Source organism: Carya illinoinensis, chromosome 5, assembly GCF_018687715.1.
Source record: "Carya illinoinensis cultivar Pawnee chromosome 5, C.illinoinensisPawnee_v1, whole genome shotgun sequence".
In the NCBI taxonomy this organism is placed as follows: domain Eukaryota; kingdom Viridiplantae; phylum Streptophyta; class Magnoliopsida; order Fagales; family Juglandaceae; genus Carya; species Carya illinoinensis.
The window spans coordinates 40,279,241-40,351,329 of NC_056756.1; the positions used below are offsets into that span (position 1 = coordinate 40,279,241).

Genomic DNA, 72,089 nt, shown 5'->3' on the forward strand with positions numbered 1-72,089 from the left:
ATTTCGTGGTATCAATATTAGATTACATAATAAATTTCATCGATTTGTAAAATGCATAAAACTTGAATTTTAAATCTATGTTATAAGACACACTATCTGCCCAAAATTTAAAAGAGAAATAATATTTGTAATCGTGATTGTGTAAGCGGTGTGCAATCATTTTGAAAAAAATGAATTAATATGAGATCTACATAAAAAAAAAAAAACTAACTTTTTAATCGTAGACTTTACTTTTTTTCAAAACGATTACGTGACGTTTACAATTCTACGACTATATATAACATTACTCAATTTAAAAAAATCCACGTGGTTTTCGAGATCTTCCTCCATATGCACATGTATGCTTGCCAGGGTCGACATTCAATTTCGCCTGTCCCCACCCCAGCTAGACAATGTTGTTATTCCTATTTCTTACGCTGAAAACAGTATGCATTAATCACTCAAGATACTATTATCTACGAAAGATTATATATATAATATATATCTTCTTTTAGAAGTAAAACGATTACAAAATATATGCTTTGTGATTATTACATTTAAGTAGAGTATTGTTAATGGAATAGCCAAACATCAAAAAAACATCTTCAAATGCCTAATAGGCCGTATAAAAACCGTCACATTGGATTATCCAAAACTTTTCTATTGTAACTATAATCCAAAACTTTGCTATTGTAACTTAGTTACAGTAAATCCAAAACCAAAAATAAATTTGATAGATACTGTACATATATCAAATATTTATTTTATTATATTTTTATAACACACTCTCTCTTTTCTCTATCTACATCTACAAATATTTATATAATTTAATTAGAATATGATTACTAATTAACATATGATAGGTAGAATAGTAAAATATAATAAAATAAAATAAATTAATAATTAAAAAAATTAAATATTTTTTAAATTATTAATTACTCATTATTATATAATAAATAAATAGATAATACAATGTAGAGATTTGATGTGAATAGTTAAAGTCAAATTTATCTTATATTATATTATTGTTATATAATTAAAAAATAATTCTTTCAATGTGAAGACTTATGTAGATAAAATAGCTAAAATCTAAATTCATCTTACATTCATCAAAAGTATCATTTACGTATGCATAATCCATTAACAAATTGACAATGCTATTAGAGGAGCTTTGTTTAACCAACCATTTCAACTTTACCTTATCGGAGATCTGTTACCTCATAATTGGATTTCAAGTATTCTTTTATGAAGGAAAAACTTTGCATTAAAGGTGACGTATATATAACATCTTCCAAATTGAAGGATATTAGGAACTCTTTCAAAAAAGAAAAAAAATACTAAACATTTTCAGAAAATATTCATGAAGACCAAAATATCTTAGATAGAAAAAGAAAATTGACCATTTCCATTCGCAAACTACCATATATTTTTTGTTTCAATTTGTACCTTAAACTACAACAAGCTTCACTTTATACCCCAGGATCCCTCCCAAAAAAAAAAAAAAATGTATACCCCAAGATGAACGAAAAACCATGTGGCACGATCTTAATGGTCATATCTGAGTAGGTATAAAATAAGATCCCTTTATAATCTATGATACAAATTGAAATTCTTTATAATTCAGATGTAAAAACGAAAAACGAGTGATAATCCACAGGTGAAAAATAAAAACCCACCCTTTAGGACCTGTCTTTCCATACATAGATGAATGAAAATTGTGACCGTTTTGGCTTGTGTATGGGCGTGGTTGTTCGTGAATATACATGTGCATGTGGTGCGGTCGCGCGCGCGCCCTATGTGTGTGGCGCGTGTCTGCGTGTGTATTACCAAATACTGTTCCATCGATAATCCACCCAAGAACTATCAAGCATCATTAGTCTGACGAATGATATTGCTTATTACAACAGTCTCGCCTCAAAAGCTTCGACTAACCAAAAAAAAAAGAAAACAAATAAATCAAAGTATCGCTTAGCTTAGCGTATTAATAAGCATCAGATAAACATGCATTGGCCCGACATAAGTGGAAATGGCTTCTCCACTAGGAAGGTATCTGCTTTTTGTTCTTCACGGGCATAAAGCAAGCAACCATAAGAAAGATACCAAGACTAGTACCAATCACACCAGTACGTCATTGATTCAACTTCACTAACATTAATGCCCCCATTTAGAGGGAATGTAATAAATTTTAGATTGAATAACTTTAGTAGCACGAATTCTAATATCACTTTAGAGGTCTGTTTCACACTCAAGAGTGTTTGGTTCTGGGTGGATACCCCTCTTACGTCAATCCTTCACTATCTACTCCTTCCCCAGGGGAACAAAAAAAAAAAAAAAAGGAAGGAATAGTGTTTTTTTAAAAAACAAATTACATCACAGTAAATCTTACAAGGAAATAGCTTTTGCCGGGTTATAACATACCCGGTTGATTTCAGTTCGACTTATGCGCTAAAAAAAAGGTTTGACTTGTGCAATCTGTTTGGGAGTCAGTGAGATCATGATGCCAGGATCCCAAGTGCTACTAGGAAACTTTCTCAGCATTTGGTAGGAATCATATTCTTGACATGTTAAGCCTTGGCATAATTACATAACAGTATAACATGACAAATGTAAGATAAAATTTCCTTTGCATAAAGCAGATCAAAATTATGCCGAGTAAGCTTCTTCAATGGCTCCAATGGTTAGAGTCCAAACGCCACTCTCTGCACACAATCCGGGCGTCTTCTGCTGGGCATCCGAAGGAGTCCTGTTATCTGCAGCTCTGTAACTGCCCTGCAAAATCTTGCTCTTGGGAAACAGGGTTAAGGATCTTCAAATGGATTACCCAACCAAGGGGAGGGGGGAAAAACAATCCTTGATAGATGCAGGCCGTGTGCAACCCTTACAAATGAAACCCAATTAGCGGTTTTGAGTGAGCTAGAAATATTTTGTGCGGGACTCTCTTTTGAATCTGGAACAGCAATCCTGAAGTCATGCAGGCTGCAAACAACCGACTTGTATAACATGGTAGAGGTTTTCCAAAATATAGTGGTAGGGTTAAAATCGATAACACAACTTGGTTAAAACTTGAACAACTACTCAGTTCTTCTTCATAGATCCAATAAAGTACAAAGAACAAAAGAAAAAGAAATTACATAGCCCACATTGACATAGCCTTGTTCATGTAACACTAAACTTTCTGTAGGATTGAATATTATAATTACACAATTTCTGGGCTCTATTGATTTTGAAGATAAACATTGATGTGCTGGAAAAATATCTGAGTTGAACAGGGGAGAGCCCTTTTTGAAGTGCAACGAGAGCACATGTAGAACAGAAAATTGCAAATATTAGTTTAAATTCTTAATATGCTCACGTGACTTAAAGTTATACGGTGTATTGATTACCATAATATGCTACCAATGCCGCTTCTCCTAACATCTATGCCCTACAGGACTGAAAACTATACGACTAAGTCGATTATAATGCACTAGGAACAAAAAACCAATAGGATACTGAATTGATGCTTCACCCTTGTTTTCAGAATCATGCGTATCCTTCCTTTTCTTTGGATATGGGGATTGTTTTGACTTGTGTTTCCCTTTTGAACTTGGATGAAGAACAACAGTTTTGAATGATTGGAACCAATCATGAAGATTGATGAGATCACCATGCTCCTGAGCTAGGGTATACCTAAACAACAGAGAAGCGTAAATTAAATCCATCAAGTAGTGCAAATTTTCAGCTTCAAAAGAAGTAACAAACGATATGGAAGTGTAAGTTCAGAGCCTGTGTTTTGGTCAAAATGAGACCCTTTATTTCCAGATGAGGATTTTAAAGGGGAAAGACACAAGGACCACAACGTATAAATGAGGGTAACGGTAAACTAGTTATCCTAGGACTTAAGCCTCCACCTTGTTCCGGGCTTGAGAAATAAAGCATAGTACTTTTTTTTATAATTTGTGGGGGAGTGGAGGTTCCTTAGAAGTTCATGATTATTAAAAAGAAGAAAGAAAGAATAAAATATTTTAAGCTAGACACCCTCAAAATCTCATCCAAGTTCCCACAGCATAATGAGAAATGAAAGATCTTAAGAGAGCAATGATTCGGCATGATTTGCGTGTGCGGGCATGAGAGAGAGAGAGAGAAGGGGGACATGCTGCAATGAATTAGTCGGAAACAAAAAAAAAAAACATTAGTGATTATGGGGATTCTGTACCAGCTAGAATCAAGACCAATTGGTAATTATGACGTTCATTGCAGATAAAATATCCTCCTTTACAACTGATATTATTGATTGACAAATTAACTCGTTAAGAATCACAAAACTAGCATGCATAGGTGATGCTCTTGTATATGTCCTGTATACTTGGGCTCTTGCCTATTCTTATGATCAATAAAATTTTGTTTACCAATAAATAAAAAGTTGAGAATCTGTTACGCTGGTGAAAACAACTTATAATTACTAATGTTTTTGAATATTGAACATGTACATACACATAATAAATACATAGGTATGTATACCAGAATGTCAAGTAATAGCAAACACTATCATGATGGTACAACAGTAAATGAAAATCAATATCCCTTTTCATGTTTCAAAAACAATATACTCACATAATTGAGGTATCATGCATAGATGGCAATAGGACATTGCCACTCTTGCTGCAGCAACCACACCGCAGAATTTTGTGGAACTCCAGAAGGTCAACTTGAATCCTTCTTCTTGGATCTCCAATTAAAGCCTAAGATAAGCGAGAAGTTTCAAAACACAAAGAGACTATAATAATATAAACTTAGCACTCCAGAATTTTAGAAGAAAAGGCATGCTCTTCACAAAGTATAAGTATCAAGACATGTCTAGGATATTTTAATAAATGAAATTGCCTATTGCTTTTTATTTTATAAGTAAGAAATAATTTTATTTTATTTTTTAATAGATTTTAAGTAAGAAATAATTTTATTAGAAGTGAATGAAATAGGTGAAGTCCACGTATACAGGAAGTATACAAAAGAAAACACCTAAATACATTCTTCTTTTTTTTTTAATTGGCACAGGGCATCCAAGAACAAAGTCCCGACTAATCTCAGACGGGCCCTCGGCAAGAAGTTTCCTGCAAGTGCACCCCGGGGAATTCAATTGGAAGTTACCCCCAGTCCAATGACCCCTAGAAATTGTTTGCACCCAAGAGGAATCGAACCTTAGATCTAGAGGCAGCATACCCCCAAGACCAAGGCCTTTACCACTTGAGCCAACCCCTAGGGGTTACACCTAAATGCGTTCTAAGAAACAGAAAACAACAACAGAAAATCATGAGCAGAAGCTCTGTTAATCACTAAAGCAGAAAACCAAAGCAATAAAGAGTGCACAAAAAAGTTCCAGAGTTCCTCCAATTGCTGGAGCATAGAATCCAGTTCTTCAGAATATGGATAACAATAGTCTTGCTTTGTGGATTTAGTCTAATTCAGTGTAGAATCTATAGCAAGAATTGTGATGGAATATTTTCGCTTGTCCAAAGTGGAACAGGTCGTATGAGTTAATTTCTCAAAGTCATCCTAAAATTGCTTACCAATTGAAGTTTCTCAACATTCTTAAAGCAGAAGATTTCATGCAAAGGTATGCACTCAATGGGTCTCAAATAATCCCTGTTTCAAAGAAAAATAGAAGTCAGAACTCTTTTCAGTAGCTGTGTGCTATAGTAAATTCATTGATGAAAAAGATAGATGCACGGTGCCTCCATTATTCTTCTGGTTCATTATGATATAGAAGGAAAATTCACATTTTATATCTCCATACTTTAAATAACATCCGTCCAAATCAGCATGTTAATTACACCAGTTTGAGGATATAATAATGGAAAACAAAGCCCCTAGACATTTTGTGGTCATTCAACTTCCATTTACAGGGAAAAAAGAAACCATAAAACAGCAAAAGGAACCAGAAAAACTGTCAATCCTAGGCCGACCCACTCTCATTTGCAACAAATCCATTGACCTAAAACTACAGCCATGAGATTGAGCACAGGAATACATCCTGCTACATCCTGCTGTGCCTGCATGTTGGTAAAGGTTCTGTTAATACATCCTGCTGTGCCTGCATGTTTGCACCCAATCCCCACTCCGGCGCTCCTCGCCGGAGCTGATTCCTTCTCTCTTCCTCTCCTCTTCTTCCACAGTCTTTCCCTTCTTTATTTATTCTTTTCTTTTTCCTGATTACTTTATGATGGAAGAACTTAGATGCTTTTTAGTAGAATCAAAAACTTTCATCTTTGCAAAAGAGGGGGCCAATAATTTCCGTATCACCGAGAAAAGCAGAAGGATGTCTCTTTTCATTCTTTTAAATGGCTCGACGGCCACTTGGGTGGTGAATATGGTGGGAGAAGCCATCAAAACCAGATGGCGTGAAGACTTCTTCAAAAAACAGAGGGTGGGTAACAGGATGTTTACTATACAGCTGCTCAGAAATTCTAGAGGATATTACCTTCTATTGGAGGAATATAATAATGGAAGGAGAAGAGGCTCAGTGATCATCCCAGAAGGTTTAAAGGGCAACGGCTGGGAAGGCTTTGCCTACAATTTAAAAAAAGTTGTTGAACACACGGTGGTGCAACCAGTTTCACGAAGGGATGGAAAGTCAGTCCAGGCCCCGAAATCCTATGCCATGGTGGTTGGTTCTAAGGCAGCTTACAAATCCGCCATGGAAGTGAAGGAGGAAGCAGCTGGTCCTTACCCAGGGGACACGGGGACGTCTCATGTCAATTGCAAAAAAGTAGGGGAAGTAGAGGGTGTACTTTGGGCTGTCAGAGCACAGCTTTCTAGCGTGCTAGAAGAAGTTTCTTTACTGGTGCAAAAAGTTGATTTGGGACTGAGTATGGTGATGGGACTGGGCAAGGAGACTTCGGCACCCACTCCTTCAGCGTCAAACTCTCTGCATGTCTCTGAAACATCCTTTCCCAAAGTGGGAAGATATGGGTCTCTAAATGGGAGCAAGAATCTGGTTGTTTTGGGAGGGCCAAAGGGTGGGCCGGGCTCGGGCCCATATCTTTCCAACAAAAAAACAATACCCACCTCTAATAAGTTCCGGGCTTTATCCCAGCAGGCCTCAAGCTCACGAGCTTCCAGCCCACATGACCCTACCCCCCGTTCAGGCCAACGGGCCTCAAACTCACGGGCTGCGAGCCCATCTGCAAGCCCACAACCTCGGTCACGGGCATCTCCAGCTCGCGAAATCAGACAAGCCGATATTTCGGCCCCTGCTAACCCCGGTCCATTCCCAGGCAACCCGGTGGTTGCTCCGGCCACCTCGCCGACATAGATGTCGTTGACTGTGGCTCCCCTGTCCTCGATTGTGGCAGGCGAACCTTCAGGAAGTTTCCCGGCGTTGGAAACTGCTACAGTAAGCAAGGTTGCTGATTCTCGGTTCAAGCAGCAGAGTCGGGAAGCCGTTTCTAAGGAAAATAATGCCTCGGTTGCGCTTCTGTCTTCACAGAACTTGTCGACAGGTACGGGTGATCCTCCTTGTTTGGCGCAAGCGAGATTGGAGGCCGTTTCTAAGAAACAGCTAGGGGTTCAAGAAGATCTGCATGAAGAGGAAGAGGCTAGCAGTTCTTCAGGGGAGTCGAGTTCTACACCAAACGGGGGAATTGTGAAGTCCACTTTTGTTTCAACAGATGGGGATGCTGTTGAAGTTGTTGTTGCTGTCACCGAGGGTGTAATGGGGCCTGAACAGTTATCTACACGGGTTCCTTGTTCTAAGTTTTCTAATTCTGAACTGCAATTGGTGTTAGGTGGGGATGTTTCTATATTAGGAGCATCTGGTGAATTACCAGACTCTGATGAAGACCTTGATCCTGTTCCTTTATGCTCTTTTAGTCCTGGCATTGATTGGTCTAGTAATCCTTCTGATTGGGTAGTAAGAAAGGCAGAAGATCTTAGTAGTTTTCTTGGTATTTCTTGTGAGGGTTATGAAGAGCAATTCAGAGCTCTTCTTACTGCTATTGAGGCTGGGCATCCTGCTTTGGTTAGATCTGCTATTAAAAAGGAAAGGGAGCTCAAGAGGTTGGAATGCACGGTTAATTATAATTCCAAGGGTGGGAGTACCTTTAGAGATAAAGGTAAGGAGAGGGCTGTTAATGTTTTTTATGAAACCTAAAATCATTTTTTGGAATGTTCGGGGGTTGAACGACTTTAGAAAGCGTCTTCGTGTGAAAAATATGTTAAGACAGTGGAAGGCTGATATTTACTGTTTCCAAGAAACTAAACTGAAAGTGGTTAGCCATTCGGTGATTCATAATTTATGGAATTGTAACTATGTGGGCTGGGTTGAGTTAGTCTCTAATGGAGCTTCCGGTGGTATCATTGTTATGTGGGATCGAAGGGTAGTGGAAGTTGTTAATCATTATGTGGGAAAATTCTTGGTGGCTTGTCATTTTAAGAATGTAGTTGATGGTGTTGAATGGGCTTTTGCTGGTGTTTATGGGCCAAATTTAGACTCTTGTAGGAGTTTATTGTGGGATGAAATTGCGAGCATTTGTAGTTGGTGGGATCTTCCATGGTGCTTTGGAGGGGATTTCAACATTACTCGTTTTCCTTGTGAGAGAGTTGGGGACTCGATAATTTCTAAAGCTATGTTTGATTTTTCTGAATTTATTTCTGAGATGCAATTGATTGATTTGCCCATGGTGGGTGGAGATTTCACTTGGTCAAATGGAAGAGCTTGGTCCCGTATTGATAGATTTCTTGTTTCAGCATCATGGGAAGCCCTTTTTCCAGAGTTAAGTCAGAAAAGGTTACAGCGTGTTGTTTCTGACCATTATCCTATTTTGTTGGACTGTGGGGGCATCGTTAGTGGTCTAAGACCCTTTAAATTTGAAAATATGTGGTTGAAGGAGGAAGGTTTCGTTGATAGAGTCAGAAGGTGGTGGGCCTCCTATCACTTTATTGGTACACCCAGCTTTATCTTGGCAGGAAAATTAAAGGAACTCAAAAGAGATTTGAAGAAATGGAATGTTGAGACATTTGGCAATGTCAAAAACAATAGATTACACCTGCTGGAACAGTTGAATAATTTGGAGAAAAAGGAGTTGAGGGGTACAATTTTCTAGTGATGAAAAGGAATTGAAGGCAAGGGTGTCGGCGGATATTAATAAATTTATGCTTATGGAAGAAATTTCTTGGAGGCAAAAATCCAGGATTTTATGGCTTAAGGAAGGAGACAAATGTACGAAATTCTTTCATAGAATGGCTAATTCTCATCGCAGAAATAATGCCATAGAAGTCCTCCATGTTGACGATAATGTGATTTGTGATAAGGAGGAGATAGAAGAGCACATTGTGAATTTTTATGAGAAACTTTTTCAGGAAGATTTCTCTTGGAGGCCCAAGTTAGAGGGGCTGGTTTTTGACTCCATTGATAATTAAACTGCAATTTGGTTGGAGAGGCCTTTTGAGGAAGACGAAGTTCTAGATGTGGTTAGGGGCATGTCTAAGGATAAAGCTCCGGGTCCCGATGGTTTTTCCATGGCATTTTTCCAAGCTTGTTGGGATATTGTGAAGGATGAAGTTATGAAAGTTTTTGAAGAATTTTACTCCTTCAGCAAATTTGAAAAGAGTTTTAATACTACTTTTTTAGCTCTTATCCCTAAGAAGGCGGGTGCTGTTGAAATAAGGGATTTTCGACCAATTAGCTTGGTTAACGGGGTTTATAAGATCCTCTCTAAGGTGTTAGCCAACCGCCTCAATATGGTTATGGATAAAATTATTACAAAGCCTCAAAATGCGTTTGTGAAGGGAAGACAAATTCTTGATTCGGTACTTACTGCTCATGAGTGTTTGGAAAGCAGAATAAGGACGGGTCAAACTGGAGTCTTAGTTAAATTAGACATGGAAAAGGCTTTTGACCATGTCAATTGGGATTTTCTTCTTTATTTGCTTAAGAGATTTGGTTTTGGGGAGAAATGGTGCTCTTGGATAAGACATTGTATTTCGACGACCAAGTTTTCTAATTTGGTGAATGGCTGTCCAGCTGGTTTTTTTAGTAGTTCTCGTGGCTTAAGGCAAGGAGATCCCTTGTCTCCTTTTCTCTTTGTCCCAAGGAGATCCCTTGTCTCCTTTTCTCTGTCCTAGTCATGGACGCATTGAGTCGTATGATTAAATTGGCAATTGATGGAGGTTTCATGTCGGGCTTTAAGGTGGGAGATGTTGCTAGGGGCTGCATCACCGTTTCTCATCTTCTCTTCGCAGATGACACTTTACTTTTCAGTGATGCTAACCAGGATCATCTTCGAGCCTTAAGAGCTTTATTGTTATGTTATGAAGCTGTTTCTGGACTTAGAATAAATCTAAATAAGTCTGAAATCGTTCCTGTGGGTTCAGTCAGCAATATATATGATTTGGCTAATATTATGGGCTGCAAAGTTTCTTCTCTACCTATGAAATACCTTGGATTACCTTTGGGGGCTCCTCATAATTCTGTGTCTATTTGGGATGGGGTGATTGAGAAGATTGAAAGGAGATTAGCTGGCTGGAAAAAGATCTATTTATCCAAAGGGGGTAGAGTTACATTAATTAAAAGCACCTTGTCTAATTTACCTACTTATTTCCTCTCTCTTTTTCCTATTCCAATGAGGGTGGTAAAACTTATTGAGGGGATTTTTCGAAATTTCTTATGGGATGGTATTGGGGAGGAAAGAAAACTTCACTTGGTGAATTGGAAAAAGTTTGTACTCCGGTGACTTGTGGAGGTTTGGGTGTGCAGAATTTGAAACTTTTTAATAAAGCTCTTCTTGGGAAGTGGCTTTGGAGGTATAACAATGACAATACTGCTTTGTGGAAACAGATTGTTGATGCTAAATATGGAAGGATTTGGGGGAACTGGTGTACTAATGAAATCAAAGGGGTGTTTGGGGTGGGTCTATGGAAGTCTATTCGAATGGGATGGGGGGACTTTGTCAGAAACACTAATCTCAAAGTGGGGACGGGATCTAACATCTCTTTTTGGCATGATGTTTGGTGTGGTGATTTAGCTCTTAAATTAGCATTTCCTCGCCTTTTCAGGATTGCTACATGTAAAGGGGCTGCTGTAGCAGATTCTTACTTGTTTTCTAATAACATGTTAAACTAGAATGTGGAATTCTCTAGAGACTTACAGGACTGGGAAGTGAGTGAAGCTGCTGATTTCTATGCTATCCTTTATGATTCTAAAATTGATCAGACCATGGATGATATGTTGCAGTGGACTCATGATTCTAAAAGCAGATTTTCTGTGAAATCCTATTACAAGGTCTTAACTAGCCTTGGTAATATAACATTTCCCTGGAAATGTATTTGGAAAGCTAAAGTGCCCAGTAAAGTTGCATTTTTTGGCTGGTTGGTGTCGCTTGAGAAAGTTTTAACTACCGATAATTTGAGGAAAATGGGTTTTTATGTGATGGACTGGTGCACCATGTGTAAAAATGATGGGTGAATCTGTCAACCATTTGTTTCTTCATTGTGAAATGGCAACGGCTTTGTGGAATGAGTTATTTGTCAAGGTAGGTATTGATTGGGTAATGCCTTTTCATGTGATGGATTTTTTGGCTTGCTGGCAAGGTGCAGCTGGAAGTGGACGAAGTACAGAGGAGTGGAGAATGATCCCCCTGTGCTTATTCTGGTGTTTATGGCTTGAGAGAAATGGGAGGTGTTTTGAAGATCGTGAACGCACAAGGATGGAATTTAGGGACTTTTTCTTCAACACTTTAAACTTTTGGGTGAATAATCTTTGGAGGGATATCAACATTTGTAATGCTTTTCCTTAGCACTGTTTCTGCTTTAGATTGTACCTAGGTTTATTCTCTTGTATACTACCTGTGTACTTGGGCTATGCCTATTTACTATGGATAAAATCTCTATTATCTATCAAAAAAAAAAGAGATTGAGCACAAATATTTAAAATAAGTAAATAAATTTTATCCGGTGACAAGCCATTGGAAGAGCATATAGAAAGCAGCAACACAATATTGGTCACCAAATGGATGTAGTTTCTAAGTGGAAACGATGAACATTTGTTTGATTTTAGTAGTTTATGTATGTATTTTCTAGCTAAACCAGGTTTTATTTAAGGAAAAAGAATCCTAATTTATGTCAAATTACAGTGTTTGTTATCCAAATAACGTTACATACAAGGCAAAAAACCATCAAAATTATTTAATAATTACGGAAGGATCATCATTCAAGACGGTAGTTTATAACAATATATCAAAAAGGATTCCCATATCCCCATACTCTATATATAACCAGATTTTGGATTATATGTACATATCCTTTAGTAAAGGTATATTATGTTCACCTCTACAAACATAATAACTACACTAATGAAACTGTACTTCCCTTTTAGGGTGGCAAATTGTGTTCACGGGTCGTGTCAAGTCATGGACATTCAACTATATAGGTCAACCCGAATATGACCCGTTAAGCTTAAATGAGTCAAACCTTCAAACCTTAACATGACTCATTTAAATAACAGGTCGTATTATATCACCCGTTTTGACCTGTTTAATAATTAATTAGAAATTGGTCAACACGACAAGACTCATTTCAATCCGTTTCATGTAAATGGGTTAAACTAATATGAATAACTCATTTGAACTAATTAACATAATTTCACATAAAAGTTAAAATCTATATTTATTAGTAGACACAACATCTAAAAAAATAAAACTACCTACTAACAAAAAAATAACAATATTTTTAATGAATTTTAATCTATAGTAAAACCAATATTACAAACCCAACAATAACAAATATGAGCATAGGTCCATAATTATAATCCCAAAAATAAAAACATAAGAATATTGAGAAAAATACCAATATTACAACTCACCAATAATAAAATTGTACTTTTAATTAAAATTTAAATGGGTTATTGAAAGTTGATTTAGGATTAAGCAGGTTGACCCGTTTATTAATTGTCTTAATAGGTCAACCCGTTTTGACCCAAACCCACTAATTTCATGTCGTGTTAGTGTTAGGTTCGCGGGTCGTGTCAAAGTAGAATATAAATTTTTTACATGGCTGAAACACACTACCTCAGATTCTATTATAAGAGTAAGAATACATATTACAAATTTTATGTAATACCCTGGATCTTGTAAAGGAAGGTGATGATGGCATCCCACCCTCGTCTAAGCAAGAATGAAAAGATACAGCACAAATATCCTTACCTAACCAAGCAATCTATTAATGCAGCAGCTTTCTCATTTACTTCTTTTGATTCCTTCTCCATATTTAAAGGACTCCGAGATGAATGTTTCCTGTCAAGTCAACACTATCAAAAGGAGCCTCAAGAATCTGAGTTTAATGCATGCATATACAATTTATACAAACATTTTCAAACATGAAAAGGAGGAAATTAATATGATAAATACTAAAAGAATAAAAATTGGCATAAGATCATTAGCCATATAAACCCCAACCAGCATTTTGATGTGTATTTCTACATCTTATAATGACAAAATGTCTATCCCTAAGATCTTTACATATGAGATAAGAAAGACCCAGAAGAAGGAGACCTCTTGTCCGCGTTGAATCCACAGTTTCTGTTACAAGATACAGGCCAAAACGACTAGTCGTTTTATTACTACAGCTCATTGTACATAAGTGTCGTAGTCCATTCTTTATTCTTTGTTTTTATTCTTTCTATTAGCTGGCACAAGGCCATAGGTGTAGTTAGTTATTCAGTTAGCATCTTTTCTGTATATGTGATCTGCGTTGGCACGCTACGCTGTATCAATCCTTTTCAGTGAAATAGAAGAATCTTTTTCACCTCCATTTTGCTCTCTGTTTTCTTCTTGCTCGACTGCAAGTTTTATCATCTTACATGGTATCTAGGAGCCACTGAGAGCAAAGTTTTAATGGCTGACGCTAGCCCCAATTCTTCTGAAACACATTCAAACATTAATTCAAACACCTTATCTCCCTACCTGAACCTTAATGATCTAGCCAATCCATTTTGTCTAGACCACAGCGACAATCCTGCTATTACCCTTGTTGCCGATCTTCTCAACACCGACCATTATGCCACCTGGTCCCGTGCCGTGTGCAGTGCACTTTGAGCAAAAAATAAGCTTGGCTTCATTACAGGTTCTCTCACCCAACCCACTAAGCCCAATGACCCTTTGCTTGAACTCTGGGAGCGATGCAACAACATGGTCGTCTCCTGGCTTCAAAATTCCATTAGCCCCTCACTTCAATCCAGTGTTCTCTTTGTTGATAATGCTCGAGAAATATGGCTGGATCTTCAAGAACAATTCTCTTAACAAAATGGTACCCGCATTTACCAACTCAAGAAGGCATTGGCTGCTCTTCTTCAAGAGCATGACTCGGTAAGCATCTATTATGGCAAGTTAAAAGCTCTTTGGGATGAAACTCTCTATATATGATCCTATACCTGTTTGCAATTTTGGCGCAATGAAAACCTTACTTGACCGATACCAGAGAGACTGTGTCATTCAGTTTTTAATGATTCTTCATGAATCTTACTCACCAATTCGAGACCAAATCATGTTAATGGACCCAATTCCCCTTGTTTCAAAAGTTTTTTCCCTTGTACAACAGCAAGAAAGACATCATCAAATGACTTCAAATGGTCCTTCCTCTGAAACCCCGGCTATGGCAGTTAAGAAATCTTATACTCCTTCCAAATTTTCTCCCAAACCCACCACTTCCTCCAAGAAAGATCGACCCTATTGCAGCCATTGAAAACTTTCAGGCCATTCTTTGGAGACTTGTTTTAAACTTGGCAATGCCGAGCCTCCCCTTTGCTCACATTGTCGTGTAACTGGACACACGGTAGAGAAGTGCTATAAACTGCATAGCTACCCCCCTGGCCACAAGTTTCACACCAAGCAGCAGCAGCCCCCTGGTTTTCTTGCCAACCAAACTACTTTTTCTCCTGCTACTAACTCTGAAGATGTTGATGATGACAAAGTTGGTTTGACCAAGCTCCAATATCAGCAGCTCCTTGCATTGCTCCAACCTCAGGATTCTCCACTTGCCGCTTCTGCTATTCACTCGAGCACTCCACCTAAATCCTCTCCTCACACAGCTCCTTGTTCCAAGATGTCTGGTATATTTCATTTTTTGTCTACACACACACACCACTTACAAAATAATTCTTCTCCAAGCTGGATAATAGGTACGGGTGCTACAGACCATATGGTTTGCAGCACCACATTTTTTACCTCAATCACTTCCATTGTTTCATACTCTATCAAACTTCCAAATGGAAGTTCAGTACCTGTTACACATGTTGGAACAATTCAATTAACCAGTTCTATCATCTTAACAGATGTTCTATTTGTTCCATCATTTTCTTTCAATTTAATTTCAGCAAACAAATTAACATCCTCTCTCAATTGTTGTTTGCCTTTCTTTTCCACTTACTGTTTTATACTGGACCTGCTTTCATGGACAACGATTGGGAAGGGTGAGCTTAGGCACGGCTTGTACCATTTTCTTTGCAAAGAAGTTCATCCTTCAGCTCTGGCCGATTCATTCCCAGCATACTCACACAAACACTTAACTTGTTTTACTTCAGTTACAAACCTTGTTTCCAATTCTGACCTATGGCATTATCGCCTTGGCCACTTATCTTTTCCAAGATTACAGTTGATTTCTGATCCCATTGTACAGAAACAGAGTTCTTCTATTAATGAAAAATATTGCAGCATCTGTCCTTTAGCTAAGTTTCATCATTTGCCTTTTCCTGATAGTTCCCATTCTTCTTCAAGAATATTTGTGCTCATCCACTGTGATCTATGGGGTCCTTGCTCTAGAGTTGCACATGATAGTTCAGAGTATTTTTTGACCATTGTCGATGATTTTCTCTAGAACAACATGGCTTTACTTACTTGCCCACAAACAGAAACCAGAAAATGCATTGAGGTTTTTTATAACCTTGTTGAAACCCAATTTGGAGTGAAAATTAAAATCTTAAGAAGTGATAATGGTGCTGAATTTAACATGAAAGATTTTTTTAATCAAAAAGGAATCATTCACCATAAAAGTTATGTGGCAACCCCTCAACAAAATAGCATTGTTGAGAGGAAACACCAACATTTATTAAATGTTGCTCATGCACTACTTTTCCAGGCTGGTTTACCTTTAACCTATTGGAATGAATCTGTTTTGACAGCCACATACATCATCAATAGACTTCCCACACCCATTTTGAACAATCAAACCCCTTATGAGCTTCTATTTAAACAAAAACCTGCATATGCTCATATGAGGGTGTTTGGTTCTCTATGCTTTGCAGCCACACTTCTCAATGGTAGAAAGAAATTTGACCCTCAAGGTCGTGCATGTGTCGTCCTTGGTTATCCTTTTGGAACCAAAGGATATAAGATTTTGGATCTTAAGAGTAGCACCATTTTCATTTCAAGAGATGTTATTTTTCATTAATTTATTTTTCCCTTTCAAACATCAATTCTCCTCCTTCAAAGTTTCATCATTACCCATTTTTTCTACCCCCTCCATTTCTCCACCTGTTTCTCACTCAACTCCCACTCCTCCCATTTCTTTATCCCCTTCCAATCCTGCCAACTCTACTTCTTCTACTGACAGCCCTTCACTCAACTCCAAATACTCCTTCTGAGACAGAAAACCCCATTATTTCTCTGCCACCAGAACCTCCACTTCAAAGGTCTACTAGAGTTAGAACTGCCCCACAATATCTCACGGACTTTCACTGCACACAAGCCTTGCTTGCACCTCCTGAACAATTGGGTTCTACAGCAGATCCTCTATCAAATGGTAAATCCTTTTCACTTTCTGGTTATCTATCTTATCATCATTTTAATCCTTCTTTTCAAGATTTCTCTTCCATTTCCCTTCAAACTGAGCCTACCTCCTATAAGCAAGCAATTAAGGATCCAGAATGGTGCAAAGCTATGGAGGCTGAGCTTGAAGCTTTGGAAAACAATCACACTTGGATCATTACTGACTTACCTAAAGGGAAAGAAGTGATTGATTGTAAGTATGTCTATCGAATTAAATTCAAGTCTGATGGCACTGTAGAAAGATTTAAAACTAGACTTGTAGCTAAAGGCTACACACAACAAGTTATAGACTATTTTCACCAGTTGCAAAACTTGTAACTGTAAGATGTCTACTCAGGGTTGCTGCAATCAAAGGATGGTATTTACATCAATTTGATGTAAATAATGCATTCCTTAATGGTGATTTGCATGAAGAAACCACCAGGGTATACAAAGGGTCAGCCCAATCAAGTTTGTAAGTTGCTTAAGAGCCTTTATGGCCTTAAGCAAGCATCAAGATAGTGGAATTCAAAACTGACTTCATCCCTTCTTGCTTTCGGATTCCTTCAAGCCAAGGCTAATTATAGTTTATTTAAAAAACAAGGGGACACCTACACTGCCATACTAGTTTATGTTGATGACTTTTTGGTTGCTAGCAACTCTAATGAGTCCATTGCTTCTCTAAGAACTTTTCTCAACAAGTTCAAGATAAAAGACCTTGGCTATCTACGTTATTTTTTGGGCTTAGAAATTGCTAGATCTTCCAAAGGTATTCATATTTGTCAAAGGAAGCATGCCTTAGACATTTTAGCTGATTCGGGCATGCTTGGCTGCAAACCACTCAAACTCCCCATGGATCAACATTTTAAAATCAGCAAAGCTGAAGGGGCACCTTTACTTGATCCCAGCATTTTTAGAAGGCTGATTGGTAGGTTATTGTATCTCACAATAACTCAACCAGACATTTGCTTTGCTGTTCAGTTGTTAAGTCAGTTTATGGACCAACCCACTTCATCACATCTGGCATCAGCATATAGAATTTTGAGATACATCAAAGCAGCCCCTGCTCAAGGCATTCTACTTTCTTCTTCTTCTCGGTTTCAACCCAGAGCATTTTGTGACTCAGATTGGGCCTCTTGCCCGGACTCTCGTCAATCCACTACAGGTTATTGTGTCTTCTTGGACCACTCTCTCATTTCTTGGAAATCCAAGAAACAAATTGACGTATCACACTCATCAGCAGAAGCTGAATATAGATCCATGGCTGCCACTTGCTCAGAAATCACTTGGCTTCGATATCTACTCACAGACCTTGGTATATCTCATCCACAAGCTGCTCTCCTCTTCTGTGACAATCAAGCAGCCCTCCATATTGCTGCAAATCCAGTGTTTCATGAGAGAACGAAGCACATCGAACTTGATTGCCACTTGATCCGAGACAAAATTCACGAAGTATTACAACATCTCATGTCTCCTCTCAAACGCAGCTGGCCGATACATTCACTAAAGCTCTACCAGCTCATCTCCTGCAATCTCACTTGTCCAAGATGGGAATAGTATATTTCTATTCTCCATCTTGCGGGAGGGTGTTACAAGATACAGGCCAAAACGACTAGTCGTTTTATTACTACAGCTCATTGTACATAAGTGTCGTAGTCCATTCTTTATTCTTTGTTTTTATTCTTTCTATTAGCTGGCACAAGGCCATAGGTGTAGTTAGTTATTCAGTTAGCATCTTTTCTGTATATATGATCTGCTTTGGCACACTACGCTGTATCAATCCTTTTCAGTGAAATAGAAGAATCTTTTTCACCTCCATTTTGCTCTCTGTTTTTTTTCTTGCTCAACTGCAAGTTTTATCATCTTACAGTTTCTTCAAGAAGTACTTTCAAAAGACGGAATATTTTGATCCTTTTCTTGGTTTATGCTAGGGCTACTTGGGAGCTTATACGGGGCAACCATAAAATAATCTCAGTGGCCTACAAGGGTCCAAGAACATGTCAAGTAGTCTCAAAGTGGTAATGTATTAACATTTGGCAAGCCTAACTTCTATCCTATCATCATAAAAAGTATTACTTGTACTCCCGTGAGTTCTATACTAACACCATATTCTCAATCCCCTACTAATAGATAACCTCAATGGGGGTTACTTGTACTCCCGTGAGTTCACACCTATTATTTTAAGCTTCAAATATCATAACAATCCAAATCTCATTATCTAAAGCTTTTACTATGTGTAAAGATCTTGCAAAATCTTATAAAATAACATGCTTCACAAATATGGTAAGCAGTTCACACTTAATTGCAAATAGAATAATTGATACATGGTATAAAAATGGAGTTAGAGAAGACAAAAGGATTAAATAGAATATTACTTGGATATATCATCAACATTTGGTCTCAACTTGCCATCCTCAAATCTTAACAAAGACTGCAAGTCCTTCACTTTTTCATGGATCTACCACAAGCATATTATTACATAGCAATTAGCTTGATCATCTAATTGGTAACCAATTAGTTTTGTATCATAAGGATCAAAATTTATAAAAGCATACAGCAATGGGCAGAAATACAAGAAGCAAACATAAGACTGGTTGATTATAAAGCCAAGCATTGATTACAGCAAAAAGTAAAAGTCATCTAGAGTGGGTTGATTATAAAGCCAAGCATTGATTACAGCAAAAAGTAAAAGTCATCTAGAGTGTTTAGTCCTTTAAAATGATAAGGACCATAAATAATTAACAATATATTTCACCACCTCACATTAATATTCAGGCACAAAACACCTTCAGTTTGACATACGCCTAACGCCGACAAGAAATATATTTTGCTGAGAATCTTATATTCAAGATATATATTTTACTGAGAATCTTATAATGGAAACAAAGAAGTTTTCCAAGCATTTTATGAACCTTTCTTATGTTATTACAAGTCTACTTTCTTTGTAACTACTTTATATTTTAGTAATTTTATAAATTTTGCAGCTGTTTACAGCAAGATAAAGTACATGGAGAATAAATGAGTGTACGGTTGGAGAAGGAAAGGTTTGGGGTTCAAACCTGGGTCAGCCAGGGAATTATGGAGTTTGTTGGAGTCATGGTTGATATGGGCTCAATACAAGACAGGGGGGAGTAGATAGGAGTTGTTTCTCAAACCTCCCAAGGAAAATAAGGATGAAATATATACCCTGCTGTAAATATCTATTAAAAGCATGTCAAAGAAAAGCCCTTCCAGAAGAACGCCATGGAAGTCTCTTTAGGACATGCAAATTCATGGCAGCAACCAAGAAGAATTCTAGTTCTACTATAGAAATAAAGGAAAATGGTTTAACCGTGGATAAAATTGATCATTAATTGCAGAGAGAGATTGTTTTCCACATGCAACATAGTTTAGAACCAAATAAAAAAAAAATCATCAAAGCAAATGGACTTAATTGTAGATGGAAATTGTTACTTAAAAGTAACCACACTGATTAGTCTACCAAGTAAATCCCTAAGACGTCTCAATTTTGTCAAAAGTAAAAGAATACCTCAAGAACATCAACAGTAGTTTTTTCCCAACTCTTCAGCAATTGGTAGAGCATCAGTGCCGGGAGATCCCTGATCAAAATCCAAGTTCAGAATTGCAATATGAAGCAAAAATAATTTGATTACGAATACCTATAAATAAAGGTTAAATATTTAAGTGGATCTCTATCAATCTAATTACTACAATTACAAATTTGCAGACAATAACTGATTGAGCTTATGCTCAAGTCTTAAAGAGCTTGATTCACTTTGAGGAGGTATTTATCAAATGAGATTTTTTTTATTGGCACCGGGTGCCCGAGAACAAAATCACAACTAATCCCAGGGTGCACAGGCCAAAATGAGATCTTTATTTCATTATGTTAGCAAGATCTAGAACCAGGATTAACAACTTTCACTGCTTACTAACTTTCAAAATCTTCAAATACACATCCAAATTAGCAACTATTTATTGCATTCAATAAATCCAGTGATCGTGTCAAATTCTAGAGGTGAAAATATTAGGATCGAGGATGAATACACTGATCATGAAGGATTATATATATGATTAAGTTCACAATAAAACATATATTTTCTTGAAAAATATTAAAACCTCGAATAAGATAAAAATATTAAAACCTCGAATAAGATGAATGCAACATAAAGTTCAACTCAAATTCAGATCAGAACTTGGCAGTTGTTATATGGGTTCGGGACAAAGCATTGGATACACTGAGCTCCTGAGAGCTCAAGGAGGAAAAAGAATACTGATAACTTCTTGATTATTATTCAAGATGAGGAGAGAGGCTAACATAGGTTTCAGTATTGCCACGGAGGTCACAAAGTTGCAGAAATTCTGCCCTACCAGGAATAATGAAAGGCCATATAGTGGTTAGCAATCCATTAATAAAGGCAAAATGGCACTCACCTGACAAAAACACTCACAACATGAGTGTAAAGACAATTTATGGGGCAGGACTTGTGATGAAAGAATAAGATGAAATGCAATCTCTGGTCCAGTATATGGATGCCTGTCATGCTACAACTGATCTCAACTAATTATTTGTGTTCTATCTAGTATGTATCATCTGCAGTATCCCTTGCGTTTCTTTCTTCCCTAAACAATTACACATTTGCCATTTGAGAATTGGCAAAATGTTGCAGTTATGTTCCCCCTTTGGAAACCCTCAGCTAGTAACAAGAACCTATATCAGTAGAAGCACGTACTGGCCCTCTAAATTGGAAATACATGTTACCCACCTCACTTTGCGTACTATCTGGCCAACAAAACCGCCCTTTCGCAAGGTAGAATACTTTCGACGTATACAACGATCAGTAGCCATGGGTACTCCAACATCCTTCTCTAGTACCACATGATTATTGGAAGCCCTTGAGGTGTACAAATCTGGATTAAGTGCCTCACATAATAGGTCTAGCAGTCGGATTTTATTATACTTCCCTGCTTCATACAGGCACTGCAAGGTGCAGTAATTGTTAACAAACAGAAACACTAATTTCATTACATGACACATCAACGTAGCCTAGATATTACTAACATATACTCATTTAAACAACCAATAATAAGAAACCAAGATGTTCCAAAACTAGTGTTTCACAAAATAATTGATTAATTAATTAATCAAAAATTTCATCACAGATAAATTCTCATTACAGGATTTTTGTATATTTATAAAAAAATATATATATATATATATATGTAAGGTGCAAAGGTCCATACACTCAAATATTTTCTCTCCGTACAACCAAAACTCCGATGAAGAAAAGTTTTCTCTTTTCCTTATGGTGATGTCTGGTGCATGTAGTGGTGAGCTAGTGTTTGATTTTAGTGAGTTATGGGTCTCTCAAAACTGGTGGTTCTTGAATCTAAGGCATTTGAGGTAGTAAGGGTTGGTAGGTTTGTATACATAGCTGAGAAAGGTTGGAAGGTGGTGAAAGAGATTAGTATGGGGTTAGGCACGGCAAGGTGGTTCATCAAAGCCTTGGAGGATTGCTTGAAGGCTGGTAGGAAGGAGTTCTATTCTGCGCATAGGGAAGGAGATAGGGGCTATGTTGCGCAGCGACGTCTTAACTCACGAGGCTGTTTCATGGAGTTGCTCAGGGAGGTGGAGGTGGGGGAAGTCGAAGGCCTGGAACTGAGCATCTCTAACCACGAATGTCCAGGTGTTGCTCAAGGAGGGTCGCCACCTTGTGGAGAGCCACAGAACTTTCCGGCGAGCCCTAGGACACCTTTGAACTTGTCGTTATCCTCGGGCTGGGCACAAATAAGGCTGTGGGGGGAAGATCTGGCCCACAGTGAACCATATGAGGGAGCTCAAGAAGACCCTCTAGCTGTTTTGGAGAGTGGGTGTACGTCAGATAAGGGGGAGATAGATGGGGAAGGTCCATTGATGCTGTTTGATCCCTATGAGGGGAAGGAGTCAACAAGAGAGGATCCTACCCCAATAAGTATGATCCCCCTACTATTTCCTCATATTGGGTATTGAAAAAGGTAGAGGAACTTCAGAGCTGTATGGGGATTTCGTGTGAGGGCTATGAAGATCAATTTAAGGCACTAATTATAGCCATTGAGACAAGACAACGTGGCGCAAGGTCTAGAAGAGATAGGGAGATGAAGAGGTTGATGTGGTCCATGAATTATGATAGAAAGGAGGGAAGTGCACGTCGTGGAAGAAACAAAGGGAGGGCTGGAACAGTTGATAACTGAAACACAAATTTTTGAGTTGGAATGTTAGGGGGCTGAACGAGATTAATAAACACCTTCAAATAAGAGCTTTATTAAGGCAATGGAAGATGGACCTCATTTGTTTGCAGGAAACAAAGTTGAAGCTTATCAATAAAAGAATTATTCGGAGCATATGGAGTTGCCAATATGTAGGCTGGACATAGTTACCTTCAAAAAAAGCCTTGGGTGGAGTTTTGGTTATGTGGGATAAGAGGGCGGTGAAGAACATTGATGAGTTTGTAGAAGAATACTCAGTGGGGTGTCTTTTCAAAAATTCCGATAATGGTTTTTTATGGGCCTTTGCTAGGGTATATGGTCCTAATTTGGATAGTGAGCAGCAGCTGCTTTGGGACGAGCTTGCTAGACTATTTCTTGATGGGAGGTTCCATTGTGTATTGGTGGAGATTTTAATATGACAAGATTTTCCAACGAAAGATCAGGGAGGGACAACAAAATCAAGCTATGTGGATTTCTCGAATTTCATATTCAAGTTAGGTCTTATGGACATACCTTTAATGGGAGGTAATTATACTTGGTATAATAAACAAACTTGGTCAAGACTGGACAGATTTCTCATTTCTCCCTCGTGGGAGCTATAATATCCAGATTTAAGTTGGAAAAGACTCCCGAGGATATGCTCTAATCACTTTCCTATAATGTTAGACTGCAGTGGTATTCAAGGGGGTAGAAGGCCGTTCAAGTTTGAGAATATGTGGTTAAAAACAGATGGGTTTGTGGACTTGATTAGACAATGGTGGAATTCATACTTATTTGAGGGCAATCCGAGCAATGTATTGGCTGGAAAGTTGAAAGTTTTGAAGAATGATTTGAAGACATGAAATGACAAGTATTTGGTGATGTAACCTTACAGAGGAAGAGATTGTATCAAGAGTTACAAAGCTTGGAGGGTGAAGGGGATGAGAACAACAGAAAATAGCAAGTAGTTTCTGAACTAGAAAGATTGGCTCTAATGGAGGAGATTTCATATAGGCAAAAGTCAAGGGCTTTGTGGTTTCAGGAGGGGTATAAATGCACATAGTTTTTTCACTGAGATGCTAATACACATAGGAGGTTTAATTCCATTGAGTCCATGAACATAGATGGGGGTGCATCCTCAAATCAAGTTGTGATAAAGGAGCATGTGGCTTGCCATTTCGTCGAACATTTGTTGTCGGAACCTCATGCATGGAGGCCTACCGTAGATGGACTAGCTTTTAAGGTCATTGATCAAAATAGTATGGCTTGGTTGGACCATTTAAAGAGGAAGAGGTACAACAAGTAATCAGGAAAATGAATAAAAGATAAAGTCCAGGCCCAGATGGTTTCACTATGGCTTCTTTTCAGACTTGTTGGGAGGTGGTGAGAGGATGTAATGCTGGTTTTTCAAGAATTTTTCACTTATGGCAAATTTGAGAAAAGCTTAAATGCTACTTTTATTGCTCTAGTCCCCAAAAAGGTTGGTGCAATAGGATGAGCACGGTCATGGAGAATATTATCTCTAAGTCCCAAAATGCCTTTGTGAGAGGGAGACAAATTTTGGACTCGGTTTTTATAGCTAATGAATGCCTGGATAGCAGGATTAGGTCAGGAGTTCTAGGTATTTTATGAAAACTAGATATGGAGAGGACATATGATCATGTTCATTGGGATTTCCTGATATATATATATATATATATGATGAGTAGATGTCGTTTTGGGAAAAGATGGAGGAAGTAGATGAGGCATTGTGTGTCAACAGCTCGCTTCTTGGTCTTTTGTAAATGGTGATCCCGTGAGTTTCCTTAATAGTTAGCTGGACTACGACAAGGTGATCCATTATCACCCCTCTTATTTGTCCTAGAATGGAGGCTCTAAGTAGAATGGTGTCAGCTACAGTAGAGGGAGGATTTTTTTCAGGCTTCTAAGTGGGAAATATCCACGGCTCCATTATTTCTCACCTTTTGTTTGCAAATGACACGTGTTTTGTGAGGCAAATACAGGACATATGTAATCTTTGAAGGCCATCTTACTTTGCTTTAAAGCGGTATTCGGGTTGAAAATTAATCTTACCAAGACAGAGATGGTTGCGGTTGGTGATGTAAGCAATATAAGAGGGTTGGCTAACATATTGGGTTATGTGGTTTCTTCATTGCCAATGAAGTACCTTGATCTTCCGTTGGAGTCTTCTTTCAAAGCTAAGACAATCTGGGAGGTGATGCTGGAAAAATTTGGGCGTATGTTGGCAGGGTGGAAAATGTTATATTTATCTAAAGGGGGGCGGATCACACTTATCAAAAGTACTTTATCCAACCTCCCCATATACTACTTATCTTTATTCTCTCCGCTACCATTGCAACAAGAATAGAAAAACTTTAACGTGATTTTTTGTGGAGTGGAATAGGAGATGAGTATAAATTTCACTTAGTGGGGTGGGACAATATATGTTCTCCTCTAAGAGATGGTGTCTTGGGGGTTCGAAATGTAAGGGCTTTCAATAAGGCATTATTAGGTAAATGGTTGTGGTGTTATAACTATGAGAGGGGAACCTTGTGGAAAGGGGTGATTAACACGAAGTATGGTAGTGAACAGGGGAGTTGGTGTTCAAAAGAGGGTAGGGGGGACATATGGAATGGGGCTATGGAAATATCTACGGAAAGGTTGGTGCTCTGTTGCTAGTAATACCTAGCTGTGTTTGGGGGATGGTAGTAGGATCAGCTTTAGGAAGGACGTGTGGGTGGGAGACTTGGCCTTGAAGGATGATTATCCCACAATTTTCAATATTGCACAAGAAAAAGAAGCTATGGTGTCTGATTTGCAGGTAATCAATCAAGGTTCACAGGGGTGGAACATCTGCCTTACTCGGGATGCACATGATTGGGAAGTGACTGCCCCGGTGGAATTTCTTAACTTGTTGTACAACACTTCTATTGCTGCCACAACTGAAGATATGATGGAATGGAGACCCTCTAGGAAAAGGAAATTCTCGGTGCAATCTTTTTATGACTCTATTACCATGCAACAAAGGCACAATTTCCATTAGAAGAACATATGGAGGAGTCAAGCACCTACCAAGGCCGTATTCTTTGTCTGGATAGCAACTTCAGGGAATTTTATGAACATTGATAATCTTAGAAGACGTGGCCTTATAATTACAGACTAGTGCTGTTTGTGCAGAAATAGTAGTGAAACGGCAGATCAGATATCTAGAATTACTTTTTCAGCAAAATGGAAATAGCATGGGAAATGCCGAGTAGGGTAGTTGAACTATTAGCAAGCTAGAGAGGGATCACTGGGACACCACAAATCGTAACCGTGTGGAAGATAGCTCCTAAATGTATTCTTTGGTGTATTTGGGGTGAAAGAAACAAGAGACATTTTGAGAATCATGAACGCTCCTTGGAAAAGTTTATGAGTTTCTTCTGGAAGACTTTATTTTTGTGGGCCATTGCTCTTAGATTTGAATGGTCTCGGTTTCCACAATTTCCTTGTAACTATTTCTAGTTCTTAAATAGGTTTATTCACATATATATACTTCCAGTGTACATGGGCTATGCCTATATTTATATCAATAAAATAACTTATTACTTATCAAAAAAAAATATAAAAAATGGGAATGCCAAGGAATGTCACCTTGATAATTAATATCAGCATGTGAAGAGGAAAAAAAAAACAAAAAACAAAAACAGATCTGAAAACTCACCAAGACGACCGTGCTCCAGCACTTGTGCAGTCTCCTCAATTCTGAGAAACGATGAACCAAACTTTTACCGTTCTGCTCAGCCATTTGATTCCTAGTGAAATATTTTCAGCACATATGAGTGTCCTATCATCATCTTTTGGAGTTTTTGGTACTCAGATAAAAGCAGATAGTATATAATCAGAAAATAATCTACTTACCTTGCATAAGACGGAAGCTGAGAAGTATACTTCAATACTAACTCTGGCTGTAAACCATTTTTCTCACCCTGAAACCCATTCCATTTCCAAACAATGTTTAGATGTAAACAAAAATCAATGAGAGTCCAATCTTAATATCTCATCAAGGGTGTAGGTTATTTCAAAAATCATAAGCATTAGAAATATCAAATGATTTTCCATTGGGAGTTTCATTTTTCTGTGTTGTTATTGTTTCCCCCACCAAAAATTTCAACATGCGAGACAGCTCGCTCGCACTCACAAGTGTAAAATGTGCAAGCACTAAAATTCTCGGGGAAATAACATGGCCTTTCCCAGAAAAAAGAAGCAAATCTAATCATATCACATTTGCTTTAAGAATTTTCAAAGTAGGAAAACAGGGAAAAAACAGGGAAAAATCGAGGTAGCATCCTGTTTTGTGCCTGAACATAGGTGACCATGCATACATTGCATATATATGACAAGCAAAGGGGCAGATCCAGTATCCCAGCAAAAATCTTCAGCAGGCCAGCTGATTGTAATACAATCAATATTTGTTTTCATATATAAATTACTGTTTCAAATTGAAATCCATAGTCAACATTAACACCCTGATATAAATTTTGGGACAGGCATTTTTTTCCTTTTGGGGTTGGAAAAAAGGGGAATTAAATGGGGACATTAGGCTAAAGAACCTGTCTAAGACACAAAGTAAATGTATCAAAGGTTAACAAAATTTTTATTTAATCTTCTTTTTTTATAAGTAAACGATTGTATTAACCTTCTACTCTTGCCTGATTTCTGTTTTAATTTAACAGGAAAAAAAGGACCACTTTTTGCTTAATCATCGGAGAGAAAGTGAAGACAACTCCCAACTATAAATAATTTTGCTTTATCATCTAAAAATATCCCAACTGAGGCAGGTTATCCAGCATTACTTCAATCTGTACAAGAACAATAGTCCAATCACAGGTTCCCAAAGTCTCACCCTAAAACAAAAAAGAATTACCACTTGATTAAATATGTCGGTAGTCATGCATGCATATTATTTAAAGGAAATGCTAATTTTACAAAGAAAATTTTCAAAAATAATATGCAAACTGACATGACGCAATATGATATGTCTTGACTATAAAGCTCTTTATATTGAAAAGTAGATGTGATGTAACCACAATAGAATCTGTTTGCAAATTTCCTTCTTGTAATTATCTCTTTAGACTAAGCAATTCTCTTATTTTAAAGGTAATTTAAGCCGTACTTCCAAACATCAAATTACTAACAAAAAATTGACTGGCAGGAAAGAATCTAAGCCCTAAATAGATAAATCAAAAGGAAGTTTTCCACCTATGGGAAGTAAAATATCAAACTAGTAATCTGGTACAATTTTTAGTCACATCACTGGTTTTCTGAAATTGGATAGGGGGCAATTGTCCCCAAATCAAATGAACGCACATTGGCCTCCTGCAAGCAGACCAAGCTGATAATATATGCCGAAGTCTTTAGATAATCAAGAGCAGATAGTAAGGCCTAAAAGTAATGCCAGTGTGTTAATATATGCCTATAAACAAAAGCAACATGTACAATTAGACAGTGAGCAATTATTAGGGTTTATTATGAAGAAGTATTGAACTAAAATATAAGATGATTAAGTAACATGTTTAAACAAAGGAAAATTTTGAGTGTTACTAGAGGATGAAGAAATTTAACCTTTTGTTTTTCTTCAACAAGCAAGCCACCAAGTATGAAGCTCAGAGGCTCCATGGAGAAATGCTGGGCACATGCTATCTGAAAAATGCTTTTTAAAACATGAAATCAGCAAGAGCTAGTCATGCTGATAGTTCATTAAGGCAAGAGACAGTGAAAACTACAATAACCGACATGCAGTACCAACCTTCAAAGCTCTAATAAAAGATGTTAGTGTTCCATCCTGGTTTAAGAAGTAGTTTTTCAAAAAAACAGCCACCTTGTGACCGACACTAAACCCAGAACACTGTTTTACAAGGACTGCCTCAACAACTGCATCCATTCTCTCAGCTGGTGATCCCAATATGAACTTAGAGGGGCACAAGTGCTGCAGCACATTTGATGGAAGAAGGTTTCTTGGAGCATCCAGTGTTGTGGCAATTCCCATTAATAAAATGATTGGAATCTTTACAACCCATTCACTGATAGACGTAAAGAAGCAAGTTGCAAGCAGTTATTGCAAAATAAATGGCATAGTATGTGTCTGGAGTTTCACATTAGTCAAATAAACTAGGCGTAGAAATGCATGACTACACCAAGATCATCAAGGAGAAAATAATAAATTTCAAAATAAGGATGAGTTTCCAAAACGGTCAATTTATCCAAGCTCTTAGATTGGCTTTATAGTTAGCACAGTCTGCTAGAAAGCAGATAGCACTACTATAAATAAGCCAAGTGTTCACTCTAAATAATTTACAGGTAGCACAACTTCTGTGCCATTGATCAAGGAGCAAACTAACTTGTACTGCATAATGAATCTATTTTGCATTATTTGAAATATCAAATGCTTATCAGAACTAAGTGTAGCAATTTCTATCTAAATAGCTTGCTGGAACATCATTTCCATGGTGAAAATTTCACAATCCATAAGGGCTTGCAATTAAACATCTTCCAAAAACGAAATTACATTTACCAACTTTTGATCAAGCACAGCTACTGAGATTGTTAGCCACCTTATCTAAAACCCAAAGCATAATCTGGTGCACAAAACAAAGATGAGCACATGAACATACTTTCTGAACTTATTAGACTAAGCCATAGTACTCACAAACATGTGTACATAATATAGATGTATAAAGACATATATTTGTAATTTATAGGAATACATATTTATGTGTCTCTAGATATATGCATATACACAAATGTACACAGAAAGAATTTATGTATGCACAAACAAATGTATAAATATGCAAACACGTAAGTGCATACATTTATGGATATATACATGTATAACTATGTGCATGAACACGTGCACACACACAAATATAAGCATTTCGAGTGGTGGCAAGATGCGATAGAATACCTCAACATAAGTATGAAGTCAGATAATACAGACCCACAACATCTTTCCATATCATCTATAATCACAACCACTGGGGTATTATGGTTTTCTTGTTCTCTATACCATGATGCCAAGATGGATATATCAGCTTCCTGCTTAAATCAGCATTTCAACATGAATTTTAAATACTAATTCAATTAAAAACTAAACTCTAATTAAAGAAATGTATATTTTAAGTACTTACATATAAAGTAGCCTTTAAGAACTGTCTCAATAAACCCCTGAGGCAGCCACCAATCCCACTCTTGGCTGAGAAGTCCAGGGATGACAGGTTAGCCACATGACATCCATTAGATCTCAAAAAAAGGCCAAGGTCTTCAAATGTTAGTAGATCATCAACAAACTCCATATTCCCTGCCAATCAATGATCAATCTACATATTAGACAGAGGATCTAGGAAACGTTAGCAGCATAGCAAGACAACAGGGCAGAGAAGATCAAAAAATATTCTAGGGGTGTAACAAGTCCGGTTCAGTCTAGTTTTGGACAAATTTTGTAACCGAACGGATATTCACCAGTTTTGAAAATTTAAGAACCAATACAAATCGATTCATCATCAAGACCGGAACTTTTGACTTTCCAGTTTCAGTCTGGTCCTATCCGATTTTTCCGGTTTACCATTTACACGTGGCACTACATAAGTTGAGACTTGTCACTTGAGAGCCGGTTCCTCTAATGCTTGTTCTCCTCAAAAGTAAATTTATATTAATAACTTAAAATTAATGTTCATGTTTAAGATTAAAATTTCATATTATATTAATTTATGGTATAAGATTATAATTTATATGCTATATCAAATGTTATATTAAAAATTATAAGGTTAATTTTATATTAAATCAAATGTTATATTAAAATATTTTTTTTTGATAGATAAATGTTATATTAAAATATATGAGATTGATTTTATGTTATAAGATTAATATATATGAATAATAAGATTAAAATTTTATATTATATTAATTAGCAATTTAGCATATAATATAATATAAAATTTTTATATAAAAAAATATTTTATTTTTTATATATAATATAAAAATTAAAAATATATATATAGCAGTCCGGTTTAGTTCAAACCATAAAATGAATGCAAATGCAAGTTTAAATCAGAATGCAAGTATGAGTTCCCGTCAGTCAATCATCTAATTAAAATACATCCAAAAGTAGGGCAGATCACTAGTATATACTGATATGTACGACTATTTTCACCCACCTTACTTTACTGTGAAACATTGGAATAGACAATAACTTACCAGTCAGAACCATCCCAGTGAACAGTAGTTTTGAAGTTGCATCAGTTACAATGGGAAAAGACCGAGTTGATTCGGTGAAACCAGGTGTTCCCAATGACTGTGTAGCATTGAAGGACTCCAAAACCCAGTGATGTATTTCGTTAAATACACTAGTATTGATACCCCTCAAAATATCCTGCAAAAATTGATCAATATTCTATTTGATCACTGAAAAAATGAAGGAAAATAAATGAAAGTTTGACACCTTACATCTATGTTGCTCCATGCTTAATGATGACTACAGACCAACCCAACAAACCCAAATAATATGGAATATCAAAGCACACTGAACTATAATTCTTCAATTTTCAAAACCAGTGTTCTTTTCTAATGTCCTCGATCCCATCTTCTAAAACACTCTAAAATGAAGATTAAATACAGGAGATATAAAACAGCGAAATAAACCTTGATGGTCGAGTTGATTTTTGACCAAACAAGCTCAAAAGCTTCAGTACGCAAGTGCTCGTTGCAATGCTCATCCCGTTCTCCAGCTTTATCAGGTTCTGATTTCTCTGTCTTATTAGGTGATGATGGAGATAGATCAATCCGCCTTCGGGTTTTCCCAGTTCCAGTTGGTTTTTTATCAGATTTTCGGGACGATGCTTTGTGGAAAACAAAGAATGGCTGCAACAGAAAATATTCATGCATTTGAAGGAAACTGGATTAGTGCTGCATTTGCATGGGATAAGTGAGATTAAAAAAATAAAATAAAAAAAGATTTGAGATTTCTGGTTTAGTCCGTTTGGATGAATAGGAAACGCGAGGAAAATATCATTTTCATTGAAATGGGAACACAATTTTATCTCATTGATTTAATTTGATTCATGCAGGGTATTCTTTCTTGACAGAAACAATTTTTTTTTTAGTATCTCCCATTCCTTTCCTTACATTCCTTTTCCCGGTAAACAAACAGAGACAGAAAACAAGAACTTAGATCAGAGAGTGCATACCTGGAGATCATTTTCGGTGGTTTCCGGAGTGCCTTGAGTTAGTGACTCCGCAGCAGCAGAAGCGATCGCCATTCAGTGAGAGACTCTGTCTCTCTCTCTCTCTCTCTCGCACGCGCTAGGGTTACCTCTGCTCATTTGGCGGGAAATAGAAAATGGGTTAAATTCGTAAATTGGCAGTTTCGGGTTGAATCAGACAGGGTGTGCGGTAGGCCCGTAGGTAGCTATCCCAAAGGACCCCGACCCGGCAAAAAGCGGGTTCGGCTTGGGTCATGTTATAAAAATAACAGGAAATCTCCTATTAAATAAACCGACGTCATGTAGAATTATGCTGGTCAAACAGATGTTATGTACATATCTCTTTGTTTTTTCTATACGCTAACCGTTCTGACCGAATGGATATCTCATATCTTTGCTATACACTTGCCACCGAAACTCATTTGAAACACTGGTAAGAACTAACTACAAAACACAAGCAAGCAAGCTACAGAAATAATGGCAAACACAAGCTACAGAATATAGTCGGCAAAAAAAGCAAGCAAAGTGTCAAGAAAACCAAATAATGGCCTAGTAAAAATAGAAGAACCCTTAGGAGATCAACTTATATATAAGAAAAACAAGGAAAAGATTTTGAATAGAGAGAGAAAATGAGATGGAAATTTACCAACAAAAGAGTGAAAAGTACTGCAGAACAAATGAGATTTACATTTACCAATATTTTAAGTTTTTGCTACTCTTTCTGCTCTATGCAAGCAAGTAGTTTACCAGAAAAGAAAAATGATTTTTATGAATATATGTCAAACCAACCATTCCAAATGAGTTTGGCCAGTATATAAGAAAAATAGTAAATATATATGTTTAGTGGCCAGTATATCCAAACTTTTCGCATTCTTGCACCAAAAAATAATATATCTATGCGACATTGATTTGGCTAACTCTACACGACGTCGGTTTATTTAATAGGAGATTTCCAGTTATAAAATAATAGGACCTAAGCCAAACCCTAGTCGAAAATCATTCCAATGATAAAGGCCACTAAGGATTGCTGAATCTGGATAATGGGTATATTACAAATAATGTGATTAGCAAAACTCAGAGAGGGGGGAAAAATAGGTATTCTTAGATCATTGGCATTGGATTGGCCATCCTATTCTTCAAAATTTAAAGAACATCTAACTTTTTCACTTTTAGCTAATCACTCAAAACTTGAAATCTACATTAGATTGGCCATCACATTCTCTATAATAATAAATTATTATTATTTTTTATTATTTATATTTCTTTAATTAATTTTTATTTTTTTAATACTTTTATTTTTATTTTCATAATCTCCAATAACTCTTCCATAAGCGATATTGCTTAAGTAAATAGATCGAAGACTCATATAGTAAATATCACAATTCTTCCAAAACTACATGACAAAGTAAGCATCACATACAAGGATACATGCTAAAAATCTAATAATTTTGATACATTTAGTTACACAGCAGCATTCACACCAAAAGCATCTACTGCAGCGGCATTCACACCCTAATTATCAAAGTCATGCTTCAGTTCGTATTTCTCTACAAAGCCATGCTTCTGTTTCTCTCTTTTTTCTTGTTTGTCAAAGCAGTCTTGCTCATTACTGTAAATTAATCAAACAATCCATTAGCATTTTCTCAATGAAATCCAAACCATAAATGTAAAAAATACAATATGAGCCCAACCTCTAACTATGAAATGTTACAACCGGGTAGAATAGAGTTGCTTTTTGTTATCAATGCAATACAAATTTCGTTTGGCAGGTGAAAGCAATTACTGAAGTCCAGGTTACCTTCCATTCATATTCCCAGCAATTTGATTATTGCCAAATCGATATATCCTTTGTTAAGAGACAAGGGAAAACACATGCATATATTTTAAACAATTAAGAAAGTATGAAAGGGAGAGCCATGGCATGACTCGTCTAAAACTCACAAGAGAATGGATATCATGTCATCAAAATACATAATTTTGAGAAAATACAAAATATAATTAAAATGTCCGTAGACAAACCATGAGGATGCGTATCTCATTAAGAAGAGTATGCCCTCTTTCCTCAGCTTGTCTGGCAGTTGTACCAACAGAATATAGAACTTTGGCATTATGCTCACAGCATAATTTCAGTTCCTTAATAAAAAAATATAAAAAAATATATATATGCCCATTTAACGTTCTCTGTGGATGTCTCTCCACAGCACACTTCGTGTTCACTAATACAATTTCTAAAACATTTGTAGAAATGTGGATCTGGGCTGTTCAACGAGAAAATGATTTGGGCTACACAATTTCTGTCACCTAAAGAAAATGAATACCTTTTCTTAGATGAATACTGGACATTTGTAGCTGAGACTGTCAAAAAGTTTCAGTGACACCCACTAAAATCAGTACATGGATATAGTTTTGAAGATCTGGGTCGAAAACAATTTCATATCTTTGCAATCTTTTTCTACACCATTCGATCAGATGCAGAACATTTTAAGTTGCAGTTTTTTTTTCAAGGTTTCCCATCTCCGGATCAGCTTCTTTTTGGTTAAAAAAACAGAATTTCAGAAACTCCTTTCTTGGAGGCAGCTATTACTATGCGAATGTTGCCTGAGAGACCTATCTAAGAACCATCAAAGACCCAAAAATGAAGAAGATAAAATGAACCCAGATGAAAACTATACATGGCATGAACAATGTCACCAAACAAACCCAAACAATATCAACAAAATCAAATCCAATCAACAAAATCAAGAGTAAAATCAAGACTAGGGTTTCAGATTTTACCGTGGTGTTGAAACTCAATGCTGGAGAGAAGCTATCCCGGTGCCGTGCTGGAGAGAAGGAAGTGAAAAGGGAAGAAGAAGAGTCACGGGAGAGAGAGAGAGAGGGAAGAAAAGAGAAAGAAGAGAAAAAAAAACTAGAAGAAGAGAAAGAAGGAAGAGACGCGGGAGAGGAAGAAGAAGAGGAAAAAAAATAGAAGAGACAGGAGCTAGAGACGCGGGAGAGACAGGGAAGAAGAAGAGAAGGAAAGAGGCGGGAGAGAGAGCCGAAATTAAAGGGTCGCGCTACTGTGCCGCTCCCGAGTTACCGCAGGTTTTGACCGCCTGACGTGGCAAGCCACGTGGCATAAAATATTAAAAAAAAAAAAGGAAAATGGTCAGAAAGAAGGGCATCGTGAAAAAGAGAAATGTGAAAACACTACTCAAACCCAGACCCAGCAGCAGCCCTATCGTCGTCGTCTCCTCCCAGCCGTCCCTGCGCCGTCACCGTGCCATCCCGTCTCTGAACACTGGTTCAGCGAGATTAGTACCTCGATTTTGCATCGGTTCCCGTCGCTACCGGTTCGACCCATCATCGTCCATCGCGGCGGCAGACCTTCTTTCCTCCTCCAGGAATAAATACCTTGCCGGTTCCCTCTTCATTTCTATTTCTGGTAACCTCCTTCTAGTACTCCCCATTGATGCTAAATCTATTCTCATCACAGGTAGTGTGATAGACGTTCACTGCAGAATTTTTTTCCCCAAAACACAAGCTGTCGACTTGCTTCTTAGGGAGTTTGTTAATTTTTTTTTAGTCTAGAATGAGTTTGATTGACTGTTAGGTTTTCCTAGTTGTAGTATTTTGTGTAAGATTTCTATGTACTTGGTTTAGAAAATGTATGTTAGTTTGAATGAATAAGGCGACAAGGGACTTGGTGTAGAATTTTTTTCCCCAAAAAACAAAGCTGTCGACTTGCTTCTTAGGGGGTTCGGTTGGTTAATTTTTTCTTAGTCTAGATAACTTGAATGACTGTTAGTTTTTCCTAGTTGTAGTATTTTGTGTGAGATTTTTATGTACTTGGTTGTATGTTAGCTTGAATGAATAAGGCGACAGGGGACTTGGTTTAAAAAAAATAAACCAAGGTTTAACCTAGAATGAGTAATTTTACCTTTTACATGTTCTTTGTAAAGGAAGATTACGGTTTATGTGCTTGCTGAAAACAGGATGATTTGGCATTTTTAGTTCTAATCTTTGGCTTGGCATGATCAGTTTATTTGGAACTCTAATATTTAAATATGTGTGGAGTTGAAATGGCCTCTAAATATTGTGTAGACTTTTGTGGTTTGGAGTTCATATGGCCTCTAAATATTGTTCAATAATTCTATTTTGGAGTTCAAATGGCTTCTAAATATTGTGAATACAATTTTGTTTTGGAGGTCAAATGGCCTCTACATATTGTGAATACAATTCTGTTTTGGAGTTCAAATGACCATGCGTATATTGTTCAATAAGTTTTTTTTGGAATTCAAATGGCCTCTAAATATTGTTCAATAATTCTGTTTTGGAGTTCAAATCGCCTTCATTTTATAGTTATTGCAAAAACGTTTGGTAAGAAAAATTCTGATATGTTTGTAAGATTTATATTGATAAGTGTCAAGTGGTTTTTATGAAACATAGTTTAAAGAAGTCCAATTTGCACACCTTAGGTTCCCATAAGTTCAAATTCATAACAAGAATAGTGAGATACTTGGTTTTACAATAAGAATGAGTGGAGTATATTGTGGAAGGGAACAATGTTAATAATTTTTCTGTGTATGTGCTACGACAACTACTTTTATTGTTTTCTTTGTATATGGACAGCAATGCCTGAGTCACGTAGTGAAAATTGCTCAAGCTCAGGAAAGTCAATAGTTGAGTACCCAATTTGTTACTATGGAATTAAAGCTTATCAAAGAACTGCGCATATGGAGGAAAATGAGGGGCGGCGGTTTTTTGGATGCCAAAACTATATGGTGAGATTTACTCTTCTTGCCCTCACATATCATTATTGTTGATAGTGTTGTTTGTCAAAATTTAAGTGGTAATTGATTTTTTGCAGTCTGGGAAGTCTTGTGGATACTTCTGCTGGTATGACCCTGAAATACCATCATATTGCCAAAAAACTATCAAACGATTACAACACTCAATTAATAAATTAAAAGTTGAAGTTGAAAAGATCCAAGCATCAATGGATATCCAAAGCTTGAATCATCGACTACAAATAGAGTCCGAGAAGCACAAGAGGCAAATGGAGAAGGCCACCTATGTGATACTAATTTCATTGTCGTGGTTTTTCTTTGTTGGGTTGCTTATATCTAGTTGTGGTTGGTTCAAAGGGAAATGTTAATATAGTTGTAGAAGTAAGCAACTACAAAAGTCTATTTGTATGTGGAAGATCTTTGTATTTTGTGGAAGCTGGGAAATCAGCTTGTTGCTGGAAATTTGTTTCTGACTGCTGGATCTTTGTATCATTGTGGAAAGTCTTTGTATTTTGTGAAAACGATATGTATTTGTTGATATTAATGAAAATGAAATTTGTATTATTAAGTGGTTTGTTATTAGTCCTAATTCAAGACTCACCTGTGAATTCAAGTGTCCATTTTTAGTTATTAAACCCTGTTATAAACAACTACTGCAAGTTCAACCAAGCAAAAGGTTGCTTTGGAAATAAAATAAATAACATCAATATCCTAGAGTAGTTGTTGGATATGCCCAAAATAAATCTCATGGACTTTCCAGCTTGTATAAATACAATATCCTGGAAGTAGTTGTTGGATAACAAAATATAAACAACACCATGCCCAAATTTGCTGCAATATAACTATAATATCCTGGAAGTAGTTGTTAGATAACAAAATATAAACAACACCATGCCCAAATTTCCTGCAATATAACTCACCCATCTTATTTCAAACCAAGTAAGAAAAATAAGTATATGCTGGAAATAACCACAAATACACCATTAGATTGCAAATAAACAACTCATAGGTACTCAGCTTGTGAAGAAAAAAGGAATTTTCATATTGAACAGCTTTCTTTCAGCCAAAATGGCAGTTGAGGCCATTGTATTTTCGAGAACTTATACATATTTTCAATACATATTTCTTATACAAAAGCTGCTAGTAAGTACAGCAACAGCCCCTCCTAAATACAAAAAAGCACATACCATTTACAACAAGCATCATCTTCCCACTGTGCAAAATACAAAAAGCACAAAAGACACCCAACCTACCACTATAAATACAGCAACATCAGCCCACTGTCCAAAATACAAAAATAATCAAAAGACACCCTACCCTGGACAACACCACTATAACTACAACACCATCATGGCTGCCACCATCTAGGCTGTCGTAAATCATCCTGATCCGAGTCATTCATCTGCACAGGTTGCGCTTGCACTGGAGGTGGACGAGCAGTCGAGGGAGTACAAAAAAAATTCGGCGCATGTGTCCAAACTTGGCTTTCTTGATCATGTAGCCAGGATTGCTGGCAAAAATCAGCAAACATTATTTTGGGTAGGGGTGTCAAATCGTGTTAACGGGTCGTGTTCGTGTCGTGTCGAGACATGTGTATTACAGTTAATGGGTCAACTAGAACACGACCCGTTAAGGGTTTCATGTCAAAATTCTAAACCCTAACACGACCCATTAAGATAACGGGTTGACACGGCACGACCCGTTATGACCCGTTAATGGATTTTAAGAAAAGGTTAACACGACACGACACGTTATGATCCATTTAACCCGTATAGACACGAACACAACCCATTAACTCGTTTAACCTGATTAATTTTATATAAATATTAAAATCACAATGTCTCTAAAAAAAATATAAAACTAACTACAACTACAAATTACAATCCAAATAATAAATATATCAAAATTAAAGTCCCAACAAAATAACAAACTAATAGTGCTGTAGTGCATAATTAGAACACCTACGGTCCTACACAAGTCCAACTATTCTTGTTACATTACATCCAAGGGTACCAAATATGTCAAACACACATTGCAAATATTAATATTACAATTCCAAATAAAATGATACACATACCAATCTAAATAAAATTTACTATTTTACATATATTAGTAAATTTAAATTCATTTCATTTAAATTTGCAATTGAATTTTAATTTAAGGTTGAAAACTTGAAAAAGGAAAAAAAAAATCAATTTAAGCTTAACGGGTCAAAATGGGTTAACCCGTTAGTGACTCATTAAGCAATCGTGTCTTAACAGGTCAACCCGTTTTGACCCGAACCCGATAAGACTAAACTCAAACCCGCTTTTATCGTATCGTGTTCGTGTTGGGTTAACGGGTCGTGTCACAAATTGCCACCTCTAATTTTGGGCTTTCTATACATAAACAAAATAAAAGAATACTTAACAAAAACTGCAATATCAGTTAAGTCTTTTTATAAGTACCTGAGTTTGTGGAACCTCATGCTGTGTGCCGCTCATACTATAATTTTGTCTATCTTCCCTTGATAATTGACTACTTTTCTATACATATCAACAAATATGGAATACAATATCTTAAGTTTAAGCCTAAGGTGATAGTTTTTCCTATCTAAACAATCAAGCTGGAACTTTCAATTATATAGTCAATTTAGGTAAAATCTAAAACTGAATTACATGAATTCAACTAGAACTAATACTGAATTATATGAAAAAACTACTAGTATCTAAAAAATGAATTCTACATATGTGTACAAAATAATCAAAGGATTTTGGACTTCAGTTGTGGATAGTCTCCTTCTAGTACTCGGTTTCTTGATAGCCTTCTCAACGGGGTGTGTTCTTCTCTTAGTTGTGGGTCTTCCTTTACTCCAAACAACTAATGGACTAAGAACTTTGCTGGTTGTGCCATCAATGGGAGTAACAAGACCAGCTATGGAAGTACCTTCATATGAATCGTCATCGGGGCACTCCAACTTCAACTGTTCTAGTTGACCGATCAATTTCACACAGCTTCTCTCGGTCTTTGCGGCATTTGAACACAGTTTATAGAAGCAATTTTGGATCCGATTGAACCTTTGTTTCTCAGGGTTGCTCGTCGCCTCATAACTACTTTTTACATTTTCATATTGTCTCTTTATATCCTTCCTCCACCGATCCAAAATGTACTTTGGTGGAACTTCACTCTTGTCTAACTGTGCCAGGATTCAAAGAGCATGTCGACATAATATTCCCCTAAACTCAAACAATTTGCAACTGCATGTAATATCAAGGGAATCTTCTCCACATACGCTACCAAAATAGTTTACGCGTTTAATGAATCCATCACTCACTTTGATCTCATCCCCGACTACGTACGTAAAGTTTGCCCCATCACCACCTAAATACGAGGTAGTCAAATATAAAAACCCTCGAAATTCTTCTTGGACTTTCTTGAACTTGGCAATTGTATATATTTTTTGAAATTGATTCTCGATAGGATAGTGAAATATGCAAGGAATCTCAGTGTTAAATGAATTAAAGTCAGCAATTGCTTCATTCTCTGCCTTCCTGCTAAGGGTTGAATCGTACTGATCCACAAATTGTTTCAATATGGTCCGGGAGTGAACATATTCATCAAAAAATGCATTCATGCCCTCACTACGTTGTGTGGTTGACGTTCCGGCCCAAAATGTATTTTTAACGTACGCCGGCACCCAATACTGCCTATCAGCATAAAGCGATCTCAACCAAGCATTCTCGCGAAGATCATTTGTTTCAAGCAAAGCGCTCCATCGTTCTTCAAACTCATTCTCACTTAATGAGTCATACACAAATTTGTGTAGACTATCTTTGATCTCGTCATATCGAGAATGTGACCCAAATTTTTATGGAAGCTTCTTTATGATATGCCACAAACAGAAGCGATGCCTAGACAATGGAAACACCCTGGCAATTGCAAGTTTCATTGCCTTATCTTGGTCTGTAATGATTGCATTTGGTGGTTGGTCATTCATACACTTCAACCATGACTCAAACAACCACTCAAAAGTATTTGCATCCTCATTGGAAATCAATCCACACCCGAATAGAATTGACTGACCATGATGGTTCACACCCACAAATGGCGCAAATGGCATTTTATAAGCGTTGGTCAAGTATGTGGTATCAAAAGTGATTGCATCCCCGAATGATTGATACGCAGCTCTACTTCGGGCGTCTACCCAAAACACATTCTTTAACCTCATGTCAGGGCCGACATCGATCGCATAAAAAAATTCAGCATTTTTTTTCTGCATTTCCTAGAAGTAGTTAGTTAAAGCTTCAACGCCTCCAACTCCGAGACGAAGTTGTCGTGCTTTCTCAATATAGTTTTGACATTCCTTTTGCCCAAATGGCACATTCTCATACCCCCCCGCTTCAACAATTACACTCTGGAAAGTTTTTGACGTACGTATTCCAGCTTCATCATTTATTTCAAGCCTCTTAGCCACACGAGTATCTACCTTCTTGAAGCATCTAAAGCGTCTTGCTTTCCCTAGACTGCAGTAATGTGTGTGATCCAAGATTACATTAGACAAGGTGTATCCGTCATCTTCATTCAAAACTGCATTAATTCTTGCTTTACACCCTACCCTCTTTGTTTGTCTTGGCTTGATTATATTGGAAACGTGACTCTTTGCTATGCCTTGTCGCGCACATACCAATGTAAACCATCTAACCTGTCCATCTTCGCTTTGTCTAGAATTCCTTCTACGGACCCCAAACCCTTTTTGTTTAGCATATCTCATATAATAAGACCAGACTTCTTCCTCACTAGAAAAAGTCATTCCAACTATTGGTTCCTCGACACCATCATCTTCCTTAGGTTCTTCGATACCATCATAATTATCAGGCCCATCATCAACCAATACTTCATCATACTCATCATCCGTCAAGTGTACAAAGGAAGCCATATGAACTCAGCCTTGGAGAACCTACAATTAGTATCGCGAAGGCCATTGAATTAGCATATCATTTTATATGCCCTCATATTATTGACATGTGAAATTATAAATACCATACAACAAAGAAAAGATCCCTACAAAATAGCATGCCGATGATGCCCATGCAGAAAAATTATGTTAAATATATATGCCCAAAAAAATTCTTCTCTCTAAGCAATATAAATCAAGCTTCTTATTTTTTTTTAAAGTAATTTTTTTTAAAGGTATAAATCAAGCAGGATTTTTTTTTTCTCCTATAACGTAAATCAAGCTTCTTTGTCTTTGTTAGAAATAAGCTGCATGGTTTTAATGTATTTTAATAGTTAAAACATCTTTCAGCAAATATTTTTAACTAAGCTGAAATATAGCAATATAGTTGCACATAACTTCAATTAAAAGGTGGCACCTTTACTTACGTTAAGTTTTCACTAGGCGGCCAATGTATTCGTGAAAATCTCTCAAATTAATTTTGCATTACAAGACATGTTTATTAAGGAGAGTGACACAAGATAAGAATAAGATTCAAATATAAAAACAAATCTAGAAGTGATTTTCAACACTCATCAAGCCGAGTATCATGGCCTCTAATTGATGTAGTTGTTTTATTTTTAGTGATTCAAATCTGTAACCGATGTATACAATATCTCCTTAGCTGTACAAATCCCTTAGATAGGTTTGTAAACCTCTGTATAAATGTTAACAAAACAGATCAATATAGGTGTCTTGATATTTCCATTGTGAGCTTCAGAATATTTATTTTTCTACAATGTTTACATAATACAAGAATCTTGCAATGTAAGGTGTATACACACGTTAAACAAAACCGGCTACTTACAGAATATATAGCCCACAAACAGAGTTTCTATACAAACAACTTGACAGAGAATAAATCACGCCCATATTTATGTGCATTCCCTTACATGTATTCATTCACATTTACAAGAAATTTTCTGCAAAAGGAGGTGTGCCGGAATGCACATATTCTCTTTACCTTCAGCTACCGTGGACTGAATGGCAGTGTCGCGGGGGGGGCGAATCAGAAACAGATAGGAGGGGGTGGAATACGAATCAGAGGAGTCGAGTTTATGGAGTGGAAGCTGGAGTTTCTGTCTCGACCCAGCTCTCGCTGGCGTTGTATGGTGATCGGCGCCGTGAGCCACGCAGCAGGTGGATGGGTTTCGGATGTCCCCTGTTTCGGATTCCCATTTCTTGATTTTTCCAGCTTCTGTGTGGGGCCTTCAATCACCAGAGATGGGCCGAGTTTGGTGGTGGTCGGCGCTGTGATGTTGGGGGACGGTGAATGGGTTTCAGATTTCCTAAACATCCACCGAGAAGGAGAAAGACCCTGGAGAAGCCAACCCACGGGAAGGAGAAAGATACTGTGCGTAATAGGTAGGCGGGAAGTGAGTTTTTCTTTTTTCCTGTTTCAGAAGCTTAGTCAGCACTACAGTGATTTGCCACGTCGAGCGGTCATCCAAAGCGGGCAAAACCAGGCGGCAATCTAGCTTTTTCCATAACATAAATGGTTCAACTATGAGACTTCAAGTCTTTAACTATTGGATTCACAAGAGCTCAGCTACCTCCTCAATCCTTCAATCGAGGCTCAAACCGACAAGATATGAGTGCTATTCAAGAAAAGAAGTGGCTTGATTCATGGCCACCCAGAACAATAATTTATGCATGTTTTGGAGAATGGAGATGGAAGTTCTATTTTGTTGGGCAACAGAGAGAGAGAGAGGATCTATCGATTTAGGTAAAGGGGAGAGGGAGGTACAGAGGGAAGGGCTCGTCAGGGGGAGAAGGCTGGGAAAGGGAGGGATCGAGGGAGAGAGTGGGTTTTGTCAATTTGTCGCCCATGTTGTTTCTTTTTGTTTTTTCTTTTTTTTAAACACCTAAACACATATATTTACCACATCAGACGGCAAGGTCAAGCGGTAAGGATGGAGCTGCTTGATAGCTGATGGGCGACAAGAAAAATTCAAGAATTCATGCAAAAACATATAGAAAACAACCTCCATATAAAACCTATACACAACCACAGACTTCAATCATGCCTCACCAACAAAAAATCAGTTTAAACCATAGAAACTAGTTTTACCTCGTAACAATACAGGAGAACCAAAAACCAGGTTATGTTTGTGGAGACTTACCGTTGGCGTGGCCACAGATTTGGATGCAGGCACGGCCTCTATTCGACGTCGACTTGAGTTCGCAAGGGACGAATTTGCCCTAGAATCACAAAGAAGAGCACGGGAGAAGCACAAGAGAGAGAGAGAGAGAGAGAGAGAGAGAGAGAGAGAGAGAGAGAGAGAGAGAGAGAGAGAGAGAGAGAGAGAGAGAGAGAGAGAGAGAGAGAGATGAGGAGAGGAAAGCTTTCTGTGGATGAAATCGACTGGGCATGAGGAGAGGATGTTTCAGACGTTCAGTGGAGGAAATCTACCTGTTTCAGTGGAGGAAATCACATGTTTTAGGGGAGGAAATCAAATCGGCTTGAGGAAGCTCAAAACCGTGATGTAAAGCCCAGACCGGGTTTGCCACATCACGTGTGCGATGTAGGAATTTTAAACCAGCTGCCTAGTAGAGTTTCTTCTCTTTCCATTAAGAGAAAGTTATGGAGCAGCCACTATTTGGCTGAAGCCGGAACACACCTTACGTGGCCTAAGTGATTTTTCTTTTTTCTCCCTGCTGCACGTTTCCGGTCCCTCTTTGTTTTTACTTCATTTGAAATTTTCACTCATCCTCTCTCCACCCCCTAATCCTCTCGCCCCCTACCCACGTCGCCCATCCTAAAAGTAAACCGGTGGCGCACCTAAAGGCGTCCTGAGGCCCTCTCTCAGTCTCCCCCTCCCCCCCGCGAGGCCCTCTCAGTCTCCCCCCACCCCCAACGAAGCCTTCGAACCCTACTTTCTCCCCCACCCCTCGATCAAGTACAGTTTTGGACGGCATTGCAACGAGAGTGGCTTCTTCTTCTCTGGGATTTCGATGTCAGTAAGCATTTTTTCCAAACTTCTCACATACTCTCTGTTATTACTCACTCACACTCAGATTCTCACCACTCACGCGCACACACTTTGATTTAGCACTGATAACAGACCCACAAATTGTTTCCTCCCGTCGAGCAGTTCCACACACCACGGTCATCATAGTTTTCGAATGACCCCACGCCGGTAAGCCCATTCTTCGTTAATATAGAGTTATATATGAGATTTGTAGAGTTTGTGGTCGATCTACAATTTGAAATTTTGTCCCAAATTATAAAAAGTCGATCTGGGGTTTGTAGTCGATATTACATTTCTCATTTTCTCCCAAATCACTGAAAGTGGATCTCAGAATGGAGCACTTGTAGGCGATCTGTACTTTGTAATTTTTTCCCGTAGATATTGAGTGATGTTAACTAGTTTATCCATTTAGATTGTCAAGAAAAATTAGGAATTTCGAATTTAAAGATCAAGAGCATAAATAGAAAACTGCCATTGGCCTTTTTCTTATTTTATCTTTGATTTATCCTTTTTTGGGGGTAAGAATATCATTCAACTTAAATATTTAGTATAGCAGAGACTCTATTTTTTTTAATGCACTAATATCTTTGCGAAGTGACCATAAGTTCTTAAACAGATATCCCTTCATCGTGTTCTTATTATTTTCTGCAAGAATAAAAGCATATCCTTTTATTTATGAAAAGTAGTAAGGTTAGAGTGACACATTCCATTATTTAAATAATTTATTGGGTTATTAGGGCCATTACCATCAATGAAAAGCCTGATAAAGTTGGTATTTTATTTTTTATGCTTTGAATGCTCAAGTGTGCTCCTCTTCAATCTAGTTTATGCAGGAGGAAGAGAAGGTTAAGAATAGCGTGATGTTTGATTTACTTTATGTACATCATGTTCATCCTATGGCTTTACAAAATATCCAGTATTATAGAATATGTTTCCATCCACCCTTGCATGACAAATTTTTTTGGGAGATTGAATAATTGTGATCGTTTGCCATTATATACACCTTGCAGCTTAACTACTTATTCCTATTGTTGTCCTTTTGCAGTGGTGGAATGAATGGATATCTTTGGTTATGTGAAAGAAATAATATACAAAGAATAATCCCTTCCCCTATCGGTGGATTGCAAGACATATATAGTAATCAAATCTTGTAAGTTTCCCTCTTATTATTATACCTTAAGAAGTTAAAGTTTCATTAATCATTAACTTTTCTCTTCTCATTGTGCCCATTTTTTCATGGCAGAAATGTAACATATCTTAATTCTCAGAACCACAAGCACATACCAGAATCTTCATGAAGAATATAATAAAAGTCCAGTTGCCAGGAAAAGAGATCTATAATAGAGAGAGGGAGAACTCCATCAAAGAGAGGAAAATTAGTTTTATTAATGTTGTGTTGGGGACTTAGCTGATTGGTTAAGTTTGTAAGCATTGTAGTTAGATGGGTCATTTGTAAAGTTGTGGTGATGTTACTTTATGTGCTCCATTGTACCAAACTAATTATGATGTTACAATAAATAACTGGAGTTTTTCACAAATTCTCTACTTTTGTATTTTTATTTATATAGCATTGCATATGTGAAATAAAAACAACAGTGTACAGAGTCGATCACTTCTGAGCAAGAGTTGGGAGGTGAAAGATGATTTGGTCCCGAGTGCTGCCCCAGTTTGTCGACAAGGGAGTGCCAGTGCCAACATTCATGTGCTACGTATTTTATATTGGTTGAAGACGTGTGTGATACATTTTGAGTTTTATTCTGAATGATGATTGATATATTTTTTCTTCTTTTTGTACCGACTTTGTCAAATTGTGGTATATAAATTTGAGCCATTGCACTGTGTCAAAAAAAAAAAGGAAAAGAATATAACTTCAGAAGCAAATTCAAAAACTACCAAAAGTAAAAATTGCAGTTCAATTCTTCATAAAAACTTGAAATCCAAAACTATAACAAGTTTGAGAATACATCATCAAAAACTCGAAATCCAAAACTATACAATGGATGAACTAATTTGAGAATACATAAAAAAAGATTCAAATCATCAACTGAGCAAGATCGAATACATCAACTTGAGCAAACTCGAAATCCGAAACCATAAACAAGAAGACTCAAAATAATCAACTGAGCAAGCTTGCATCTTCTAATTTTTGGGCACTGAGAATTAAAGCCTATGGCTTTGCTATGAGAAAATGGCATCCATCTGTACTTAGTCTACAACTTCTTGTCCTCCTTCAACCTGAGAACAAGAGTAGCAGTTCTTTTCTATTAGCATACATACAAAACTCATAAATCATTTGCACAATTGTCAAAATCAATTTTTTTTACAACTAAAAATTTGTAGTTACATTCATCAGGGATTGAGCAACAATGATAGCGTTAAGTAGTAACTAATAGAATCCCATTACAAAAACTAGTTAATAACCTGAATGTTAAAGTCATAAGCAAATATTCTTGTTTTATCAAGTAATGAACTGATAAGCAAATAAATGAAACAAATAGAACCTTAAACCATACAAAAAGGAAGCCAATGAAGCTCAAAAATGAGAAATCAAGAATTTTGAAGCTCTGTATAAGAAAACTCACATTTTTTTTTCTAATAAGGGGGGCTTCAACCTTCAAACAATGAGATAAACCCCAATGAATCAATTGTTTCACAAACTTATGGTGTTACAATAAATAACTGGCAGTTTTTTGTTTATGCTCTTGATCTTTAAATTCGAAATTCCTAATTTTTCTTAACAATCTAAATGGATAAACTAGTTAACATCACTCAATAACCACGGGGAAAAATTACAAAGTACAGATCGCCTACAAGTGCTCCATTCTAAGATCCACTTTCAGTGATTTGGGAGAAAATTAGAAATGAAATATCGACTACAAACCCTAGATTTTGAGATCGACTTTTTATAATTTGGGGCAAAAATTTCAAATTGTAGATCGACCACAAACCCTACAAATCTCATATAAAACTCTATATGAACGAAGAATGGGCTTACCGGCGTGGGGGTGTTCGACAACTGTAATGACCGTGGTGTGTGGAACTGCTCGACGGGAGGAAACAATTTGTGGGTCTGGGTTATCAGTGCTAAATCGAAGTGTGTGCACGTGAGTGGTGAGAATCTGAGTGTGAGTGATTAATAACAGAGAGTCTGTGAGAAGTTTGGAAAAAATGCTTACCAACGTTGAAATCTCAGAGAAGAAGAAGTCACTCTCGTTGCAACGCCATCCAAAACTGTACTCGATCGGGGGGTGGGGAAGAAAGCAGGGTTTGAGGGCTTCGTTGGGGGGAGGGAGAGATTGAGAAGGCCTCGCGGGGGGGAGGGGGAGACTGAGAGAGGGCCTTGGGATGCCCTTAGGTGCACCACCGGTTTACTTTTAGGATGGGCGACGTGGGTAGGGGGTGGAGAGAGGATGAGTGAAAATTTCAAATGAAGTGAAAACAGAGAGAGAGACCAGAAACGTGCAGCAGGGAGAAAAAAGGAAAATCACTTAGGCCACGTAAGGTGTGTTCCGGCTTCAGCCAAATAGTGGCTGCTCCGTAGACTTGAACTTTTCATCTTTGAAAAAAGAATTAAAAATTAAAAATTACTGTAGCTCTTATTTGAGAGAATTTAGCAAGAGGGATCTGAGAAATGGAAAAAGAAGAGGAGGAAAGAGGTGGGAGAGACAACTAAAATTAATAAATAATCGATAGTCTTCGTACAGAACTTTTCATCATTGAATATTAAAAATAAATAAATACTGTAAAGAGGAGTTAGCTAATTCAATAAGGTCAATTATTAATAAAATGAGTTAAATTTAAAGATAAAAAGCACTATAAACAAACCAATATAAATGCTCTTACGATACAAAATTAAGGACAAATCAACTTTTGAGCTTCGACTTTGTGTTTTCTCCTCTTTCTCTGTTATGATATATCATGCACGTTAAAGAGAGATTCATGTTACTAGCCTTATTAAAACAAGTATTAAGGTTTCGTTTGAATGTTAAATTAAATTGAGTTGAGATGAAAGTTAAAAATTGAATAAAATATCATTATAATATTATTTTTTAATATTATTATTATTTTAGAATTTGAAAAAAGTTGAATTGTTTACTATATTTTGTGTTAAAATTTAAAAAATTTATAATAATTAGATATGATGAGTTGAGAGGAGTTTGGGATCTAAACTGTCAATCCTGTTATACAACCTCCTCCTCTCCTACAACCTCCATGAGTCCACACACTGCTACATGGAATTTGTTTTCTTATTTTTTAATAAAACAAAAAGTGGGTTTAAACTCTTTTAATTTTTGCATAAAAAATTTTATACACCATACTATCATCTTACTTGTATTCCACAAAGTAAGATGTGGCACATTTACTACTATTGAATGATTATTTATTGCATGTTTCTTTATTATCAAATGGTAATAAATGTGCCATATCATATATAGTATGATGTAAGTGAGATAGTGGTGTGGCATATAGCATTACTTTACTTGCATTTCTCTCGTCACTCCCCAACCCCCCAAGCCCCCCGGTCCCCTAGCGTCCCACCCCTCCCACCATCGTCAACCCCCTGCAACTTTCTAGCTACAAGCTCCATTATTTCAAATGTATTGCTTCTACATTTAGCGGTGTATTGCTTTTAAACCCTTTTAAGCTCAGCAACACAAAGAATAAGGGATTTTTACATCTGTAATTTAATCATTTCCAATTAAAACTTTTCGATGAGAACAAACCAAACAAAGTGAAAATATATATATATATATATATCATAAAAAAAAATGAGAATGAGATTCAAAAACGGAAGAAAAGAATTCGCACTATATCTTAGTGCCATGGCCTGGAAAAACTTGTTTATTCCAGAAGCTATTATGTACCTTCAAGGAACACTTTGATTTCTCAAAATAGGTTATATAAGCTATTCAGAAACTGCCTCCTTTGAATATCTTGTAGTTTTCAAAGGCTTCAAATTTAGGGATGGTGAAGTTAAAGGGAAATAAAGGGAAAGCTTCTACGGGAATCTCTCTGTGCACACATTGGTAGTGGCGGCGATGGCTACTTTTGCTCAAAAGACCTCGTTCAAAGAAACGAAGATGAAACCACTCCATTTTACGTGAGGTGAGGGAGAAGAGTCTTAGGATCTATTGAGGGGTGCTGCAACGAGGGCCCTGGGAGTGAGGTAGAAGAGGGATTCGAGTCTAAGGGCAATGGGGTGCTGCAACGAAGAGCGTTGGGGGGTGAGGAAGAAGAGGGAATCAAATATGAGGTCAGGGGCAAAGGACGTCACATAAGGAGTGCAATGTGCATTTGGCGAACTAGAGGTTGGGTAGCATTTTTCTAGTAAAAAAAAAACAACAATTTGAACAAATAAATGAAACCCATAAATGTTTTAAAATTTAACACACACCCAGATTTGTATTTCAAAGGAAAATTTGGGACATACGTTGATCTCGACAGTCTAAGGCAAAAGTCAAGTCCTCAAAATCCATATATTTTGTGTTGTTAAAAGAGTCGATGGATTCTCTATAAATGGTTGAAGCCGAGTATGGAAAGAAAAAAAGTAGGAGGAGGGAAGAAGTCGAGGGTGCAAAGAGAAGACGAAAATGGAAAAAAATTGGAAAGGAAAAAAACACAAACAAGGGGAGAGAGGTGGTGTTTGGCAACGATGCAGAGAAAAAACGAAAATGGAAGGAAAGAAAGGAAAGGGTGCAAGTTTAGTATTTGGCATAAGAGAAATAAAAAAGAAAAGGACGACGAAAAAAAAAAGGAGGGAAATGGGGAGCTGAAAATCGATGAAAGAAAAGAAATGTTGGAGCACTTTTTATGCAATAAAATAATGTTTAGACTTGATATAGTGATCGGTCAAATTTGAAAAGACAGATTAAAATATTGTAACTCAAAGCTCAAGTTTGGCTAGTCTAATATAGATCAATTTTAACATTTTTGTCGATAATTTGATGAGGGCATTTGTCTAGGCTAGTACTAATACTCTTAGGCTTTAACTTCTATTAGAACCGAATTATTCCAGTCAATGAGTAGGGTTGGGTTAAACTGTGTGATTAGATCTTTAGAACAATTTTCAAAACTTGTTAATGTAAATGAAAATAGATATTCTATTCTCATATATAGAGTCTACCGTCCATATTACTTAAAGGACAAAATTTGATTTGTAAGATTTAAATTTTATCTTCTAAATCAAATTATGTAATGTAAGCATTTTATTATGCGTGCTCTATACACTGACTTAAAAATATATATTTTTTTAAATGGAAATTGGCATACAATAATTTCAAAGAAAATGAGAGAAAAAATCATCATAACTGTGATGCTCCCAACTTCCAAGTATGGAAGCGCGGAAATCATGACATCAAGATGATGATAACACGGGTTACACACCGCAAACGACAAGTGCTAAGTGTGTATATATACAAAAAGTGTACAACAAAAATCACAGCGGATAATTAAAAGTTAGCCAACTAAGTATCAGAATTTTAAATACATATTTTTCAAAATAAAAAATGCCTTCAAAAGTTATAAAATAATCTGATAAAAATATAATACAAACCAAAATACATCATAAAAGTGGGAAACAAATCCCAAATACGAAAAGCGACCCCACATCACTCCTCCGGCGGAGCTGACATCTCAAACTCGACATCCTCATCTGCATCAAAATTTATGATTTCATAAAAATGAATTGTAAGGTAAGAATACCACGTGAGATTGTGAATCTTAGCAAGTAACCAACCAAACAACCAACGAGATAAAAATATATTAATGTAATCAACATGTATGCATGTACATGACTTGCATATGATGAAACATGCATGTGCTCAAAACCATAATTTTTTCCTAAAATGACTATTTTTCCAACGCATGACAAAAATCTCATTTGACTCAAAATACGCCATTTAATAACATCCGCAATTTTTCCAGAAAATGACTCAAGCATAAACCTACCATTTTCCCAGAAAAATGTTGCTCATATCCATTTAATCATAAACTGTCATTTTCTCAAAAAATGGCCCAACAAATCCATTTATCAATTACCGTATGCGGTAATCACAGGCAAGACTTACCACCATCCCTACCGCGTGCACCGTAGGTGGGAATTACAGGTGGAATTTACCTCTATCTCTACAGCTTGCACAGTAGGCAGGAATCACATGCGGGACTTTACTATTGTCCTTCTTACCACCATCCCTACTTCATGCACTATAGGCGGAACTCTACTACCGTTCCTGCTTACCACCATTCCTACTGCGTGCAAAGTAGGCATGAATCACAAGCGAAACTTACCATCATCTCTATAGCTTGCACTGTAGGCGGAAATTGCAGGCGGGACTGTACAACCGACCATGCTTACTACCATCCCTATAGTTCCTTTTCCCCTCTTTCATTCATTTCATTCATTCATTTCAATCCATTCATTACATATATACCCAAAATCTTTTATCAATATGAAAAACTCAGTTTCCATCCTTAACACATGAAAATGCATGAACATAATGATGAATGTTATGACACCAAACATAACATATAAAAACCCAAACATAATCCAACTCCACAAACAATCGCATCCTCAAATCCGACACAACCTCTATACTCCTCAGATCAAGGTTCGACATAACCAAACAAACTGCAAAAAAATATGTTAGCGTAAAAATATATTTAAATCTCATAAAGTTCTTTAGAAAATTACTTACATTGATGAAATATAATTTTTGGAGGAAGAACTAAACAATATTTTTTGAAACAAGCTGTGGGTCTTAAAATGCCAAATTCTGAATGGGAACAAATGAAGACTTGGGCTAGCTATGGAAGAGCTTAAGGATGTTGGTGAAGCAAATGGTAGTGATTGTTGGCTATAGGTGGCGGCAGTTGGAGGCCAAAATAGAAAAATTAGAAATGGAGATAGAGGGGCTTCAAAGAGGATGGATCGGAGCTAGGATGGATGGGTTAGATAGCTGGAGGGTCATCGGTGATGTGATGAAAGGATGGCTACAAATGGTGGAGGCACAGCAGTGTGGGAGCTCAAGGAAGTTGTGCTTGGGGGAGAACGGCGGCATGGGGTGGGCTGAAATTGAAGGGGAGTGGTCGTTGGCCGATGGGGAGGAGAATGGGAGGGGCAGTGACATCAAATGAAGGTACACTGGTGGGGAGAAAAAACGAACGGGAGAGAAATGAGGGACGTCATGCACGAGAGAGCAAGGGGAAAGAAAGGAATGAGGAAAAAAGAAAGAAGGATAAAAAGAAAAAAGGGAAAAGAAAAACGAGGAAAAGATATGAGGTTCAGTCATTTCAACTTGGGTCTTAAAAATGATCTAATGAAAAAATTTCATTAGGCAAGTTAAATAAAATAATTTAAACGCAGTGACTAAATAAAATAAAATAATAAAATCCAAAAATAAAATAATAAAATAATTTAAATTAAAAAGTAATTTAAATAATGAACAATATTTAATAACAAAAAAAAACACTTTAAATTAAATTTCATAGTTAGAATAATTCTTCAAATTAATTAGAGATTAAAATTAACTCTTTATTTCATCCTATTATCTTGTTTTCTAAATCTTATATTAAAATCATAATATTTACAAGTCTAACGTATAAAGATACTACTTATTATGAGATGTATTATATTCATAAAAATGATAAAAATACTTATAATTTTTTTTATATAAGTTGGTATGGCAAATGGTGACAGTGGATATTCCATGATCCAAGTTGTGTCCACTTGGGTGAGGAACTTATTATTAACTCCTCACCACTAGGAGTTTAGGAGTTAATTAACTCTCCATCACTACCACTTAACTTTAGAGAAGTTTATTAACCTTCAATAAGAAAGTTTTTTAAATAAGAGTTTTACGTACGTTAAAATGAGAAGAGTGAAAAAGTGAACGTACAAAAAGAAAAGTTCTCATCTCTTCTTACAATGTTTTAGACCAACCATCTAAATCTCTCGAGCTTGAAGTATATAACTTTTTAGAAAACTCTAGTAGCCTCCTAAGTGACGTAGATATGCAAATAACAAAATGACGTAGGCTATAAAATGAGTAAAGATCCGAGTATGTGAGAATTCTGCTTCTTAAGGTAATTCGAATTAACCTTATTTACAACAAATAATAGCATAATTTCACATCAACGGTGTATTTAGTGTGTATTTTAATATTGAGTGCTACTACAGGGAAGTCTGCATGAATCGCATGAATAGTGCCGTGGATAAGTAAAGAAAGAACAAAATAAAAAATAAAATAAAACAAGGAAAAGTAAAACGTAACATTCTTTATGATTGCATTTCTCCCTATAGCTCTTTCATCTTTCTCTCTAGGTTATGAAAATAAATAAAAGTAAAATATATATATTTGCAATCGTGAGTGTGCAAATGTCATGTAATCATTTTAAAAAAAAGTAAATAAATAAAATACTTATATAAAAAAATTAATATTTTAATAATATACCTCACTTTTTTTCAAATTTCAAAGCGACTATACGGTATTTGCATACTTCACAACTGTATTAGCATTACTCATTATTATAATATTATTTTTTAATATTATTATTGTTTTAGAATTTAAAAAAGTTGAATTGTTTATTATATTTTGTGTAAAAATTTAATAAAATTGTAATGATAAGATGAGATAGATTAAGAGTGTTTATCAATTCAAATGACCTATTTATCTTTATTTGTATGTATACTTAGTTATTTTTAACTAAAATGATATCATCCATTTTATCTTCATTTAGATGTGTATTATTTACACATTCTGAAACTTAAAAAATTTGAAAAGAAATATAGATGAGCAGTCATGATCAAAATTTAAAAACACACGAGATTGTATCTTAAAAGGAGGGTAAACTAGACATTTCATAAGGTGTGCTATTTTGTGTTTTAAAAGTGTCATGCCTTCTAGCATTTTTCAATTAGAAAACACATGAGATTGTATCTTAAAATGAGGGTAAACTGGACATTTCAAAAGGTGTGCTATTTCTAGGGCTATACACCGATGGGTTCGGTGTCCGTTTCGGTGCCAAACCGAGACACCACTAACATTTGCCATAAATCTATTAAACCGGTCGAAACCAAAGGTTTGAAGAGAGAAAACCGATTATATCGGTCTCAATTTGCGTTGACGCGATAGTTGGTTTACCGTCGACGTCTTCTGTGAAGGAGGAGAAACTGAGGAAGAATGATGAAGACTCGTGCCGTCGTCTGCCATGGATGAAGATGGAGGTTGCAGAGAGGAAGAACTAAAGAAGATGACGTGGGAAAGAAGAAGAGGGGTGGGGGGGTTATTAAAAGCCAAACGGCTCTGTTATATTATATATATTTTTTTAACATTTATGCTTTAAACGACGCACTTTCACTTATTTAAGTGAAATAACACCGTTTTATATAGATATATTTCAAAAAATATATAAATAGACCGGATCGGTCGGTTTAGCAGTTTTCAAGGGGTTCAAGCCGGTGCCGAACTACCGATGTCGGTTTTCCTTCAATTCCTCTTACCCACCGATCGGTTCTTTGTCGGTTTCGGCCGGTTCCGTACTCCGGCCGTCGGTCTGATCGGTTTATGGTCGATTTGGTCTGTTCCTGTACACCCATAGCTATTTCGTGTTTTAAAAGTGACGTGCCTTCTAGCATTTTTCTTTTATATTTTTATAGATCTTTAAATTTTGTATCAATTTCTGATTTTTTAGGCTTGGTGTTAATTGTTAAGTTGACAATCCTCGATACATTAAAATACATCTTGTGCGTTATGTTTGTGCCTATAAAAATAATCATGCAATAAAATACAGTGCCAGCATTTCCTTTAAAAAATTGGACTATAATTCAAGAATATAAATAGAATGATCTTCCATCAAAATCAATATTATTATTCTTTGTTGTAATTCGGCTTGTTTTCTTTCTTTTTGGGTAATCAGCCTAATTTTGAGGATTTTGTTTTTTGTTTTTTTTTTTTTGGGAGTTGAATTAATGAGAAATTAGCCTTTACCCTTTAGATATTGGGCAACTCCAGGCTTTCCCACGACGTTATAAAAGCCCATGGACTGGAATTTGCCCTAATTGGGCCTATATACCAGGGCCGAACAGTAAGACAGAACAGATTAGTCAGTGTTCATCCTTACTCGTCTGGTCGAGTGTGAGGTAAACAAAAGAAATGCTATTTGTAGTTATCAGTGTGTCAAGTATTTTTTCTTTTTAAAGAAAAGAGTAAAAACATGATTCATATAAAAAAATTAATATTTTAATAATAAATTTTACTATTTTTTAAAAGAAATACACGACACTTACACCATCTATAACTGTATTTAATATTATTCGATAAACAATTCAAATTGATACTAAAAGCTATTATTTATAGAAAAAATCACCGTTGATATAGAAACTTTTCATATCAGTTATATTAAAAAAATGATTGACATTTAAAAAAATTATAATGAGTCACACTGTAAGTAGCGTGTTAAGACACTGACTTATATGTAGCAAAACTCTTATTTATATAGAATAAGAAAGATTATGCTTCACCTTTAAATTGTTAACTTCGAAAAACTAAGAATAAAAGTAGAGTCAGAATTTGAATTTAAATTCACTACACTAATAACATGTCAAATCATCTATTGTTACTCAACTTGATTAGTCAAAATAACATACTAAATAATTACCCTAACAATGTTGGAAAGAAATAATTCAATAATTATTTCACATTTTATAATCGATAGTACCATACAATGGCAAAACACTCAAACGGCCTCTTAGTTATAGATCAAAATTTTAACTTTTTACCATTAGTATTAGAGGTCCAAAGATTTGTTAAATATTCTAATAGGACTGAAACTTAATTTAAGAAGTGCATACGTTTCATGTCGTTTAGGTCCATTCTGACTTATTCTTAACGAGTAGGATATTACTATGACCATGTTCAACTAAGGAGGCGACTGCCCTCTACTACCATTTTTACATGCAAAAAGAAAAATAAAAAATAAAAATAAAAACGGATGGCACCATAGCTACCGCTTTCATACCATTAATATAAAAGTGTGTTTTTTTTTTTTTGTTTTTCTTTTACATGTATTTTTTAAACACTTTTTAAATTTTTTTTTTAAAATTCATAATATCATTAAAAAATATTTCCTTAATCACGAAGTAAAAAAAAATAAAAATAAAAATTAACAGCGATAATTTCCAATGGGAGCTAAGAGCGGTGGGTTTAGCATTTTCCAAAAAACAAATCTACTTTTCTATGTCTACTCAAAGTAGATAACAATTTAAACTAGGGAAGCCCAAAATAAAAATAAAAAAATTAGAAGATGTTTTAAAAAAACACTCATTATTAAAAATATAGTTGTGTAAAGTGTTGTGAAAAAACTTGCGTAAATCATTTTTTTTGAAAAGAAAAAAAGCGTAGCACTTTGCCAGGTCCATAGAAGTTGACTTTTTCCTATATATGTAGTAAATTGTACTTCGTCACTTTACTCCACCTTTATTAGTGGTTGATTCTCCTTTATATATTCGCCAAATCAGTCATTAAGAGATAAAACACCCAAATAGATTCGTTTCTGTGCTTCGAGATGAAGTAATTATTTCTAGCCTGTTTTAGTACAAGCTTTAAAATTTGGTCTGTTAAATGGTTTCAAGCTACCAATGATGGTTGCTTTGAGAGGAGGGATTGTTTTAGTTTAGGCAGGTATGATTGGGGTTGAGTTTTTGGGTAGTACAACCAAATGGGTTGATGTGTGTGTAAATGTTAGCTGGGTTGAGAAGTGAGAACCAGCTAAGCTAAGCCAACCCCATGAGCTTGCTTTCACTCATTCTTTCTCAATTATATCATCTCCCTTTTCTTCTTGCTTTCTTCACGTGAGTATGTGGGAGAGAGAGAGAGAGAGAGAGAGAGAGAGAGAGAGAGAGAGAGAGAGAGAGAGAGAGAGAGAGAGAGAGAGACATGGGATGTGACTAACTTCAATGCCATTGTTGTATGTTGGCACAAATACCTACCAATAGGTCATCCTTTTCATCTTTCACTTCAAGTGGGCTGTCTTCCAACATTTAAAACAAGACAACTTGCATTATTGGAGATAGCCTTACAAGATTTGTCTTCTCTACTGTTGTAGAGCTATTGATAGCTCCTTTTCTTGGTTCTTTTTGACATAACTCAAGGGTAAAAAGGTAAAAAAAAAAGACATGAAAATATAGATACATATATATTTGCATGCATACATATACCTCACTCCCGAGTGCTCAAGGAGTCTTGATCAACTCATCAGTACACACACACACACACACACACACACACACATGACATACATGCACATGCATTTCCATACACACACCCCCACATATGAACCCTAGATCACGATTAGATAACCCATCCTTACTAAATATTGAATATGATGACAAATTGTCTTCCACCAAGACCAAAGATACCTATTAATAGCTGCTATATTTGTAGTTGTGACATTCTATAGATTCTAAGAGTGGTCCATAATTTTTCTTCCTTTTTCTGCTAATGGTACATAGGATAGAGTTGGAATGATATCCTATAAATGAAAACTCTTCATTCAGTTAACTAGTTGTTGAAGATATCCAGAAGTAATATAAGTACCCAAATGGCACCAGAAAAATGTAATTTTAATTATTAGTTGAAGACATCACAGTTAAACTTATCCCAAATAAAAAATTAAAGAAGAATGAAAAGAACATAAGCAACTGTGTCTAACTGTATGGTTGTTTTACAAGAGATTTAATTTTCTGTAACGATCCTATTCACAACAACATCGTACTTCCTTCTTGAAAGAGAAGAAAAGTACCACTAAGTTTTAAATCCATTGGCCATCACAAGCCTTGATGCAGAAAAAATTATTTACAGGTCAAATGGAACCAGCTCACACAACAAGTTTTTGTATTAGTAGAGTTCTGCTACTTGCAAACGAGTGTGTAAACAACACCATAAATTTTTTTTTTCTCCTTCTTCAAAAGAAAAAGAAAAAACTTATCTATACAAGTGGTTTCTAAATAAGCCTAAGTACTTATCTTGATCTAACTTAAATTCTTAGATGGACAAATTTACTTTTCCCCCAGCTGGCCAGTTTTGTCCCAATTCCAGAGTTGGGAGGGTGAAAATGCGAATGAAACTCCTCTCTTTCCCCATCACCGCCAAAAACATGTGATACTGGGTCCACTTACCCTTGCACATGAACATGGCATATTAATGTCACCATTCTGCATTATTCCATCTTGGATACAGCAGAGCTCGATCATTTATGGCTCAAAAACTGCCTTTATCGAAACGTTTTTGTCCTTTCTTCCAAAATAAATAAATACATAAATTGGTTTGATATATCATATCTTGCTTTGATGATCAGTCAGTAAGTCGGTATGCACTTACTCCTAAAGACAGAACATTTTCTAACTTTTTTTTCCCCTCAAATTCGAAACGTGAATTTCAGTTTTCACTTTACCTGTAGTGTGGGGGGCTAATGTCCACTAGTTATGGTTGGTGAAAGGTCAATTCACTTTGTTTCTAAAGATTTCCCCCACACAACTTGGGTTGGAAATAACCTGTCATTTTGCACATTTGAAATATGATAGGAAATTGTTGGTGAAAGGGTGAAGAGTCTCTTTGTTAGGAAATTGTTGGTGAAAGGGTGAAGACTCTCTTTGTGGGGATGGGGGAGGAGGTTTCTGGAGGAAAATCATAAGGTTGGAAAACTCTTTATGCTCTTCAGGTTCTACTAAAAACATAAATCCAGCTGACAGAAGAATAATTGCCTCTTTGCCTTTAATTAGTCTCTATGTTAGGATTGTGATGGTCAAAATGTTGGGGATTTGAGGGCTTTATGGTTCTCATTTGCTTTGTAGATATGTGCTTGTGTTTTGTGTTTTTGTTTAAAAAAATCTTTGTATTGAAATTTAAACTAAAGATACAAGAGGAGAAGATGGAGATCCGTACAAAAACTCCATTCTAATAACATAGAGCAATAAAGGAAAAACAAAAAATTTTATTTTTCACCTAGGGTAAAAGAAAAGAACAAGAGGAAGGGAAGAGTAGCTCCTGCCTTCTCTCCTATAGGCTCACAGAGAAAAGGTGGGATAGGAATGATAGGATGGTTTTCAGATAGAAATATTCTTTTAGAAAGAAAGTTGGGAGAGCCTTGTAGATGTTTGTGTATTTGATGTTTTTGGTGCTATACTCGAAAAGACAAATCCAATATTGTTCACACAAACCCTCTCCTTTTGTGGCATAACTTTCATCACAAAACCTGTCTCCCGAGGTTTACAGACCCATATGAAAAATTCCCAAAGTCAGTTGTACCTCAGATGCCAAAAGATGCACCAGGCCATCTTGGACTTAGCTTCAACTTCACATGCCACTAATATTTCACCCAACTGTATGCCTTCTTTTCATCCTAGTGGTAACTCCATTTTCCACACAAAACCATCCTCCTTGTACCCCTTATGGAAAGAGTACATTAATAATTCATTTTCTCGGCCAAATTTCTCTGAACAGTTCCAAACTTCAACATTAAACCTATCCAAATTTCATTTCAGTTCACCTGAAGTTACTGCCACTTCACACAAGCTTAGACTCTCACCCATCATAAATTATAGATCTCTCCAGAAAAAGATCACTTAAAGGCAAAGACAGCATCATCACTTTTGATGAGATTGATATGCTTTTATTGTTCTGCATTATTGTCCAAAACAGTTGCTGCTAAAACTGATAAATGACCACACCACCTTTCCTTAATTCCAAACCACAATCTTTATTATTATTATTATGGGCAATTACAAACCACAATCAATTGCCCTTGGATGATTTCTGCATGCAAGCTAAGCTATATATAGAAACAAAATGCTTTCTTTCTGCGAAAGCTCTTTTTTTTCTTCTTTTTAATGTTCTTTTTCTCAGAAGTTATGAATAAAGGTAGGTTTAGCAACAATGAAAAAGATGGGTGGTGCTAAATTCAAGATATGTGGTCCAAGGATTATGAATGGCCATAGCTCAATAGTCCCACTAATACAATGATGCAGAACCCCAAAAGTAGGAAAAGTTTTGGACCCCACTTTTACATTGGCTCTTTCCTTTCTTTTCATTTATTTTCTTTCCCCCACTCTGCCATTCTGTGAGCCCCCATATCAGATGTCACCTGCATTCCGGCAGGCAACCGGTAACTTTCTTGGTGGATTACCGGATATTGGAGGTTCTTGGGCTCTGGAGCTGCTCTCAATCCAGCCCATCACGTTTGGTTGCTGTCAGGTAAAGAGGTAGCAGTGGGTGGGTGAGGAGACAAATGATTAGGGTTTGAGAGGTTTCGCTATACCACTCAATGATGTATTGGCTGGGTATCATGGGCATCAGAGGTGGAGCCAGAAGTTTGCTGCAGCACTTTGTTTGGTGGTTGTGGATACGCACGGTATGGTTTTAACTCTGAGAATTGCTTAGTCAGATTTTATAAAAGTAAGAGGGAAATATTTTAAAATGATTATATAAAAATAATCTCACAAATAAATATGATATATGATTTATTAAATTATAAAATTATTTTTATTATAAAATAAATCTAATAAATCAAATAAAATCACGTCAATTTTTAAAATTACTTTTATGCAAATAGCACTAATCTAAACCACATCAGCTCGTATTTAAAAAAAAAAAAACTTTATAAATCTAATACTTTTCTTTTTAACTTTTAATCAAGGTTGACGTCAAATGAGTGGTTCTATAGCCACTGGTGGAGCTCCCGCTAAGGGGCTTCGCTTGTTTATTTTGTGTTTTATTTTTTGCTTTTTTTTACATATTTTCTTAACACTTTTAAATATTTTTTTCACAAAATCATAATATTATTAAAAAAATACTTACTTAATTATTAAGTAAAAATAAAAGGTCCCAATAATAACCGAGCTATCAACGAGAATAGTAGCATTTTCCATGTCAAATTACCTTGGGTTATGCTTTCATTTTAATGAAAAATTCTATTTACAGTTCCTACTTAAAAATTGTATGTGCAGACCCTTTATTCAATTAGAAAAAATATAATTTTATGAAGAATATTTTTATAATTTTAAAAAATTTTAAAAATAAAATTGCATAGACCTACATTACAGTTCTCATTTGAAGATTATATGTAACATTACTCCACTGTAATTACCTTTTTTTTTTCCTTATTTGAAAAGGACTTTTGTAAATTCTTTATTATTGAGCATATATCCTACCTGTGAGGAACCGCCAATAATAAAAAGCTAACATAAAATATCTATGGACAATCACTTAAATGGAGAAAGCTACTCTTCACCAGCAAATTAAAGGCATGCATCGATCCTTCTTTCACATTTGGCTATCCCAAACCATTTTATTGTATTATTTGGTAAGTTGGCGTGTTAAAATCTAAATATGCCAATTATTATGTTAAAATATAGCTCTTTTTTCTAGTTATGAAAAAAAAATAAAAGTATTTTTTTTATAATAGTGGATGACCATGGTATGGTTCATAATAGAAAATTTCTATTTTCAAGTCGGTATGTAGAGCACACCAAATAAAATACTCACATGACATAATTTAATTTAAAAAATAAATTTTAAATTTTCTTACAACAATGGCAAGTTTTATTTCTTCTCAAGTATTTATACATAGAAAGTCTCTTTAAATGGAGAAAGATACCATTCACAGCACAATTTTGAGTACTTGCAGTGAAGTAGCCAAAGTTAAAATCCAGCTAAAGTTTGGTCAGTGAGTTCAAAATATGTCAAGCATCAAACTAGCTAAATCAACAGTAATTTTATTATTAGTTATTTGGATTGGTCAAATATAGCTAGTGAATCCGACTGACTATTTATTTATTTTTATTATTTTATTACAAATATTTTTAGCATGGAAGTTGGTTTTTTCTTTCTTTGCTCTCACTCTTTTTGTTATTCTTTTTGGTCTATTATTCTTCAAGTAATTAAAGACTTGACTCAAAATGCATGACCTCTTTTATTAAAGACCCAAAACAACCGGACTATCTCACATTGATCCAGATCCTAAGAAATTTTATTTTTCTTTGGGAACACAAGTAGTGACCTCAACAAAAGTTAGCTAATTCATAAAATAAAATAAAATAAAAACAAAGTTTGGCTAAAATTTGACAAGAAAATTTACTTTTACAAATTTAGCTAGTTACTTTTCAACAATACCAAATAACAAGTTCAACAAATCTATTATTATTCTATTCAAATATTGATTTTGATATTTTTATTTATTTTAATAATAATTATAATTTGAATATTTATTCGTTTTAAAAAAATCGTTTATATTATTCCAACGGATAAAATTTTCCAATGATCTTTTTTTATAACAGTCATGTTTTTTCAACTAATATATTTTTTTAGCGGTCATATTTGTTTAAGTATAATATAGATGCAAATTAAAGTAAAAAACTATGCAAATGATTAAATATGTTTAAGAAACAGAAACTACGAAATGTAGCAGTGTAGAATCGAAAAACAAGAGGGAGAGGGAATTTTTTATGCCAAAATAATATTTAGCCAACAGTTAGGGCTCAACAAATTTGACTAATGGAGTTGATGGAAGCTAAAATTACTCTAATTTTGTTGAATCCACTACAGTCCATTTTTATGTTTCCTAGTTAAATGTTGGTTAAATTTTAACTTTGTTATGCCCACTACTAGTGCTCTAAACAAATTTGCAATTATATATTTATTTTAATTTATTTCAATTTGGGCTAAATTATCTATTGAAATTTATTGGCCATATGATTAATATCATTGAAAATTACAATTTTTCTAAGCAAAGTATTGATAGAATTTCAAATTACAATCAAGACTAACAAACACAAATATTGCAACTTTAAAGCAATTACCCAATGCCCATCCAAAGTAATTGTGACATAAATTTGTCACAATAAACTATAGAATTAAGTAGACCAACAACTAAGGAGTAAACAGTTCAACCAATTCAGAAATGATAAGATCACAAATTTAATGGGTAGATGGTGCTTTATTCGGAAGGTCACAAATATCACTGCATATGCTGCGCAGAAATGGAAAGGTCTATTTATTATTTATAGTATTTTTGGAAGAAAGAGACTTTAAAATTTTAAATGGAGAAAGCTACTCTTCGCCAGCAAATTAAAGGTACATGGATCATTCTAACATGTTTTGCTCACTGCAAGAGTGAAATTAACTCATCTCATCTTATCTAATTATTATAATTTTTTAATAAAATAAAAATAATATTAAAAATATATATATTTTAACAATATTTTATTTAACTTTTAACTTTAATCTCAACTCATATACGAAAATAAACGAGGCATTTCATCTCATCTCATCATCATAATTTTTTAAAATTTTCACACAAAATATAATAAATAATTTAATTTTTTTCAAATTACAAAACAATAATAATATTAAAAAATAATATTTTAAGAATATTTTATTTAACTTTCATATCAACTCACTATCCAAACCACAATTAATAATCATGTATTTTGGTCACAAATATTTGATTAATGTGTTTTTAAATGTAGTGAAATTGAAAACCTCCTTTGATAGCATCAAAACAATTGATTAGAATGCCCCCAATAATAAACGTTTGAAAAATCAGTATCAATTTCGAGAAACTGAATCAGTCGATTCCTAACAATTTGACTTTTTTTTTTTTACCTCATATACAAAGACGATAAAGACCATTAACATGAAAAATGTAATATTTTATTCACAGCTGTAGGTTTAATACAAAATACTCATTTACATCGTAATTATTTTTGTTCAACTAAAGAAAATAAAGAAATGCATGTTTTATCTTTCAATTTTTATGCGATTCTTATTGAATAAAATGATGAAAAAACTAATATATGTTTAGTTCTATCATATTTTTGTGTAAAAAATTGAAAAAAAAAAAAAAAAACTCAATTGTTAGATGACTTAAAAATAAATACAATTTTGAATAGTTTGGAATCAATTCGAATCAATCTAAATCGGCCTAAAAAGTTCACTAAAATCGATTCGGTTTTTGACTATATCAGCCTGGATCAAACCCTTTTTTTCAAGCCTTGTGGTTTTTATAGCTACAATAAAAAAAATTATATTATCAAGATGATGTATGAAGCACACATAATAAATTTCTTACATGATATTATTTAATTTGAAAGATAAATTTTAAATCTTACAAATTAAATCTTACAATTTAAATAATGTGGATGATATGTTTTACATTTTATTTTTATAAAATAATAACTCCAGGGATAAACCTTCATGGCAGTACCCTCATGCATTTATGGTTGGGGTACCCAACTCCATCATCTTATACTCCTACTTATGGTCATTGAAAAAAAGTAATGGACAACAACTCAGAGGAAAGACATGTACCCAATACATATAATGAACGAACAACCTTAGTTGTGACGAAGTACCTTTGTTTGGTTCACTGCGTACTCATAGTTATTTAAGTGTTCACCAACAAAGGCATCGTTATTATCATGGGCGGTGCTACACACACAACTAGGAGTTCCTGTTGGGGCTCCCGCTAATAGTTTGGAAATTTTTGTATTTTTTAAATATATTTAAATATTTTTAAAAAAATAAAAAAATTCATAATATTATTAAAAAATATTTACTTAATTATTAAATAAATAATAAAAATAAAAAATAAAAAATCACAGCGATAGAATCCAGCAGTGGAAAGTAGTGGTAAGAGTAGTATTTTCCGGATTTCATATCCTCGAGGCTGTACTGTTCATCACTAGAGTGGTTGATTCACGGCTGAAACTATGTATATCACTCAGACCGACTCCAAGCAACCACCTCAACCTTTTTATTAGATGTTTGCTTGAATTGCTCGTTTAAAGGTGCTACTTTAACGATTCATAAAAGCTGAAACCGTATTACAACTTAAAAAATATTAATTAAAATTATAATTAGAATCTTTTAGAATTATTATGAAGGACAAGATCTTTCATCTCTATCGTAGGTAGCACAGTTCGAATCTCATATTATCTAATTGGATTTGGCTATGACGTCATTTGTAATCATTCAAGAAAAATTTAAGCCACTATTGGCTCATATTCTGTAAGAACTAATCATGATTATAGTAAAGCCGCTTGCAATCATATAAAAAGTAAGAACTTTTTTCTACACAGTAAATGTAACTACAATATTCTCATACTTCTAATTGAGTTTGATGATGATATAATTTGTAATCAATGTTAAGAAAAATTCAAGCCACATTTAGGTCCGTACTTTAAAAAACTTAGTTAAAGTTATAATTACAGCAATATGAAATTATTAAGCAGAAAGAACTTATTACTTTAATCTAATATGAGATCTTTTTTATCACCTTCCTATCCAATTTATAATTACTGGTAGTTCAATTGCTACAATGGGAATTATTCAGCACCAAAAAATATAGAAGCAATTATGATAGTCCTTTACAATTTATAATTACTGGTAGTTCAATTGCTACAATGGGAATTATTCAGCACCAAAAAATATAGAAGCAATTATGATAGTCCTTGAAGTAGTTGAAGCCGCATTTTGAAGGCATTTCATCCCTCATAATGTTCATATGTTATTGCAAATTAATACATTCGTTTTGCACCCATTTTTCTTCTTTTACAATGATATGGTAAATGTACTCCCTTTTTGTTGTGTAACCATATATATATTGGAAGGGATATTTCTCCCACCATAGGATCGGCCTATGCCCATAGGGTCTCCAGGCCTTGATCCGGGCGCATCTAGTCTGACCTGACATCGTGAAGAGAAGGCCCTAGCCCAAGTGACGTGCAAAAATTCATGTCACATTAAATGTGCCAACATGGAGCGTAAGCCTAGAATCCCCATTGAAGATCTTGTTGCCGACAAGAGACTATTGCACTAAAAGCGGTAGTATGATACTCTGAGTCGACAAGACCTCGACGAGAAGAATATAAATCATATAACAGTTAGTAATGAAAGTAAGTTAATCACACTAACTCACTTCTCTCTCTCTCTCTCTCTCTCTCTCTCTCTCTCTCTCTCTCTCTCCTCAACACTTGATATCTTATGATTTTGGCATCAGAGAAGTCATGGACATACCCGACCACCACATTCTCCTCTTTTATAAGCATTTAAAACTATTTGAGATTGTTGGTTACAAAATACATTTTAACAGTTGGCGTCATCTGTAGTATCTGGGTTACTTTGATCTAACAACATTAGTGTGTCTTTCGTACCAGTTACAACCCTCTACCAAATGGCCCATATTCAGGAAGCCCTCTCAGCTAATCAAAGAGGTGTACCCGTAGAAGTAGAGGAGTTCAAGGGAAGGCCAACTTCGAGATTATAGGAGCTCAAGACCATCAAATCAAGGAAGCATGCGACAAAACTAGTTCAAGCCTGCCTTGCTAGTTCAGCCTCCACCTCTTGAACTCATCGATCGGGAGGTGGAAACTTGGGATGAGTGGAATCTAAAATTGGGAGAGACTGAAGAGCCCCTTGAGTTAGTATCCTTGGATGTCATACGTTCAGAGAGGAGGGTGAGAATTGACTCAAGGATGAGCTGTGAGGTAAGGTCCCACAAACATGCTTGGGATTGACTAAAACGTGAACAATCACCGCTTGAGTGTGAATCCAAATGCCAAGAAAGTCCAGCAAAAGAGGTGAAATTTTAGCACAAAGAAATATGTTGTGATAGCAAAGGACCTGGACCAACTACTCGCCATAGGGTTCATCCGGGAAGCCCACTATCCGAAATGGCTTTCCAACATAGTTATAGTATAAAAGTCGAATGACAAGTGGATGATGTATGTCGACTTCACCGACTTGAGTAAGACATACCCGAAGAACAGCTTTTCTCTGCCTTGCATCGACCTAATTGTCAACTCGACAATTGGGAATAAAATGTTGAGCTTTATGGATGCCTACTTTAGATACAATAAGATCCAAATGAGCCATGAAGATGAAGAAAAGATCGTCTTCATCACATATTGAGGCCTGTACTATTATCAAGTGATGCCTTTCGGCCTTAAGGACACTGGAACCACCTACCATAGGTTGGTTAATTGGATGTTCAAAGAGAAAATCAACCGAAATGCATAATTGTACGCTGATGACCTGCTTGTCAAAAGCAAAGAGCCTGAGGGCCTTTTTGATGATTTGTGAAAGGCCTTTGTAGTCCTTCGAAAATACTAGACGATGCTCAACCCTATGAAGTGTGGTTTCAGCATAGGATCGGGAAAATCCCTCATATTCATGGTCTTGGAAAGAGGCATTGAAGCTAATTCGGAGAAGATTTAAGCTGTGATCAACATGAAATCTCTCAGACCATCAACGAAATACAGAGACTCACGGGGATAGTCACAGCACTCAATCAATTTGTTTCCCAATTGATAGACAAACACTCACCATTCCTCCAAGTGTTACGGTAAGTTCATGAGTGGAATGATGATTGTGAAGTGGCATTTACCTTGTTTAAGGAATACCTCACTAACTTGCCCCTGCTAAGCTAAACAGTGTCGGGAGAAACCTTGTACCTGTACTTGTTCATCACAATCGCCATTGTCTTGGCGGCGTTGGTCCGGGAGGAAAAAAATGTGCAAAAACTCGTTTACTACACCAGTAAGGCCCTAAGAGTAGCGGAGCCAAGATACCCATTGATGGAACTGTTGACATGTGCATAGTGGCTACTCTTCGACTAAGGCCCTACTTTCAAACACATCCGATACAAGTCCTAACGGAAGTGTCGTTAAAGAAGGTCCTTTAACGCTGGGACACATCTGGGTGGTTGGTAAATTGGTTAATCAAATTGAGTGAATTCAAGATCAACAATGTCCCTCAAACGATCATCAAAAGGCAAGTCTTGAAGGTATCCACCCCACCAAAAGACAACAAGTGACATGTCTACGTTGACAGCTCGTCATGCTGAAGGTGAGGGTGTGAGAGTATATGTAGTTTTTGATAAAGGGGAGGAGACCTACCACTCGATAAAACTCAAGTTCAAGACTACCAACTATGAAGCAAAATATGGGGCTTTACTGGTAGGCCTCACCATCAAAAGGACCCTGGACTCGATGGACATAAAAGTAAAGATGAACTCCGAGATATTGGCAAACCACGTTAAATGGAAGTATGTGGTGAAGAGCAAAAGACTCTAACTCTATCTGCAATGAGTATGGAAAGAGTGTAACTGAATCCAGAGCTTCACCATCAAATAAATTCTACGAAAGAACAATTGGAAAGTGAACTGACTAGCACAAGATGCATCAAGCATAGATGACACAGAACTACCATGGGAAATAGTCACTATGGTAATAGAGGTCCCGGTCATGGGAATCATGATCTAAGAAATAGGGGATGCCATACCCGAGTGGGCCCATAAGATAAATATGTTCTAACCATAGGAGAGCTATCGGTCTAGAAAAAGGAGGAAATGAGAGTAAAAAATAGCCCACTATGTCTTGGCTAACTGGAAGTTGTATAGACAAGGCTTCTCTTCCCCCCTCCTTTGGCGTATCTCCTCAGAAAAGGCTAGCGTGAGCTACATCAGCATAGATGAAACAGAAATACATGAAGAGTTATGTGGAAATAACTCGAGTGGGAGGACCATGACAGGAAAGGCACTAAGGGCTAGTTACTATTGGCCCCAAGCCCTCAAGGACACAAGCGTTTGTCTGAAAGTGTAAAAAGTGCCAAATGCACACGTCGATTCTGCATTGCCCACTTGAGGAGATGACGTCTGTCAGTTCCCCTTGGTCGTTCACTCAGGGGGACTAGATATCGTCGAGCCAATGCCACAGGGGAAAGGTGGTGCAAAGTTCATTTTGGTGGCGGGGGACCATTTGATGAAGTGGGTGAAGGCAGAGCCCTTTGCAAAGATAACTGCTGCCAATGTAATCCAGTTTTTGTGGAAGGCCGTGGTGTGTCGATATGGCATACCTTGGGTCATCCTTGCAGACAACGGAGACAATTCAATTGCGACCATTACAGAAACTAGTTCAACGAGCTAGGTATAAAGGCTAGATATTCATCTTTAGGACACCTCGAGCTAACAAAAAGATTGAACTGACCAACAAGACCCTGGTAGGAATTTTGAAAAAGATGTTGACAATCAAGAAGGGGAGCATGGGCAGAAGAGCTCCTCAGGGTCCTATAGACATATTGCACCACGGTTAAAACCCCAACTGGAGAGACCCCTTTACATTAGTATATGTGAGTAGAGCTTTGCTAGGTACAAGCGAGTTCGCGCACCAAATTGCGTATCGTTATTTAAAAAATAATTGAGAGAAGAAGAAAATTTCATATATCATGAAAATTATTTTCATTTTCAATTCACATTATTTCATTAAACATAAGCCTTATATATCAATATCGATACAAAAATTAGTATACGAACTTGCTTGCAAGAATATTTTTCCATGGGAATAAGCGGTCATCCCAGTGGAGGTAGGTATACTAAGCTTCCAAGTTCAGCATTTCAACAAAAGAACAAATTAATAGGGTTTGCATACAAATCTGGACTTGGTAGAGGAGACAAAAGGAAGTCAGTATGAGGATAGTAGTTGGCAATAGGAGAAAATAATAGTAATTCAATCAAAGAGTCAAACCTCGGTCTTTCGGAGGACTTGGTACTGGTGGGCAACAGGGCTCCACCCCACCCTTGCCCGCTCATGCAGGGGAGGGGCACGGGAAACAAAGGTGGGGGCGGCCTGGGCCTAAGCTTAGCCCAAAAACACACACACACACACACATATATATATGTGGGGTTTAATTTAACCCTAGCCCCCTCTTCCCCCCATGACTCTCTTCCCCTCTCTCTCTCTCTCTCTCTCTCTCTCTCTCTCTCTCTCTCTCTCTGTGATTATTTCTTATTCATTGATTGTTGAGATTATGGATTTTTTATACATGTATTTTTTTGCAACCATGGCCGGTTGTGGGTGGTGGATGGGGGGTTTAAGGAGTGGGGGTCCATCCTTGTCCCCATTGTGAGGGGCCGGGTTCTTAGCTGGGGGAGACTCCACCCTTCGCTCATGAGAGGGCAGAAAAGGGGCTACTTCACCCCATTGGGTGCAGGTAGCACCCTTAGGACTTGGTGCTAAGAAAAACATAAGTGACCTCCCAGAAGAAGGAAAACAAAGGCCAAGGTGGGAAGAACCATACATGGCCATAGCCAGCCACCAACTCGAAACATATTAACACAAGGATGCAAAAGCAAAGGAACTACCACGCCCATGGAATGCGGATCACCTCAAGAAGTAGTTTGTCTAAAGACCCGTAAAAGGGGGGTTATGCCACTTAAGCCATGTAAATCAAAGTTCTCAATAAAATGTTCTATTACTTACTCTTTGCTAAATTGCCATAGGAACTTTGTGCTTGTACCTAGGTGATATAAGAGGAAACGCCTCTCTCAAGTGTCCGAGTCTCTCCTCATTACCCAACATGGTCAAGTATATCTCCTATTTCGTTACTTAAGCCGATGTTCCACTCTCACACTCAAGAGATATAGGAGGGAACACCTCTCCCAAGTGTCCTAGTCTCTCCTTGCCACCCATCGCAGTCATGTCCATTTCCCGTCTACTCATCTAAGTCAATACTCTGTGCTTGCCCCCAAGTAATATAGGAGGGAACACCTCTCCCAAGCGTCCCAAACTCTCATCGCTACCTAGCGCGGTCAAGTCCATCTCCACTTAGTTACTTAAGTTGATTCTCTGAGCTTGCACCTAGGCAATATAGGAAGGAACACATCTCCCAAGTGTCTCAGTCTCTCCTCGCCATCCAATGATATTAAGTCCATCTCTCGATTGATCATCTAAGCTGGTGCTCCACACTGGCGCCTAAAGTCAAAGATTACCCCAACCGATTTCAAATTTGAGAGGACACGCGATGAAAGAAGTTTAATCAAACCCTAAGTCAGATGGGGGTGAAGAGCATGGAAATTGCAAAAGCAATAATGGGTGAAAAAAGCATGAACGCGTAATTGCAGGAAGAAAAGATGTCGAGAATCATATCCACTATACATTAGGTGTTACAAAATACAACATTCCTCGTGTCCCCGTGCTAGGTCGGGGTGGAAAACACAACTCTAAGAGAGAGAGAGAGAGAGAGAGAGAGAGAGAGAGAGAGATTCATGAATACAAACGTCCTCAACACATCAGAAATGAGGAGTTGGAGGTGGAAAGGCACCGAGCAACAAGCTGA

The 72,089-nt window shown here is 36.4% G+C and overlaps 3 protein-coding genes across 3 annotated transcripts; all 3 read right to left on the bottom strand.

Moving 5' to 3' along the window:
* Positions 1 to 2,310: 2,310 nt before the first annotated feature.
* Positions 2,311 to 32,358, bottom strand: LOC122311571 (origin of replication complex subunit 3). The gene is made up of 17 exons (XM_043126161.1): positions 32,198 to 32,358; positions 31,653 to 31,871; positions 31,209 to 31,383; positions 30,143 to 30,312; positions 29,920 to 30,050; positions 28,765 to 29,038; positions 28,581 to 28,658; positions 26,877 to 26,944; positions 26,680 to 26,770; positions 21,518 to 21,732; positions 20,281 to 20,350; positions 19,127 to 19,209; positions 13,155 to 13,244; positions 5,526 to 5,601; positions 4,573 to 4,700; positions 3,472 to 3,648; positions 2,311 to 2,763 (listed from the first exon to the last, which is right to left on the bottom strand). The coding sequence occupies exons 1-17, from the start codon at positions 32,267 to 32,269 to the stop codon at positions 2,658 to 2,660; spliced, it is 2,223 nt and encodes a 740-aa protein (XP_042982095.1). The 5' UTR covers positions 32,270 to 32,358; the 3' UTR covers positions 2,311 to 2,657.
* A 7,330-nt stretch (positions 32,359 to 39,688) lies between these two features.
* Positions 39,689 to 41,188, bottom strand: LOC122310343 (protein FAR1-RELATED SEQUENCE 5-like). The gene is made up of 3 exons (XM_043124239.1): positions 40,861 to 41,188; positions 40,295 to 40,791; positions 39,689 to 40,156 (listed from the first exon to the last, which is right to left on the bottom strand). The coding sequence occupies exons 1-3, from the start codon at positions 41,186 to 41,188 to the stop codon at positions 39,689 to 39,691; spliced, it is 1,293 nt and encodes a 430-aa protein (XP_042980173.1).
* A 54-nt stretch (positions 41,189 to 41,242) lies between these two features.
* LOC122310344 (protein FAR1-RELATED SEQUENCE 5-like) lies at positions 41,243 to 41,896 on the bottom strand. The gene has a single exon (XM_043124240.1). The coding sequence runs from the start codon at positions 41,894 to 41,896 to the stop codon at positions 41,243 to 41,245; it is 654 nt and encodes a 217-aa protein (XP_042980174.1).
* Positions 41,897 to 72,089: the final 30,193 nt, after the last annotated feature.

Coding starts and splice junctions, on each gene's coding strand:
- LOC122310343 (XM_043124239.1), bottom strand. CDS start 41,188: ATGAGGTTAAAGAATGTGTTTTGGGTAGACGCCCGAAGTAGAGCTGCG. Junction 40,792..40,860: donor ATTGTCTAGGCATCGCTTCT/GTTTGTGGCATA, acceptor ACGAGATCAAAG/ATAGTCTACACAAATTTGTG. Junction 40,157..40,294: donor TAGTCGGGGATGAGATCAAA/GTGAGTGATGGA, acceptor ATCCTGGCACAG/TTAGACAAGAGTGAAGTTCC.
- LOC122311571 (XM_043126161.1), bottom strand. CDS start 32,269: ATGGCGATCGCTTCTGCTGCTGCGGAGTCACTAACTCAAGGCACTCCG. Junction 26,945..28,580: donor TTGTTGAAGAAAAACAAAAG/GTTAAATTTCTT, acceptor AATGGGTTTCAG/GGTGAGAAAAATGGTTTACA. Junction 19,210..20,280: donor CTACTGTTGATGTTCTTGAG/GTATTCTTTTAC, acceptor TGCTTGTGGTAG/ATCCATGAAAAAGTGAAGGA.
- LOC122310344 (XM_043124240.1), bottom strand. CDS start 41,896: ATGGCTTCCTTTGTACACTTGACGGATGATGAGTATGATGAAGTATTG.